Genomic DNA, 70,468 nt, shown 5'->3' on the forward strand with positions numbered 1-70,468 from the left:
GCACATTTAAGGTCCCCTTCCCCACCCTTTCATTATCTCAAGGCACAGCTTTCCTGACCAGAAGGCTTCTCTAGATAACGGGCAGTAAAAGTTGATCAGCTAGAGCCATGCCTCAAGGCACAGAATGTGCACAGTTTGATGTGCAGATGCCATGCTTCCATGGAGCCCTAGATAAATAGGCTACTCCTCTACTTTTTGATTTCTCCTCCTTCCCCAGATGAAATAAGACAGTATCATTTAGGTTAAAATAAAGTAGCCTGGGTCACACTTTGAGAAGACAGCTTGGAATGAGTTTAAGAACTAGGAGACCAGAGCCTTTCAAGCCAGGCAGACACAAGACTGTAAGATACACTCTTTCAGCTACTTTGCACCCTACTGTGAGACTGGGCCTCTAAAGCTCTTTCAGCCTCAGAAAAGTGAGCTGAAGGTGCCTACACAGAAGGGCTCCATCCTGGTGACTACTTGTCTTCACTAGCCCAGGGCAGGGTGAATTTAGCCCTTTTGTGAGAATGTGATGAGGAGAAAATTTTACTCTGTGTTTTCAGTGAAAGAAAAGACTTTGACTAAATGGCTGTTCTCCCCAATAAAGCATCCTGGTGCAGAACCTTGAGTTTTTAGCTTCTTCTCTCCACGGTACATGTCCTCTTGTTGCACAAAAGGAAACGCAGCACTCATATCATGCAGTGGGTCCTCAATTCTAGAACTCTACTCCACCCCCACGTGCCCCCCCCCCCCCCGCAGTCACCATAACTGTTCCATTGAGAATATTCGCAATAACTTCCCCCCACTCCAGGCCTGAGGAATGCCAAAGCTTCCTGAGCAATACTGTTTGCAAAATCCCAGGCTCTAGGGGCAGAATGACCACTGTTCCAGATCTCCCTTCAGCCTTAAGCATTTGCCCCCTGCGGCCAGGCTGACCCACCCCAGTGACTGACCCCCTGCCTGTCCCAAGCCTGGCAGCACCACCTCACCAAGAGGTAAGACAACTTTCCGGGACACCCCCAACGTCTCTCGCCCCCGTCCGGTTGCTTGGAAATTTGCACTGGACAGTGACGTCACACTGGGAGGCGGGTCCCCCCTTTCCCGCACACCAATGGCGAGGCAGCGGCTGGCCTTTTCTTTTCCAGTGATTGGGGCCCCTCTGCTCCACCCCAGCCCGCCATGGCGTCAGGCGCCGCAGCACCGGGGAGGTGGTTCCCACTTTAAAGAAGTGAAGTTTTTCGCCCCCTCCCCCTCCCCGCCTGCCTCTTGCAGCCTCCCGCGCCCCGCGGAGCCGGCGGATGGAGCTACGCTGCGGCGGCGTAGGGAGCCAGGCTGGGGGGCGCAGGATGGATGGGGACAGCCGAGATGGCGGCGGCGGCTGCAAGGACGCCGGGTCGGAGGACTACGAGAACCTGCCGACCAGCGCCTCCTTATCCACCCACATGACAGCCGGAGCGATGGCCGGGATCCTGGAGCACTCGGTCATGTACCCGGTAGACTCAGTGAAGGTGAGGCGCTAGGGGACTTTAGGGACGGAGCGAGAAGAGAGGAGAGCGCACTCGCCTGCGTTTGCATTTGCATCCCGCGCTGGAGCTGCCTGGGGGCAGCTCCCCGAAACTGCGCTCTCTCTGGAGCAGTGGCACCCCGCGTCTCGCCGGGAGCTGGCGCGCGCAGCCGGGGCGCCGAAGAACGCGCCGCGCCTCTCCTTCCGCTGCGCGCCTGGGCCCTGGGGCACCCCCGAGCCCACGAGGGTGCCCCAGCCTGCGTCCGGCTCAGGCACTGGCCCGCGTTCACGGCCCGGCTGGCTGCGGCCGGCGAGGAAAGTGGCTAGCGCCGCTGGCCGCTGTGGCGGAGGCGGGGTTCCCGAGGGAGGCGGCCGGTGCAGCTCTGCACAGTCTGACCGTGTCTGGCCACGCGATCGGACGGTTTGCGATTCCGGCTCGTCGCGGCTCCCGCTGGCTCTCCTGGTGTCCGAGCCGCGGCGAGTGGCGTCTGCCAACCGGTGCCGGTGGTTGAGGCTGCCCACACGTGCGCCGTCCCCGGGGGACTCGCCGCCGGGAGTGCTAACCGCTCTCGCTCCGAGAAACGTGGCCCCGGCCCGGCCGCACGCCCTCCAGCAGTAGAGGCGTGAGACGTGCAGTGACATTTGCCATCTCTTTTTGTTACAGGGAGTCGGGGAGGCTGGGAGAGCGTGTGCTATAATAGCCCTTCTTAGGGTCTTGTGTAATAAGGCGTTCTGTTTGTCCCGCTCTTCCCGGGTAGTTTTAAATGCATTTCCTTAAGGAGGCAGCTTTAGCCAGGCCGATTTTGCCTGAGCTGCCCTCTGTCAGTCTGTTCAGGACACCGAATGGCTAGGGGATAGGGTACTGCAGGAAAGTAATTCCAGGATTGATACATTGCACTTTTGTAGGCTTAACTCATCTAATTCATAGAGCAGCCCTGGGAATTAACAGAGGAAGAAACCCAGGCACAGAGAGGTGAACAAATTAGCCTGCGCTGGCTCATTTTCCACCTGAATCCTTTGACTCCAGCCCCACTGTGCTTTGGGAGATTTGGGGGCTCTCTAAAAGAGTGGCAGGGACATTGAATGAATGGCAGGGCCCACAGAGCTCCGCAACTAGCATCTGTATCTTGTTGCTCATGCTGGCTCCACAGAAGCAGCGTGAAGGCTAGAATGTCTAACTCAGATGGTTTTCCCCTCCCTGGGCAGTTTTCAGAGTTGTGAGTCAGTGGCTGGACAGACACTGGTCCCAAGAAAAGCCATGGATGTCCTCAGTCAGGTGAGGCCCAAGTTAAGACTGGGCCTGAGCCATCACACCTTCTGTCCCTCCGGTGTCTCAGGGGGAATTAAAGGAATGGTCCTTGCCTGCCAGGGTTATGGAGGCCATGGGGAGATCTTGTCTCTTTGGTTTTCGAAGCTGCTCCAGGAAAGATCCTGGCCAGATACCAGGTGGTGTTTGTATAGCAAAGAATCCCTCACATTTAAGAAAATTCCCCATATTTGAGGCTGTTGTCTCAAGTGCCTTGGACAGAGTGTGGGAAAGTTGGAAGCAGGGAGATGCTATGTGAGCAGGCACCAGACCCAGTGGCTCACAGAGGTGAATGTTCCATCAAGGAATTAAATCACTTCTGAGGCCCTGGGCCTCTGCTGTGAGTTTAGCTCAGGGCATCATTTTAGCTTAGCTTTAGGATTAGGAATAGTTGCTTTTGAGCTCCTCATCACTCTCTAGATTGTGCGATCTATGTTTAGTTTCCTCCCTGCCCCTCCTTCTGCCCTGCCGATGTGGGTATGTTTTCATTCAGACGTCACTGTGTACTTAGTATTACTTTCATAACAGTTCTCACCTGTGTACAGGTTAACATGGTGGGTGGTAGAAGGTACAGGCTGTCTAAGCAAGTCATTCTCTGGGGCTTGGCTGTAAAATAAAGGCTTGGGTGCACTGGTCAATAAGGTCTTCTAGGTTCTGGGATTCTAAATCTGGCCCTGATGACTTTAGGGAGTCTTTTGGCTTTGAGCATGCAGGTTTGGTTTTAAAGCACCTCTCTCTCTCACTTTTTTTTTTTTTTTTTTGCTACCGGTTTCTGGATTACTCTTGTCATTTGGCAGCTGAGATAAAAGGCATAGAGAGTTGAGTGGCATGAACCCTACAGCGCGACCCCAGGGAAGCTGCAGCAGAGAGCCAAGGTGTGCCAAGACCAGCACAGTTGTCTGTGCCCAACGTTAGACGTCAGGGACCATCCATGCTTCAGTCATGGCAGTGCTCCACTTGGGGAGATGCTCACTCTGTTCTTAAGTATTTGGGATGATAGAGACTGTGCGTAATTGAGTCAAGAGCTCTGGGCTGGGGTTCAAGCCCTGCCCCTGACTTGCATCATGCCTTGGACACTGTTCTGTGCCGTAGTTTTGTCACTAGTAAAATGGGGCTGTTGACCAGTTCTGTATTTCCTATTTTTAACCTGTCCCTTTTTCTGCAAACACAGAACACTCATTGTCCTCTTTTATGTTATTTGAAATTTCAATAATTATTACACCCAAAGCTGAATCAATGTAAGTCATACCTCAGCAGGAAAAAAAAAAAAATTTCTTTGATTTAATGAGGCACACATTTTTAACCTTCATTTTGTAAAGTTCAGGGAGAGTGTTGGATGGACCTGTTTTTTCCAGTTTTTCTATTCTAGGTGGTGTAGACTCTGATGCTCAGAGCTGGTCGCTTTTAGTTCTGAGCCCAGTGAGCTGCTAGGTTGAGTCGTAAGTGCAGAAAGCCAGCCTTTCAAATCGTCATATTAAATACATGCTCCCATGAAGTCCCCTCCCCCCACATCATCTCAATGATTTGTGTTTTTCAAAGTGTGGATGGTGACTCGGTGGGAGCAACTTTTTTTTTTTTTTTTTTTTTTTTTTTTTTTTTTTTTAGGTCTGGATCTGCGGCATGTGGAGGTTCCCAGGCTAGGGGCTGAATCAGAGCTGCAGCTGCCAGCCTATGCCACAGCAACGCCAGATCCAAGCTGAGTTTGCAACCTACATCACGGCTCATGGCAACACCAGATCCTTAACCCACTGAATGGAGCCAGGGATCGAACCCATGTCCTTGTGGATATTAGTCCGGTTTGTTTCTGCTGAGCCACAGTGGGAACTTTGGGAACAAAATTTTAAAAATCCAGATTAATGAGAATACAAAACACAGGCACGCATGGCATGCATCAAGGAACCAGCCATACTGCTCCATGAACGTCTGTGTGGGTTTTGTGTATGCGTATTCCCTGAGTGACTGTGTAAAATGCACTTCTGGCTGAAGGTTATGGCCAAAAAAGTCTGAAAAACACTGAACCTAATAATCGCTAATGCCTCTCGAGCTCCAGCAGTCAACAGCCTGTGATTAAGTGGGTATTTGGAAGACTTTTTGGCAATTTCTCTCCTCCTTCCTGTGTCTTCCTCTCTCCCTTAGCCCCACGGTGGTGGCATTTGAGTGTTTACTCATCTGTGAAGGGCCAGGCCGCTGGGACCCAGCAGGGGTACCCACCTAGGGAGCAAGAGGCTCTGCAGGGCTTTCACCGAAGGGGAGCCACGACTTGTTCCTTTCCAACTGGGGCTTTGCAGCAGCTCTGCCATGAGCCTCTTCCTGGTGCACCAGAGCTGCCAGTGGCGTGGTCGCCTAGACCAGCAAGAGCTGGTGGATGTGAGAGCCCCTGGTCGGGAGCGCTCAGGACTTCGGGGAGAATGCCAGGTGGGTGGAGGAGGAAATTCCAACCAGATTAGGCACACCGCTCTCAACCATGCTGAGTCCCGCGGTGGTGAAAGCAGGGGCAGAAGGAAACAGGAAAGATTTGAAGCGAGGGAACTTCCGCTGACCCGTTCACAGCTCTTCTCTTGCTTTGCTTGTCAGGGAAACGCTGTCCTTAGTTTTGCAAGGGTGGGGGTGGGGGGAGCCCTCCTTCCCAGCCTGGGTGCAGCCAGGTGGCAGGGCTCTGACAGCAGCCCAGTGGGTTGAGGCTCAGCCTTCTCTCAAGGAGCTGGTGGGTGCCGAGCCAGTTGGAAGCGTTGCCTGGCCTCAGGGGTTTTCGTCACTGGCCCAGCTGAACTTGGAGCAGCAGCAGCAGCAGCAGCAGCAGCAAGCCGCGCAGGTGCCAGGCAGCTCAGCATTCCTCCACATCTGAGTCTGCTGTCCTGGTCCCAGCAGTGCAGGCTGACTGCTAGGGTCCTCCAGGGGAAAGGCAGCTGCCAGCATCCCCTCCCACTCACTCCAGTGCTTTTGAAATCAAGTGCGGTCCAGTAGATGCCATTCCGCTTCAAAAGGGCGTAAAATCCCAAATTGCTCTCGTTCTTGCAACAACATTAGTGAATTTTTTTTCTGTCTCCTTCGGATCCCGCCCCTCCCTTCCTTTCTGTCCTCCTCCAGTGGGAGGTGCTTTTCTGGAAGGTGGATTTCGGAGTGGCATGGAGTCCAAAGAGGAGGCCCCTTGAACTTCTGTGCTATTTGTTTCATGAAAACCCAGGCCCTGTGATGATGCCCAGGGCCAGGTCTGCACCACAGGAATAGGGGTGGAGAGCTCGGGCGGTTCCAGAATCAGCACTTGGCCCCCTTGTGGCCACTTTCCTCCCTGCCCAGGGGGCCCTCTTTGCCCGGAAATGGGGGAGGGTGAGGCCAGGGCAGAGGGCTTGGAGGGGAGCCCCCTCCGATTATAGTGGGCAGCAGTGGAGGCGGTCTCAGCTCTTCAGTACCATAGGGAGAGGCGCTTGAGGCTAATTGGGGGATCCAGTTACATTGTTGAATGTGCAGGGGTGTGCACATGGAGGGGGGGGGGCGTGTCACGTGCAAGGGAAGGCGTTGCCCTGTGCAGTAGGCTTCCCATAAGTTTCCTGGTTTCTGCTGGGCACGTTTAAGCCACCAGTGCCCCTCTCATTAACGAAGGCTTTTGTCCCATTGCTCTTTGGTGCGGTGGCCAATCTCAGGACTTGAGTCCCACTTCCTTTTTTTTAATAGGCTTGGGTTCTGGACCCCTGCCGGCTTTAGAAGGGCTGCCTTTCCCTGAAGCACTGGATAAACTGGCTTGCTTGTGTTCAAGGAAGCCTTTGGCAGTCCCTCTGGAACCCCAGAACTTCCTGGCTCTTTTCGTATCTCCCCTGGTACCCAACCTTTCCTTCTCAGAGGGTTTCTTTTTGTTTTTGATCTTTATTGGGAGTTCTACTTCTCCCAAAGCCTGTCCACCTCCCGGCGTCCACCTGGAATGGTCACTGCCACCATTTCTCACAGGAGGTTTGTATCTGATCACTCTCTTTAACTGCAGTCCTGGTCTCACGCTTCAGCTGAGCTGCGACTTCTCACCCTCAGGGAGCTTTCTTGGGGATTTTAGATCTCAGGGACTGACTTACCGGTTGGGCGAGACACAGCTTTTCCGAGTTTTAGTTTCCTTATCTGTGACATGCAGACACTAATTTTCTTCCTGCTTTCTCTCTCCCCAACCAACTTTCCATTGCTTCCATTTTTCCTTTTTTTTTTTTTAAATTTTTATTTATTTATTTATTTATATATTTTTTGTCCTTTTTTTTTTTTTTTTTTTTTTTTTTGCTATTTCTTGGGCCGCTCCTGTGGCACATAGAGGTTCCCAGGCTCTAGGGGTCGAATCGGAGCCGTAGCCACCGGCCTATGCCAGAGCCACAGCAACGCGGGATCCGAGCCGCGTCTGCAACCTACACCACAGCTCACGGCAACGCCGGATCGTTAACCCACTGAGCAAGGGCAGGGATCGAACCCACAACCTCATGGTTCCCAGTCGGATTCGCTAACCACTGCGCCACGACGGGAACTCCCCAATTTTTCCTTCTTTTTTCCTCATAGCCTGTGGAAGTTCCTTGTAACAGGCCCCTTTCCTTGAGCCTCCCTGTGCAGATAGAAATCTAGCTCTTCTCTTGAGGTCCCCACATCCCTGAGGCCTCTCAGTGGTTCCCATTGGCTCCATCCAGGCACCTTGGAGCCTCTGTCCTTTCGCTGTTACTCGCCCACCCTCTTATCCACCTCTCCTCCGCCTTCGAGGCTCTGACCATCCACTTTCCCCAGCGTCTGTCCCACTTCTCTCTCTGTCCTCACTCACCCCAGACCCCACCCGGATGGCGGGATGGATGGAGGCAGGGTCCCTTGAGCCTGGCTTCGTGGACTGGGTCCTGCTTCCAGCTGGGGTGTGACCTGGGGCGAGGTTCTTCGCCTCTGCCCAGTTTCCCCATCTGTCAAAAAGGGAAAAGATGGCTGAGGGTTAAGAGCTCATCGCCCTTACCAGAGCCGGCTGTGAGTGTCCTCTAGGTGTGAACGTGCCTGTGCACCATCGCTGTCATTGTCACCGTGGTCCAGGCACTTTCCCTCCTTCTCTGGACTTTGGTGTCTGGCTCACAGACGGCTCCTCCACCACGAATCCCAGCATCATCCTGAGAACGTCCCCACTTGGTCACTGCCCAACCAACACCAAGATCCCTCCATTCTTTCCCCCTTTTGGCCTTTACCTCCTCAGGGCCTCGTTCTAACCCAAAATGTTTTTGCCCCTGAAAGCAGACATCTCACAGCCTGGCCACAGCTTTCTCACGGTCACAGTGTGCTAGACTGTGGGCCTCTTCGCTCTCTCCTCTCAGCCCATCCCTGGCTTCCTCATCTAGCCTGGACCCCACAGCCCGCCCATCAGTGCAACCACTCCAAGGCCCGCCCGATGTTTCCTGCCTTTGGTTCCTCGAACATGGGCCTGCCCACACCTGATCCGCAACAACCCAGTGGCCCGCTGGATAGCGGAGCCCTTCAGGAGAGGCCCTCATGTTGCCTCCACCGGTACCCTGTGTGCCAGGCCTCTGGGGCCCCAGCCTGTCCTTCCCTGGCCTCTGGTCGCTCTGCTTCCATCCTCTTCAACAGCTGCTCAGACTATCTTGCTCCTCAGGCTCCCCCCCACTCCTCCACTTTTTTCAGCCTCAGTGGAACATCTTGCTCCCTGTTCATAGAGGAACCAGCCCCCCCCCAAAATATCCTCCTGTGACTGTCCTTCCAACTAGCCTTCCGCCCCTTGCCCACCCTCCTACCATAAGGTAAGAGGGTCCTTCCTTCCTCTAGGGGGAGTCAGCAGAGCAGGGAGGGGTGATGTGTAGGCACCACCCAGGGTTTGAATCCTGGCTCTACACCTGGCCTGCCTTACCTGACTTCTCTAAGCTTGGTTTCCTTGTCTACAGAGTGGGGATGATAATCCCAAGACCCACCTTATTGGGTTGCTGAAGAAATGAAGTGACGTGGCGTATGTAAAGCTCTTGCTGCAGAGTCTGAAACCTGTGTTCTCCATAAAGGTCATGGTGCTAGTTATTTTGGTCATCTGTCTCATGAGTAACCCAGTTCTAGTATCTTTAGCCTCTTCCCCGCCATTGGTTCCTTCTTAAAAGCATTTATGTGTCCACACTTGTCCCATCTTAAATAACAAACAAACCCCAGGCTGCTCACCTTGACCCCACATGCCCCGAGAGTTTTTTCTTCCTTAACAGATGTTAGGAAGCGATGGTTGGTCTTTCTCTACCTGCTCCCCTTGTCCCACCACAGGCCTCTGGCTTTTGTGCCCCCACCCCACTGAAACCCCACGAGGCTGCTAGTGATCTCCTGGCTCATACATTCAGCCATGGGTTTCCTGGCCTCTCTGAGGACGGGTGACCTCCTGATCTTCCTCAGAATTCTGCCTCCACCCTCTTTTCCTCCCTCGGGGACACATCTCCATTTCTGCCTGGGTCCTGAGAACTTGCAGGTTGCGCATCTGTGTCTCCAGTCTAGTCTCCCTGGGAGCTGGGGAGCTGGCTGCCTTGAAGACATGTCTACTCACGTCCTGCCCTCCTCACCTCCTGGCCTGCCCTTTGGGCTTGGCTGCCTCCCTCAAGAAATTGCTCCTGCCTTACCCGCCCCCCCATATGCTTCCATGACCTGTTCATTTCTGCATCTGTGATACCTCTTGAATATGTTTTCTTTTCCCTCCCATTGCCGCTGCCTTGGTTCAAGGGACTTAGCTGCTGCCTCAGTGGCTGGCCTCCCTGATACTTAGTCACAATTGACTAAACCCTTCCTTCCCCTCCTCCTCCCACACTTTCTGGTTGCCTGGCCCTGCTTTTTCTCTACAGCGTGTGTTACTTTATAACACATAATACCATTAGCTTATGCTATTGTTTATATCATTTTGTATTTTCATATTTGTAATATTATTTGCATTGGAGTTCCCGCTGTGGCACAGTGGGGTAGGTGGTGTCTCTGCAGTGCCAGGACGCAGGTTCAATCCCCAGCCCAGCACAGTGAGTTAAAGGATCTGGCATTACTGCAGCTGTGGTGTAGGTCACAGCTGCAGTTCAGATCTGATCCCCTGACCTGGGAACTCCATATGCCCCAGGTTGGCCCAAAAAGAAAAAAAGTGTGTGTGTGTGTGTGTGTGTGTAATATATATTATTATACATATTACATAAAATAATATATAATATATAAAATAATATATAATATATAGTATATATAAGATAAAAAATATATTTTTTTCTTTTTTGGCCAACCCGGGGTGTGTGTGTGTGTAAATATAAAATTTACATTGTTCATGGTCTGTTTCCCCTCATTTGAATGTCAGCTCCCAGTGGGCAAGAGTTTTTTTCTTTTTTGTTCTCTGGTGTGTTCCCATTGCCAGAAACCGTACCCAGCACACAGTAGATGTATTTGTTGAATGAATTCCCGCAAATCCTTCCTAGCTGGTCCTGCTCACTCCCACCTCAGCCCTCCAGCAGTTTTTTTTTCCTTTAATAGGGAACAGTAACAGTACTCACTCTGCCTACCTTTCAGAGCGAAATATTGCATCTTAGAAGAAAATGTAGCCAGGTTTGTAGTGAACACTTAAACTGCATAAAGCTCTCTTTAGGTGCCAGGTTGTGATATTTATTATCAAACTGGGATCGTGTTAAAGGGTAAAAGGTTAGCTGATTGGAATGGAAAATGCAGCCTGTTCTCCACGGTGAAGCAGAGCCTGTGAGAGGTTGGAGGGGGCTGAGGGGCAGCCCATGATCTCAGGTCACATCTGGTGGCGTCTCCCTGCCTGGCCCTCCCCTCGCTTGTCCCTGTTGTCTTCAGAATAAAACCTGGACCTCGAGCAGCGGGCTGCAGGCACCCAGACCCTCTTCCCCTCTGACTTACCCACCAGAGACATGTAAAGGTTTTTTATGACTCTTGGTTGAATGAATGAAGTTGTTTCAAAGTGATGTGTGTGTGTGGTGGTGGTGGGGGGGGCTGCTTTAAAACCTGCTGTTAAACAAGTGCTGGTTTTTATTTTGTTTTGTTTAACATTGTTTGGAATCCCTCACATGTCCTGGCTACAGACAGACTTTCTCAGCCCTTTCGTTTGTCCCTTCTTTGGGTGGTAGGACCCACAAGCCCCAGCTCCATCCCGCTGCGGCTATTAATTCATCTGGCCACCCACTTCATTCATTCCGCACTTACTGAGCGCCCTCCCTAGACCAGGCAACCAAAATAAGTCCTGGCCCCTCTTCCCAGAGCCTGCTCCCTATAATTAGACCCTGAACTTAGGTGACAGGACCTGCTCCCTTTGAAGAGAAGAATGGCTCTGCTTCTTGTTTACTTTTGAATGGGGTGTGTGGCCTCTGGAGGGCGCAGGCTGCCATGTTGAAGGGCTGGGGCGTGTTCCCAGGGCATCTTTGCCGGGTACTCTTGAATTGGCTCCTTCCCAGGCTGAAGACAGTGGCCCTCAGTTGCTCTGCCCCTGCTCCCCCCCACCCCTTCCTATTCCTCACCCCTGTGCTTGTTAGTCATTCTGGAAGCTGAAATTGGCTCACAGAAGGTGTCTTTGAGAACCTCTCCCCCACCCTACCGGTAATCCCAGACCGCCGGGAAGGACCGTTGTCTGGTCACCAAGAGGTGTTAGGGTTTCACATTTGTGCTTTTCTCTCCAAAGAGAAAACAAAACATGTTGAAATAGAGTGAAATCCCAGCAGAAGCTTGGTTGAAGCAAGAGTTGCATAACAGGTTTAGGAAACGTCTGGCCACTGTGGGTCAGGATGGGGGACTGCAGCTTTGTGTCACTCAGAGGGTGTCCTCTGGGGTCACCAGCCTCCAGATGCATCCCGCACCTCCTGCGAGAGACTCGGAAAGACCCAGAGGTCTGGTGGCAAAAGCCCCTGATGGATCTCTCATTGTAACGACAGCCTTTGTTCTCTGGCACTGCCGTAAAGGTAGAGGCTGCCATGACAGGGGCTAGGGAGGGTGTGTGTGTGTGTGTGTGTGTGTGTGTGTGTGTGTGTGCACGCACCAGGCTTCTGTTGGTGTTGATGCCCTAGAAAGGGTGCAGGCCTCACAAATTTAAGTCCCAGTCCTGCCGTTAACCCGTTTTGAAACCTTGGGTCAGTTATTTCTCTGGGTTGGTGTCTCCTTGTCTAATAGACTATTATTACTAGTTGCCAAGACTGACATCATTGGCTTCCTACTTGACTGGACTGTTGAGAAGCTCAAGTGGGAGGGATCACGTTTGTGGGCGGCTTTTGTAAACCTTGACATGCCCAGCTAATGACAGATCATATCAGAAGCAATATGCTCAATGATTAAGTAGAGCCGTTCAGGTTAACAGCACAGGCTCTGGGGTTAGACTGCCTGGGCTGGCACCTGGACAAGTTCCTGAAACCTCTCTGTGCCTTAGTCTTCTCATCTGTGAAATGGGGATAAAAGAGTATGCACCACACCATGTTGCTGTGAGAATTACTTATGATATACCTACACCTAGAGTGTTAAGAATTGTATCAGGCACCTGGTAAGCACTCACATAAAATTAGCTCCTATTATTATTTCTGAAAGTGTTATTACTTGAATACCTGGTTATGCTTGTATGTTGCTGTTGTAATTGTATATGATGATATTTTTGTTTTGTTTCAACCTATATTCTTCTGTCATTCGGTCCTATTAACTCTCCTTTAAAGATGGGAAAAGGCATGTGCAATTTCTCATTTCATAGCTGAGAAAGTTGAACTTCAGAACAGTAATCTGCCCTGGGACTCCGGCCTCTTTCTGCTGTATCAGAGCTGAAGGGGGAGAGTCGAGGAAAGGAATCAGGTGGGAGGAGGTGAGTGAGGTGCTGGGTGCAGACTCAGATGTTAGTGACAGTAGAGCCCTTGAGTGTTCTGAGAGGACATGATGGGGCCCTAGCTGCATTCTTGGGAGGGAGAAACTGGAGAGAAGGGAGCGCCAGCAGGAAATCAAGATGTGGCATGGGACTCGGGGCTCTAACGTATAGGTAGGAGTTCCTTGGCCAACTACTCCAGTAGGTAGGGTAAGGAGATGATGACAAATGGTTGTTGCCAGAGGATATTTTTGGTACTGTCTGGCTTCTCTCTCTGGAGCAAACTGCAGCTGCTATGGCACATTCTCATTTCAGCCGTGAGTCAAAGTTGGACTCACAATGCTAATCTGAATTTGGATTGGCCTGAGGAGTCCTTTCCAGAACACAGCCTAGAAATGGCCTCTTGGGAAGAGCACTACGTCATAGTTCCTTGGTCTTCCAGGGCTGCAGTTTTCTTTTCTTAAATAAGGGAGAACAACAATGCCTGTCTTGGCCTCCCTTTCAAGTCTACTTAATACGTCTGGTAAGAAAATACAGCCAGGTTTGCAGTGAAAAAACCTTTATACCATTTAAAAAGTATAAAGCTCTACGCAGGTGCTAGGTTGTGGTATTTATTATCAAGCTGGGATCCTGTTAAAGGGGTAAGGTTAGCTCACTGGAATGGAAAATACAGGCTCTGGTTCCAGCCACTGCAGGATTTGCCGCAGCTGCGTGGCCTTGGGGACTTAACCTCTCTTCTTACACAGAGTCTCCCATCTGTTGGATAAAGACCAAGGTGGCCGTCTGCTGCCATCTCTTGAGCTGGCTAATGAGGAAGAGCCAATTACACTCCTAGCGTGCTCAGAAATGCATTTAAAATTGATGATGCAGGACCAGCCGTGAGAGGGGCTGCGTATGGCCTCTGTGATTAAGGCCAGTGATTAAGGCCACCTTCAGGGCGTGAGGGCCCCATTCATCTCCGCAAGGTTATCACTTTATAGGTTTCACAGTATCACTTGGACTTTCCAGGTGAGTCTGCCTCTTTGAGTGGCAGGCAGTTGGGGCTGGGGACTAGGGAAGGTGGCTCATCCTCCTGCAGCCTGTCTCTTTATTGGCCGATGCTCTTTCCCAGCTTGGTCTCCCCTGTCTCTGCCTTGGTTGCTCACGGCCACTGACACAGAAAAGCAAGAGGGGGAAGGAAATAGGACACACATGCTTTTGTCTTGGGGTCCCCGATTCTCCTTTCCTCATGCTGCCGATATGGAGGGTCTTGCCGGCACCTTGCTTTGCCTTGGGCCTGGCAGTCACTGTGGAAGGTGGAGGGTGGGCGCTTGTAGCTGCAGGAAGCTCGCTGGCCAGGCTTGCTGGGAATACGCTGGGCACTGCCTCTGCCTTGCAGTGGGCTACTCCGCTCCCCTGGAATAGAGGCTGTCCCATGAGTGTCTCGACCCTGTCTCCAGCCTGGATTAAAGGAGCGAGCAGTTGACTGATGAGCTGATCGGAGACGCCTGAGCTGAGAAATGGGAGGGAAGCCTTTCTACAGGAAAGAAGACAACAGCGCATGTACCTGAGTGAGAGGGTGGAAGGGCCAACCTGGGGTGTGTCATTGACCAGAGAACCAAGCCCGTTTCTTTCCTTAGCCTCTGTTTCCACACTTCTTTGCTAAATGTCAGCTTATGGGAGCCTGATTCATAGAACCCTGTCTACCGAGGAAAGGGTTAAAAGGCATTTGAAAAAGTGCAGCTTCATCTCCTGGATTTCATGGCATGACTGAGGAGTGGGAGCATATGGGTATGACCACGTGTGCCAGGCACGGGGCGGGGGTGCGGCTGGGGCTGGGAGGCTTGACACGTCCAAGGTCTCTCCCCACAGAAGAACCCTGTCCCCCAGGGACAAAACTATTGAGGAATCCTTCTTGGAAGGGGTGATGAGCCTGTCCTCATGGAAACGGAACCTCTTTGGGAGAGGTCAGGAAAGGGCCCCTTGAAGAAATAATACCCCAATATTATTATAATATCCAGGCTGAAGGAGATGGAGATGTTAGAACAGAGCTGTATGATTCTGTCCCCTAGAACGTCGCGGCCTGTCCCCAAGGTGCCCAGCCATTGTCAGACACCTCTACCCTCCCCTGATATGCTCATTTTGGGGTCCTTCTCTGAGCCTTCTGACCACAGAATCAGCTGAGAGAGTTTTTGCGGTTTGGGGTCACACTGGGGCCTCCAGGTGGGACCTGCCCCCCCATTCTGAAATTTCTTCTTCTCTGCCCCCTCGTGTGCTGACACTTTCATTCCCTGTTTGTCCGCCAAGTGACTGCCTGGTGGCTTCTAGGGTAGCTGAGCCGCCTCCCTGGGTGGGGACTTTCCCTGCAGAGCTGAAGCCCAGAGGAGGGTGAAGACACGGAGGGAGGGAAGCTGTCATGTCGAAGGCATTTCTGCTCGTAATTGGCTCATAATTGATGGGCCGCTTGAGTGGCAAATGCCAGCTGGAACAGCAGCCAAGTAAGTAGCTAAAAATTAAATGCCGTCACGTGACTTGTCCAGGTTTGGGGTTTGCCAGAGTGACCTTTACCAGCCTAGGTCACAGTGTGTAGGGAGACATGACAAACAGTCTAGGTGACCACTGTGCTGTCCAAAGGACAGGGTTGATCTGGAGCCCGATACAGGGACCTGTGCTCGACACTCAGGTTCCTGTCTCATTCCTTGTCGCTTTTTAAAGGCCGCTAAGGAGTTCCCATCGTGGCTCAGTGGTTAGTGAACCCGACTAGCATCCAAGAAGATGCAGGTTCGATCCCTGACTTTGCTCCATGGGTTAAGGCCGGCAGCTTCAGCTCCGATTGGACCCCCAGCCTAGGAACCTCCGTATGCTGAGGTGCAGCCCTAAAAAGACCAAAATAAATAAATAAAGGCTGCTGAATAACTGGACATGTTTTCCCTGCTGTTTCCTTTGAGCCCTTCTCTTTCCCGTGGATCCTCCTATACAAGCCGAAGGTTCAGTTCCCAGGCTTGTGCATTAACCCTCGGTGATTCTGATAAAGGCCGGAAACTGGGCTTTGGGGGATTTTCCTCCTGGTGCCTATATTAGTCCAGGTTCAGACAGAAGCTCCTGGATCTTGCAGCTTCAAAAAGCTGAGTTTGGTTTTCTCCAAAAGGCCAGTTGGGTGACACGGGCAAGAACTGGCTGACCCCAAGGCCATCCCTCTCTTTCTGTGTCTGCGGATTCCCCAGGCACAGGACATCTTTGGTACTGAGTCAGTTTGCTGGGTGTTTTGAAGGAGGACATGTGTGGGCCTTTAAAGTGTCTTTAGACAATGCTGAGCTGTTCCCCAAAGAAACCGTCGGGAGAGAAGCCAAGATTTGATCTGGTTGAAGTTACGCCATAGTGAGTGCTGTTGGGATAGGAGTTCTCAGTGAAAGGGTTAAAAGCTGAACGGGTGAAAGATGGGAGCACTCTCTTGCAGGGTAATTGTGCTTAAAAATGGTTTTTCCTTGAATCTTGGCTTCGTATAGACAATCACTGGATTAATGAACATGAATTTATGCTGGCCAGGAAGCATAAAGCGTTAAATGAACTTATTTCAACAAGGACTAAAGATTTACAGTTAGTCCTCGGAGCATCCAGAATATCAGCCTCAGAGATGACTTACTATTGTAAAAACAATAGAATAACAATAAGGAATACGCTGACACGTTCAGAGTGACTTCTAGCTCTGTCTTTGTCCCCCTAAAAGTCTTTCAAGTTTCAGAAGGAGGAGGAAGGAGTTGACACTGCAGTTTGTCCCAGGGGTGTCTGTATGGTGTGGATTTTTGATGGTTCCATTTATCCTGGGAATTAGGGCTGTTCCCTCTAGAGGCTTCTGAGAGTGGGCCGGCCGGTGACGATTCCTGGGTCAGAATTCTCTTTTTAACTTTCCCTCAAATAGCTCTTCCAAGAATCTTTCATAGTTTCTGATCATCGGATAGGAACAAGGTTTCTGAAATTCTCTTTCAGTCCCTAAAAAACGAAAGTTAACTACAAAGCTGGGTTTTTGCTAGAAGTTGCTTTAAATTGGAAACAGATTTCTGATCCTCCCTGAGCAGGCGGAGTTTAAGGGACAGGGAGAACCTTTGTCAACCCTGAACTTGAGCGTGGAGGGCAGGGAATGAAATGAGGAGAAGCACTGCAAAATGGAGCCTTCCTCTGGACACACACACACAATGTTTATATTTGCATGTTAGGGTGACTTGTAATTCGCTTAAGATGACCAGAAGCCCGCCAACTTGAAGGGCTCTGGGAAAACACTTGGAGTCTCCGAATTTCACTTTTCCTCATCTGTAAAATGACAAGATGGAACTACAACTACCTGGTCTCTTAAGCTTCCAGTTATAAAATTTCCACTCCTTATTCACAAGGGCGATAGACCTTTGGGCACTGTCTTTGTTTTGGAATATAAAGTATAGACTTATAAGCACTTCATCTTTAAGGTGGAAGCTGGGGGAGTTTGCCATTGTGGCTCTGCAGGTTAAGAGCCAGACATAATGTCTGTGAGGTTGCGGGTTCGATCCCTGGCCTTGCTCAGTGGGTTAAGGATCTGGCATTGCCACAAGCTGTGGTGTAGGTTGCAGATGCAGCTCGGATCTGGCACAGCTATGGCTGTGGCGTAGGCTGCAGCTCCAAGCTGACCCCTAACCTGGGAAATTTCACATGACAGAGTGCGGCCCTAAAAAGCCAAAAAAAAAAAAAAAAAAAAAAAAAAAAGGTGGAAGCTAGTAATTCCACTGGGGGGCTAAGGATGAGAGGGGCTAGATGCCCACATACCATTTGGAGCCCCTTATCGCAGAGTACCTGCTGAGAAATTGTATTTATGTAATTTACTTAAAACCTCCAACTGCAACATTTACAGACTACAAACCATTCATTCAGACAATTCCAGAAATGCTGAATGGCCACAGCCCCACCCTGGAATCAAGGGGAGCCATATAGCAGTTGCTTCTGGAAGCCTCTGTTTATAGCTCTGTGACTCCTTCCTGCTGGGGACCTTTTACGAGCTCACTACCAGGAAGCTGAGTCATCAAGGGGTCAGACGGCATAGCCAGGGTCACCCAGTGTTGCCAGTAGCAGGGATGGGATGAGCCCAGATGGCCTGGGCATTTTGGGGGAGTGCTGGCAGGAGCCGCCGGGTGAGGGGGACTTCCCTTCACCTTGGGAGACGTGCTGCAGACACTCGCCTCACCGTGATGGGAACCCCATCACCCCCTGTGGCTCGTGCTCCCTTTCAGATTCCACAGTAAGAAACCTTCTCCTCTTTCTTCCTCCCCTTCCTTCTCCTCCATTCATGAATCCGAGGCAGGAGGTCAGGACCAAACAGACTGAAATGACCCCCTCTCTGCCACGGTTTGCTGGGCTCAGCATGGGCTGTGCCGTGCCTCTGGTTCTCACCCAGCTGCAGTGACACCACCTCCCCCAGGGCCTCTGTTCACACCCCACTGGCCACTGCCTGGGCCCCCAGGTGGCCCCCTTTTCCCAGGCTTCTCCTGCGTGAACTCCCTCCCCCAGGCTTCTGGTCTCTGCTTCCAAGTCACATCCAGGGCCCTGCCCCAAATCTAACCCCTTCCCCCCCACCTCAAACACCCCCTGTCATAGTACCTTCACCTTCACTTCAGGACATTTAGAGTTTGTGGCCACATCTGTGGCATATGGAAGTTCCGGGGCTAGGGGTTGAATTGGAGCTGCATCTGCCAGCTTATACCACAGCCATTTCAACACCGGATCCAAACCACATCTGTGTCCTACGCCACTGCTTGCCGCAACACCAGATCCTTAATCCACTGAGCAAGGCCAGGGATCAAACCCACATCTTCATAAGTGACTAGATATAGTTCCCTGTGCTATGCAGCAGGATCTTATGGCTTATCCATTCCAAAGGCAACTGGGTCACCTTGCTGTACAGTAGAAAATTGACAGAGCCCTGTAATCCAGCTAAAATGGAAAAAATAAACATCATTTGAAATAAATAAAAAAAAAACCACCACCGCATCTTCATGGATACTAGTCCGGTTCTTAACCTGCTGAGCCTCAGTGGGAGCTCCTGTAATTCTTTGTTTAGTTTGCTCTTCCCCTCCCCTTCTAGACTGTAACCTCCTTGAAGACAAGAACTCTCTGCCTGCCCCGTGGTCCCCAGCTCCTCTGCTCCCCTAGCAGCGCACTGTTTATCAGTAGGCAGAACGTTTTGGTAGAATGAGCCTGTTTCACCACCGTGAGACCCTGTGGACCTGCCATCACTCATCCCTGGCACCAACCTCCCTCTCTCCTTTCTGGAAACCTTTCAGTTGGCTTTGGCTTAAATCATATGCCTGAGCTCTTTGTTTCCAGGATGTGGGTTTTGGTTGGCATGAAACCTCACCCACGATGGAAGGTTCCTGCCATTCTCCTCAGCATCCAGGGAAACTCAAGAATAGCTCCCTCTAAACTTAGGAAATACTTTGTACATGCAAAAAGTTGTACGTACAGGTAGATTTTGGAGGCTGAGAGGTGAGTCTTTAGGATGACACCTTTGGTGCCGTTCCCCCGAAACCCTTAGAACACCAAGCCTGGTGTTTCATCATCTTTCTCTGTTAGTGCTTGGTGGGTGGGTGAAGAAAGCAGGAGAGTATCCCCTCCAGCTATGACCCTGCCCCGCCTGCATGTAAATCACCCAGCATCACGGAGATGATGTGACAGCCGTGTTCGTGGGAAGTCTGGTTTCTGTAACATCTGGGAAATTTACCCGGGACCCCTGCTTAGACCTCTCATGTTCCCTGAACTCTGGAGCTTGGCTTTCCTGGGGCTCGCACCCTGGGCTCTTACCCTGTGTGTTAGACCCAGAAAATGTGAGATGCGTCATGCTGTGGTACACAGATCTTCAGCCAGCAGATAGCCTTTTGGGGAGGAGAGAGCCTCCAGGGCTTGAAGTGCCTGCTGTGTGTATGCCTGTGGATGAAATGTAGCATGCCTCTGAGTCCTTGGCCATCAGTTATGGAGTGCCTGTCCTGTTAAAGCACGGTGCTGGCACTGAGATCACACCGGGTCAGGCTGCCCCATCCTTTTTGGGTTTCTCTTAGACTTTCATGGGAGACAGGCATGCAGATGCACCACCTGATATAATTATAAGTAGAGGGATGAGCAAGAGAAGGCTGGCGACAGGGCAGCTCTGTAAAGGCTTTTTTTTTTTTTTTTGCCGTGGATAATAGGCTAATAGTGGGGCATGCTTTAGAAGGTGTGGCCTCTGTGGAGGGCGTGGAGACTGGTCTTGCAGAAGCTGGCAGGACCGCACTTGACTTGGTGACCATGCATGAGGCTTGCGAGGTGCCCGGCTCCCTAAGCCTGTCCAGGGTGGATTCTAGGAGAGCTGGCACCCTTGGCATGTGGAGGACCCCTTCCGTTCCCGGGCTCTGATGGAAAAGTAGAGCCTTAGAACCACCAGCATCGTCCCCCAGTCTCTCACATACAAACGTTTGGCTGGTTTTCGGCAGCTCCCTCCACACCTGAGCAGGTGGGGTACTGTTTCCTGGCACAGTATCTTTTGGGCTGGCATGGGACTGGTGTATACTGGACAGAGAAGCACTGCGTCATTGGGACTGGGGACCGGCATGTGGAAGAGGATGAAGAGCCCAACTCTGCCTTGCAAGCCTTATGCCTTCCATAAAGCTCTGCCTTCCATCCAAGAGCCCGTGGGCTGAACTTCCAGGTGCTTCCTTCCAAGGCAGGCTCTGGAGCCAGGGGTGTCGCTGTGTCCAGGGCATTTTGCTATGTTCCTGAGACCCCTCGCTGCCTTTACCCAAAACAGACAAACCCACAGCTGCTGTCCCAGATGTTCAGGGAAAGCTCAGGGAACCCATTGGACTGTGTGACAGGATTTCAGAAATGCATGTGGAGTGAGCTGTTGCTTAGATTGAGGATTTTTTAAAATTGTGGTTAAAAGGCACAAAACATAAAACTTGCCATCTGCACTTCTTTCCAGTGCACAGTTCAATAGTGTGTAAAGTACGTGGACGTTGTTGTACAACTGCCACAACCGTCTACCTCCAGAATTTTTCTCATCTTGGAAAACTGCAACTCTGTCCCCATTAAACAACTCCCCTTCGCCCCCAGTCTCCTGGCAAGCACCATTCTTATCTGTCCCTTAGCCTTCAACTGTTCCAGGTACTTCAGTGAAGTAGAATCATGCAGTATTTGTCTTTTTGTGACTGGCTTATTTCACTAAGCTTAATGCCTTCAAGGTTCATCCATGGAGCAGGTGTCAGAATTTCTTTCCTTTTTAAGGCTAATACTCCATTGCACGCACCTTTTCTTTACCCATTCATCCACCAGTGGCCACTTGGGTTGCTTCCACCTCTTGGCTGCTGTGAATAACACTGGTATAAACATGGGTGTGCAAATCCCTCTCTGAGACCTTGCTTTCAATGCTTTGGGTTATATACCCAGCAGTGGGATTGCTAGATTGTGTGCTAATTCTCTTTTTAAATTTTTTTAGGAACTTCCATATGGTGGTTTTCCATAGGGGCTGCAGCATTTTACACTCCCACTAACAATGGACAAAGGTTCTAATCTCTGCTGGAATTTTTTTTTTTTTCTTGTCTTTTTAGGGCTGCACCCTTGGCGTATGGAAGTTCCTAGGCTAGGGGTCAAATTGGAGCTGGAGCTGTCAGCCTACACCACAGCCACAGCAATGCCAGGTCTTGGCCGCGTCTGTGACCTACACCACAGGTCATGGCAACACTGGATCCTTAACCCACTGAGCAGGGCCAGGGATGGAACCTTTGTCCTCATGGATACTAGTTGGGTTCATTACCACTGAGTCACGATGAGTACTCCTTTGCTGGAATTCTTTTATACAGGTGTTCCCCCTTCCCCCCACCACCTGAGGCATGCAGAAGTTCCCAGGCTAGGGACCAAACTCATGCCACAGCAGTGACAATGCTGAATCCTTAACTGCCAAGCCACCAGGGAAATCCTATACGGGTGTTTTTAAGCTGCAAATAGTCCTGATGTATAGTAGTGTAGAATTACCTTGCCCCCAATAAAACTCATGCCCACACATTTGTCTTTCAAAGACCTCTCCACTGGTTTTAGAGTTTAGCATTTTAGAGACTAAAAAGGACCTCCTTAAGGACAATAATAGTAACTCCATTTCCTCACTGGACAAATATTTGCAGTTGTAACAGGAGGGTGAACAAAACAAAGGAAATCTCAGGAGTTCCCGTCATGGCTCAGCGGTTAACGATCCTGACTAGGATCCATGAGGATTTGGGTTCGATCCCCGGCCTCACTCAGTGGGTTAAGGATCCGGTGTTGCCGTGAGCTGTGGTGTAGGTCGCAGACGCGGCTCGGATCTGGCGTTGCTGTGGCTGTGGTGTGAGCCAGCATCTGCAGCTCCTATTCCACCTCTAACGTGGGGAACTTCCATATGCTGCAGGTGCGGCCCTGAAAAAAAAAGCAAAAAATAACCCCCCCAAACCCAAAAAACAAACAAACAAAAAAACCCAAGGCAAACAAAGGAAATCTCCTGCCTGTTGTGTTGATGCCCAGCTAGGTGAACTGGTTGCTCAGAGGCCCTCAGGGATGTGGTGGCAATGCTGGATGGGAGTTAAGGTCTTCTGACTCATGGAACAGGGCTCTCTCCATTCTGTCATGCTCACATTTAGGAGCACATTTGGGGGGCTTGCCCCTGTTTGGGAAAGGGGGATACTCTTGGTGGAAACATCTATGCTTTGTGCATCACTGGATTTACCCCAGCATTGGAGGGACCTGAGAGCCTGCCCACACCCACACCCGCGGGTGGAGCATGGGAGAGGGAGCAGACCCCACATAGGGCCCCAAGCCCAGTCCTGTAGCTCAGCTTGGCTCTGCTGGCTGTTGCCCTGCCGTTTCAGAGGATGGCCCGTCCCTAAACATCAAGAGAGGGCCTTTCCCACTGTGGTGACTACCTGGGTGCCAATCAGCAGTGTCAGGGTGCCTTGGCACTTAAGAGCCCTGCCCGGCCCTAGCCCTGGACTTTAGCTTCGGTTAAAGGTCCCTAGAACTGCCTGGGCTCTGAACTTTCTGCAACGCTTTCATCTTGGACCTTTGCTCCGGTGTAAATCGACACTAGTGATTCCCCCCCCTTCCAGCTTTCCAAGTTTCCCTCGTTACATAATCAGGATTAATGTAAGCAGCGGGCTCCATTCATCGAGAAATGGGCAGTGAAGAAAGGTGAATGTAGAAGTGGGGTGGGTGGGAGGGACGGAGTCCCTGACAGGCTGTTGTGTGCAAAATCCTCCCACTTTCCTGGGCTTCCGGTTCTCTTCTGTCAAGAGGAGCAGCAAACGCCAGGGCTTCTGGGGCAGTTCTGACAATGACTCAGGTAGTCTGGTCCAGATATGCCCGGATGGGGGGTGGGGGAGGGGAGTGGCTTGCTTCCAACCAGGGCAGATCCTGGGGGCCTTGTTCTCCTCAAGGAGTTTCGAAAATCTTATGAGAGAATTAAAGTAAAAATAACATCTTCCTTGAGAATTTGCTATTTAACACCCTCCTCAAAAGCATAAATAGAAGCCTCAGTAGCTGGGCTTCTGAGATGGTAGGCAAAGGGCTCTTCATTCGTGATTTCCTTTAATCCTCAGAGACTAGGAGGCAGGTGCTAAAATGAGTCTCATGTCCAGATAAGGAAACAGGCTGGGAGAGACTGAGTCACTTGCCGAAGGAGCAAAGGTGTGAGGAGGAAGCCGCAGAGCTGGGATGGAAATCCAGCTAAGCGCAGGTGCTACCCCAAAGCCTGTTCTACCAGCTGTTGTGGGTCTGGACTCCAGGGGAAACAGTTTGTCCAGCCTCTTTCTGATCAGAGGGGTTGGGATGGGGGAGGGGGGGTCCATTCCTATCCCTTTATTACGAGGTTGTAGGAACTGTGGCCTGGAGTCCCCAGTGCCCCGAGGCTGGTATCTTCCTTCTGGGATGCTGGACTCTTCAGTGTGGTTTATGGCCCATGCTATTCTGTAATTTAATGATTCAGTTCAAACCTGTAATGAGGTCCATTGTGCCAAACAGCCATTTATGAGCAAGCAGGGAGAAATACCTACACCTCATAGGCAAGATTAAGCTAGTTTTGGAGGTCGTTCTTAATGATGTTTCAGAGCTGTTTGTGTTAACACAGGTGGTGGTTTAGAGAACATGCTTGCTGGAGCTCTTCTTAGAAAATTGCAGTGATGCTAACATGTACTGAGCACCTCCTGCACTGTACTTGGTGGTTAATGGGCTTATGTTTTCTCGCTTATTCATTGCAGGAAGCATGTGAGGTAGGGATTTTCACAGATGAGGGAACTGAAGTGCAAAGTAACTTCTCCAAATGTGTACAGATAAAAAACAGTGAGATGGTCACGGATGGGGCTGTGTTTGAGTCCTCAGGTCCTAATAGGCATCTGGCGTGTTGTCGGAGCTCCGTGTGTGATGGTTGAGTGGATGAATTGCAACCCCCAGAGACTGTCGGAGCACTGAGTGGGTGGGTGATTGAATTTATTTTTTTTAAGGGCTGCACCCGCGGCATATAGAAGTTCCCAGGCTAGGGGCTGAATTTGGAGCTGCAGCTGCCAGCCTACACCGTAGCCACAGCAATGAGGGATCCTTAACCCACTGAGCAAGGCCAGGGATCAAACCTGCATCCTCATCGATGCCAGTCAGGTTCTTAATCTGCTGAGTCACAACAGGAACTCCTGAATGGTTTCTTTGCGATTCTGTGATTGGGATTTTTGGCAAAATACAGTTAAAGGATGTTCAGACAGGCGGGGTCTGGGAGTTGGAGTGCTGTCTAGTGCTTGTGCCGTGGCGACCAGCTCTGGGAGCTTGGGCAAGTCACACAGCTGTTTCCTCCTCAGCCAAGCAGAGCTGGGGGTGAGCCGGATGGGTGGGCTTCTGAAATCAAGCTGGAGCCTAGAGGAAAGAGCCCCTCCACCCCTGTCCCATGCCCACCAGATGATGGCGGAGCTGCGGGGGCTGAAGTAGGGAGCAGAGGCATCTGGACTCTGCGTCTCCTGCGCACAGTAGGTGTACTGGTGCTCTGGGGCCGCCTCGAATGCTTCCAGGGCGCTTCCGTGTGGTCGCCTGTACTAGACATCGTTTTCAGGATGGCGCTGTGATGCTTCAGCCAGTTGACCTATGTGCCAGGAAAACACAACACTTTGGAGAGCGAGGTGTTTCTCCGGTCCTGCCTCTGACGTCTTGTCCATACTTGTAGGTGGGGTGTTTTTAAGCCAATGACACAGACAAGGCTGCTGAGTCAGGGGAGGCCCCGGGGAGGCCTGGTGAGTGAAATTCCTTCTTGAAAGCAGCCTGACCATTGGAACATTCTGCCTTTGCCTTTGACGGAGTGCCAGGCGTTCATCGGTCAGGCTGACCTTCCTGCCCACAACCTGGGTGGGCAAAGGGGTCAAGCTCTGTTCAAGAAGAGAGAGGGCTTCGTATGGAACCAGCTACTATTACCCAGTTGTGTTTGAGCCCAGGGTCCAGGCTGACAGCCAGAGTTGGGAAACAGTGATGCTCTGTGACCTTCAGCGGGGATCGGGCTCTGACTGCCTGTACTTACTGAATGTGGGCTGCACATAGACCCTCGCAGGAGCTGTGTGGACTTAAGCAGCAAGGGTTTAAGTGACTTTGATGTTTCTGGGCCACTTCCTCTTTAAAAGATCGGGCATATGAGGTGATGTGCCTGTGACTTCATGTGGTCCTAGAAGCAGAGCACATCAGGGACCAGAGAGAAGCTGGAGGTCATCAGTGACCCTTCCAGTCCATCTTTTCATGAGCTGTTGTGTAGCCTGGTGGTTAAGGACATGGTTCTGGAGCCAGACCCTGTGGTGACCTTGGGGCAGGTTGCTTATCCCCCCTGTGCCTCAGTTTCCTTGTTTGTAAAATGAGGATAGTTAGCTGCTAAGGTCACTGTTTCATTATTATAATGTTTTGTGACAAGGCATTGGGGCTCAGAGAAGCAAGTCGATGTCCCTAAGGCCACACAGTCCTTCGTGCCAGATGTGGGGTTAGAACATAGGACCTCAGACCTTGCTTGTCTGACTCGAGCTGGGCAAGGTGGGAGTGACCAGTGGTCCAGGCATCCCCTCCAGCCCAGTGCTCTCTTCACCCTCTCTGTCTTCCAGCGAGGTCTCCAGTCCCACCCATGAAATTCCAACCCTCTTACCTGGAATCTTGGGAATTTGCCCACCTGTAGAGCAGAGATCATTTAATCCTTAGGGCGGGCCACCAGCTAGGTGCTCTGAGTGTCCCAGGTACACTGGACCTGAGCCAGGTACCGATGCTTTCAACCCTCCCAACTCTTGCTAAGGAATTTTCTAGAGAAGGGGAGGCGTGACCAGGTTTGGGCCCCAGGATAAAGGCATGGCATCCTTGGAGCCACGGGCAAGGGGGGGCGGGGAGGGAGGCCTCCGTGGTATGTGCTGTTACGATGCTCTTGCAGCTCCAGAGAGAGCCACCAGCCTGTACCGAGAGCCGGTGGGGAGGGCTCGGGTTGCACAGGCCTGATCCCTTCTCCCAGATTCGGGAGACATCCTGCTTTCTGTGCGGCTCCTCGTAGCTGCTTCGTCAGGTGTGGTACGTAACCATGGAAAACACCTGACTGTACAGTAAATTCCAAACACCTCAGCAAGCTGTTCAGTCAGGGCCTCCCATAGTCCAGCCCCAACCTGCCTTTTGCCCCAGCAAACATGTATCCATCACCTAAGCTTCAACCACCCTCCTGAGTCCAGGACTCCTCCTCTATTCGAGCTGTAGAGCTTCATCCCCTGCACACATGCCCTCCAGCCAGACCCTCCTCCATCCCCAAACCCACCAGCACCTGCACATCCCCCTCCTCTGTCTGCTCTGTTTGCATTTCTTTTTTCAATCAAAGTCAGACATGCATATAGTCAAAAAAATCAAATAGTATGGCAGGGACCGTATTGACAGCTCCATTTCTTGCCACTTGAAATACCGCCCCTGTTTCCACTGAGCTGCAGCTCAGGCGGCCCCTGTGCTAACCCTTTGCAGGTTGGATGTGCCTGCTCCCAAGAGAAGTGGTGTTTGGTGCCGTGGCTTCTTCCCTGGGAAGCCAAGGAACTTGGTTTGGGTTGTCTTGGTGGAATTTGTATTTTCTTTTTTCTTTTGGTCTTTTTGTCCTTTTAGGGATAAGGCCGCAGCATATGGAGGTTCCCCAGGCTAGGGGCCCAATCGGAGCCGTAGCCGCTGGCCTACACCACAGCCACAGCAACGCCAGATCCGAGCCGTGTCTGCGACCTACACCACAGCTCACGGCAATGCCGGATCCCCGACCCACTCAGTGAGGCCACAGATCGAACCCGTGTCCTCATGGATGCTAGTCGGGTTCGCTAACCACTGAGCCATGACGGGAACTCTAGGAGTTTGTATTTTCAACTGAATGTATGATGGAAGCTCTTCACTTAGTCCTTTTTTTTGTTAGCCACACCTGCAGCATATAGAAGTTCCTGGGCCAGGGATTGAATCCTAGCCACAACTTTGACCTATACCACAGCTGCAGCAGTGCCAGATCCTTAACCCAATGCACCACAGTGGGAACTCCAGTCTTTTTTTTTTTTATTGAAATACAGTTGATTTACAATATTGGGTTAGTTTCAAGTGTACGGCTATATACATTCAGTTATATATATATATATATTTTCCAGATTCTTTTCCATTATAGGTGATTACAAGATATTGAACATAGTTTTCTGTGCTATACAGTAAGTCCCTGTTGTTTATTTTATGTATAGTAGTGTGTATGTGTTAATCCCAAACTCTTAATGTATCCCTCCCCCTCTTTCCCCTTTGGTAACCATAAGTTTATTTTCTCTGTCCATAAGTCTCTTTCTATTTTGTAATTCACTTATTTGTATTATTTTTTCGATGCCACATGTAAGTGATGTCATCACTTAATCCCCTTGTCCCTAGAAGTATCAGTGCCCCCTAAGCTTGCCCCTAATTGGACACAAAGCTTTCAGGATTGTGTCTGGGGAGCACGGAAGACAGACGGCAGGGCTCCCTGGCAGTCCAGGCGCCGCGCTGCAGAGCAGCGTCCCAGGGTGGCTGGTCTGATGGGCAGGGCGAATGGGCCTTTTGTGAACATCGGGCCCCACGGGAAATAAGTGAAAAGGCGGAGCGTGCTTGAAGATTTGCTCTCCCATGTGTGAGCCCACTTCCTCCCACCCTCCCCCAGCCTCGGGGCCACCTGAAAACCCTGGGAGCTCTGGGGCTTCCTGTAAGCAAGGCAGGGACCTTGACGCAGGCCTGATTTAGCTGGGGGTGTGTTCTCCCCACCTCGCAGCTCTTTTCTGTCCAGCTTTTCTGCCTATTTTCCAACAAGCTGGCCCTTTGGCTGCTTTCCTATGTGGGTTCTCTGTAAGGGGCTTTCAGAGTGCAGGTGCTGGACCTCTTCTGCACCAGCCCACCACGTGCTCCTGAGGCAATCAATCTCCCAATAGCGCCCCCCCCCTCCCTTTTACGGGGGGGGGAAAGCAAAGACTGCTTTTGAGGAGTCATTTTTCTCTTGCTGGTTCCTAAACTTTAAGAGGATCAAGTTTTTCTTTTGATGCAAAAAGACAAAGGATATTCATTCTCCTCCCGTGTACACTCTACCAACTGGGCAGTTGTAATAAAAAAGATGCCATTTGCGATTTTGAACGTGGGAGTGAACTTTGATGTGCCTCAGAGTGCCTGGAACAGTGAGATTCCCCTTAAAGGATTTTCTGCATTGCTCCGTTCCTGGTTAATTGGTGGAGGGGGGCGAGTGAGGCTGGATGGTGTCCTCACGCCTCGTATTTTATGATTTCTGCAAGTGTTTTCAAAGGGCCAGGCCCTGATTGTTGGAAGAATCACCAGGAGTTCGTCCCCCTTAATGAGCATGATGAGGATGCAGGTTCTGTCCGAGTCAGGACGCTGGCTGTTTTGAACTCGGAGTGCTGAAAGTTTTACTGTGCGTTGGTTCCCTTGATGTGGTTTGGGTTTCTTTGCCGGTTGTGCGTGCCTTGTAAGGATCCTGGAAGGTGAGATAGGGCTTTCCAAGCCCTCGATGAGGTCTGTGGCTTTGCTCCGGAAGACAATCCTTTCCCCACAAAGCGCTGTGCCAAAAAAAGCCTCTCCCTGCTGGGCCTGCGTGGGAACCGGCTCCCTGGCTCCCGCCCCTGCCCTGGGCGGTGGAGGGATGGCAGCTGGAGCATCATCAGCAGACAGACCCCAGTGCGGCTCTGCGTGGTGCCGTGGATGGCCTTGCACCCATGGCTGGGAGCTGCAAGGCTTGGATAATAGGGTGGGGGCTGAAGTAGGGCCCTGCAGTCTGGCTCATGTATTTTACTGGGGTTCAACTTAGTGATGTCAGTGCTTCTAGGAAGTAGGGCGCAGGCAGGGGTGGGGGCGGGGAGTTACAGTCACCAATTTGATTTTTTTTTTTCTTTTTATGGTCGTACCCACGGCATATGGAAGTTCCCAGGCTAGGGGTTGAATCAGAGCTGTAGCTGTCAGCCTACACCATGCCAGATCTGAGCCCCATCTGTGACCTACACCACAGTTCACAGAAACGCTGGATCCTTAACCTACTGAGTGAGGCCAGGGATTGAACCTGCGTCCTCATGGATACTAGTCTGGCTTGTAACCCACTGAGCCACAATGGGAACTCCCGCTTGGTTTTTATTTTTCAGAAATGCAAAAAGAAAGGTTGGGAATCCCTAGCCATATCCAGGTCAGGGGGAGGGCAGTAGCCGAGCCATGCTGCAGGGGCTGGGGCCAGGCTGGGCTGTCCTCTTTGAGATCCCCAGGGAGGCCTGAGGGCTCCCTGCCAGTCTCGGCTTCCCCCTTCTTTTCTGGGTGGCCTATGTCTGTAGCTCTCGGGCGAGTCTCTTTCCCATTCTGGGCCCCAGGTTCCCGTCAGAAAAGGGGCCGAGCTAGATAATGCCCTCTGCCCAGCCCTTGCGGCTCCTGTTATACGATCCTTCAAGCTCCCCTGGGGCAGAACACACATTTTCCACTCCCCCACCCCACCCCCCTCAATAAGAGAACAGGCCTGTGGAGTTCCCATAATGGCTCAGTGGTTAATGAGCCTGACTAGCATGCATGAGGATGTGGGTTCGATCCCTGGCCTTGCTCAGTGGGTTAAGAATCCGGTGTTGCCGTGAGCTGTGGTGTAGGTCACAGAGGTGGCTCAGGTCCTGAGTTGCTGTGGCTGTGGTATAGGCATTGGCTACAGCTCCAACTCAACCCCTAGCCTGGGAACCTCCATATGCCGAGGGTGTGGCCCTAAAAAGACCAAAAAAAAAAAAAAAAAAAAAAAAAAAGGAACAGACCTACAAGGCGAGCTTGTACTGTTTTGTCTTAGCGGAGAATTTGAGGAAGGGGCTTGACCCCTCCAGTCTGGCCTTGCTGACAGCTGATGGAGCCAGTTCAGGCAGTTTCCTCCATCCTGCTCCTTCGAGAGCAACAGCAGTTATGCAAGTCCATGTGGGGTAAGGCCCCATCTCACACAGCACAGGGTCTGTCCTGCCCCCCTTCTGAGGCCTAGTCTTCCAGGCTTTTCCCTGCTGACCACTCTCTGCTGGGGCTGCCCGAGAGGGCCCTCTCACCCCTGGAGCTGATCTCTGAGCTTCTGCTTCCAGTGTCCCTGCTGGTGGCTGCAGCTGTGCTTTCTCAAGTGTGTCCTGCAAGGTGTAACTGGTTATTCAGTGAGAGAAGGCTTCCGTGGCCAAAGACGAACCTAGAAGAAGTGCACTGAAACAAAGCTCAACAGATTGCATTCCCGAGTCTGTAATGTGCTAATTAATGTACATTATGAATTTCCAAGAGGGGATAATTAAAATGCAAAGAATGCTAACTTATTATGAGGAAACAGGAGAGCTGTATAGCTAGGCAGGAACTGAAACCTTGGACGAGAATGGCAGTTGGTGAAACTCTGTGTCTGCATTTTCTTTTTGTTTTTCTCAAAATTTTAATTTCTGCCCTCTCTCTGTTCATCTTCATTCATTCATTTTTCTTTTCCTCCTCTCACTTTTTTTTTTTTTCTTTTTTTGACCGTCCTGCAGCATTTGGAGTTCCTGAGCCAGGGATCAGATCTGAGGCGAAGTTGCAGCCTACACCACAGCTGAGGCAACGCCAGATCCTTTAACCCACTGTGCTGGGCTAGGGATGGAACCTGTGTCCTGGTGCTGCAGGGTTGCTGCCAATCCCGTTGTGCTACAGCAGGAGGCCCACCCTGACCTTTTTTTAAAAATTGGGGTAAAAAACACATTTTAATAACATCAAATATACCCATCTTAACCATTTTTAAGTGTCCTAGTCCGTGGCGTCAAGTATGTTTATATTGTTATGTTACCATCATCAGCATCCATGCACAGAACCCTGTATCTTGCAAAGCTAAAATCCTACCCATTAAACAGTAACTCCCCATACTCCCCGTATCCCATCCCCCACCCCACCCCAGCCCGTGGCAACCACAGTCTGCTTTGTCTCTGAATTTAGGACCTCATATAAGTGGAATCATACACTGTCTTTCAGTGAGTGGCTTATTTCACTCACCATAACTTCCTAGGAGTTCAACTATGTTGTAGCCTGTACCAGAATTTCCTTTTTTTTTTTTTTTTTTTTTGGCTCTTTGTCTTTTTAGGGCCAAACCCCTGGCACATGGAGGTTCCCAGGCTAGGGGTCTAATCAGAGCTGTAGCCACCAGCCTACACCACAGCCACAGCAACTCGGGATCTGAGCCACTTCTGTGACCTACACCACAGCTCACGGCAACGCTGGATCCTTAACCTACTGAGCAAGGCCAGGGATCGAACCCACAACCTCATGGTTCCTGGTCAGATTCGTTTCCACTGCGCCACGCCGGGAACTCCCAGAATTTCCTTCTTTTTTAAGGTGAATAATATTCTACTGTGTGGGTGGACCACATTCTGCTTATCCATTCATCCATCAGTGGACACTCGTTGGTTCCCACATACCCCTCGTGTTTGCTCCTCCATCCACAGGCAGCTAGAAAATGCCCAGCCCTCAGTTGTACCTTTTACAGGCAGGCAGAGTCACAGAAAAAAAAACTACCTTGATTCTCTCCTCTCCAGCCCCATCACAGCTGCCTCACTCTCACCTGTCCACCTACAGTTTCTCTCACAACTCTATGGAACATACAGATGGGTGCCTCCTGTGATCTCTTCTGAGCTCCTTCCGCCAGCCCGTGCCCTTCTCCCCCTGCTCTCACACTTTCTTGGTTTATTTCCTGTCTCCTGGTGCCAAATCCTGAGTGGGTGCCCCCTGCAGGCAGATTGGAGAAGTGAAGGTGCTGCAGGTCTTAAAAGGCCCTGGCCCCTGACCTGGCTGCAGTGGCCGTGGTGGGCCGAGAGGGGGCTCCGTGCTCACGGGCTGCTTTCTTCTGTCCTGGACATGGACCACTGAATGTGGCCTGCCCTTGAGTAGTCCACCGCCCGAGGACAGACAAGTCCACTGAGTGTGCAGATCCCCATAGGAGGATGGTGTGTTTTAATTCAGTGTTTACTCCTGCCACCTCACTCATAATTTAAGGAAGGGGAGGTGAGAAATCAATCCCAAATTTCCCTTGTAAGTCTACACCCCCTACCCCCATGCCTTCACATACACAAGGAACAGGTAAAGCGGACAGGTATTGTTGACTGCCACCCCGAGCCAGGTGTTTCCCCAAGTCTCCTCCCTCATCTGCCAACAACTTGGGGATTAGACCACACCCCAAGATTAAGGAACCTGCTTGAGGTCCCAGAGCTGAGATTCAAACCGATGATGTCGGCGTGGATGGCTGTAAAGCCTTGGCACCACGTGCCCACTGCTTCCTGCCCGCTTTACAAACACTGCTTCCTCCCAGCCAGCCCTCTCCACTTCCTCACATAATAACCAAAGGGGAATCGATTACTGCCGAGGCTGCATGAAGAGCATTGTTAGAACGTATGGGGGACTTTATTTAGCAGTTCTCCAAACAAAGGGATGAGCAGAATCATCTGGGGAATTAAAAAAAAAAAAACAAGCCAGGCAGAAAAAGACAAATATCATTGTATGTAGAGTCCAAAACTCAAGGAAAAAAAGATATAAATCAACTTATTTACAAAATAGAAACAGACCTACAGACGTACAAAACAAATTTAAAGTTACCAAAGGGGAAAGGGGGGAGGATGGATAAATCAGGAGTTTGGGATTAACAGATTCATACTACTATATATTAAATAGATAACCAACAAGGACCTTACTCTACAGCACAAGGAACTATATGCAATATTTTGTAATAAGTTATAAGGGAAAAGAATCTGAAAAAAATGTATATATATATATATATATATGTATAGAACTGAATCACTTTGCTGTACACTTGAAGCTAATACACTTGAATAAAAAAAAAATGTTTGAATCAGTGTGTGTTGGGGGTTGGTGTCCAGATAGGTATTTTTAGACATGTCCCAGGTGGTTCTGATAATCAGCCATTGTTTGGATCCTCCCCTTCATTTTCCACTCGAAGACACTGGGGACCAGAGAGATGAGATACCACAACCAAGGCCACTTGGCCCTGTGAGAGCCAATGATGAGGGCCAGGAGCCAGCCTCCCGGCTCCTCTCTCTGGTCCTGTGTGTTTTCTCACCACCACACCCCTGCTTGCAGGGGGCTGCTGGGACCCAAGAAGGCTATCCTCTGGATGCTGGCTGGTCTTGCCACCCCAGGCCAGAAGCCAGGAGGAGGAGGCACAGGCAGCTGCTGCAGGCCTTCCCCAAGGCATGCGTCTCCTCTGGGGATGGGCCTGGGAGGAACCACCTCTTGTTGACAGGCCCAAGGTAAGACCCTGGAGACAGGCTGCTTCTACTCCACTTGCGGCTCCCACTCTGAGCTTGAGAAATGCAGCCAGATCTGGACTTTTCATTAATAAGGAAAGCTCTAGACTTAAAGGGTGATGGGAGGGACAAGTAACTCCAGGAATGTGGGCTTCTCTTTAAGGGAGGGAAGTGAGAGGCGTAGCAGCCATTCACCCTAGTTGGTGTGCTAAGGTGCATGTGTGTTTGCCCATCCATTCAACAAATATTTATTGGGCCCCCACTGTGAGACACCGTAATAAGGATCTGAGATGTGCTCTGACTCAGACAGATACAACCCCCACCTCCACGAAACTTGGAATGGTCCGGAAGGCCATGTACCCTAGAACCCTAATTCACCTAGACTTAGCATCTTGGTGAATTCTTCCTTGTTATTACCCATAAGGAGAGTATAGACATGTAATTTTTTCAACCATTATCTCAAAGAGGAAGCTAAAGCTTGCCCAGGGTCACATCATAAGTTTTCTGTTCTGTCTAATAACAGAGCCCGTTTTCTGAGCCACCTGGTTGTACCCCCTCCTGCATCAGCCTCTTGATTTTTTTTTTTTTTTTAACCAGGGAAAGTTATCAGCAAAAGGGGAAAGACAAAAGCTTCATTTGCCTAAAACTTGAGCAGTTTCAAAAATCTTAGAATTTAGGGCTGGAGAACCTCTGCTATCCTTGAAGCATCAGTGTTGCTTCTTCCAAAGAGAGCACCTGGCGTTTTGTGTACTTGGTTCCCTCTGACAGCTGCGCTCTCGGGAGTAAAGGGTGGGTTTCCTGGCCACGAGTCAACTACCTTCCTGGTTGGCACACTCTCCCCTTCAGCCTTTGGTCTTGTTTGCTTATAGTGTGTCCTCCATTATTAAGTCACCTCAAATCCTTTTGAAATGGTTAGAATAGAAAACAATTAAACAAAAAGGTACAGGAGCATTGACCCAGCCCCTTCCCCCCTGGGAATGTGGGGCCCAGGTGTCCCTTGGCTTCCTCTGGCTGGGGCGGGGATATTCCTGCCAGTCTGTGGCAGGAAAGTAGTATTTAATAAAACTAAATTTAATTTAAAAACCAGTTTTATAATCAGATGTAGCCTTAGCTGGTTTTTTTGGGGTTTTGTTTTGTTTTATGCATTAAAGATACCCTTTTAGGAAATGATGATTGTAACAGAGGGCAGCGGTGCTTGTTGCTTATATTGTTATTATTTTTATGTCTGTCTTGGCAAAATGAAAATTTCCAATGGCATGCCCATTGTCTTTGTGAAATACAAAATCTGAAAATGACCACTATTTTTTTTTTTTTTTTTTCCTTTCAGGGCTGTACTAGAAGCATATGGAAGTTCCCAGGCTAGGGGTCAAATTGAAGCTACAGCTGTTTGTCTACACCACAGCCACAGCAATGCAGGATCCGAGCGTTGCTGTCTCTGTGACCTACACCACAGCTCACAGCATTGCCAGATCCCTGACCCACTGAGGCCAGGGATCAAACCTGCATCCTCATGGATACTAGTTGGATTTGCTTCCGTTGTGCCACAACGGGAACTCCTTTTCTTTTTTTTGACCACTAATTTAGATTGTTGGTTTTCACACTGTTCTTCTAAAAGCGCCCTGGGGTTCCTGGCGGGGGGAGATGTCTGCCTTGGTGAAGGAGAGGAGGCCCCAGGACATTTCATCCCATTTGCAATCAGATTAGTTCTTCTCCCATTCGTATGATTGTGTTAGGAGATAAAAGGGAATTCTTACCAAAGTTTGGAGACCCTCTGCTCTAGACTGTGTATGTATTGGGGGTACAAGAGTGGAGGAGTGAATTTACAGAGCTGAGCCAGCATGGAATTTTTACATGCAAATATTTCTTTCTTGTTTTTTTTTTGGCTTTTTAGGGCCTCACCCATGGCATATGGAGTTTCCCAGGCTAGGGGTCTAATCGGAGCTATAGCCATTGGCCTTCACCACAGCCACAGCAATACCAGATCTGAGCCATGTCTGCAACCTACACCACAGCTCACAGCAACGCTGGATCCTTAACCCACTGAGTGAGGCCAGAGATCGAACCTGTGTCCTCATGGATGCTAGTCAGATTCGTTTCCACTCAGCCACGATGGGAACTCTGCAGATATTTCTTATCCAGTGTACTGCTCAGGGTTTTTCAGTGAAACAGTCAATAGAGTGTGTGCATGTGTGTGTCTAAGAATTGATTCACATGATTGTGGAGACCGGCAAAGACAACATCTGCAGGGCAGGCCAGCTGGAGACCCAGGGAAGAGTTGATATTACCATTCAAGTCCAAAGACTGGAGGCAGAATGCTTGCTTCCTTGGGGGACATCAGTTTTTTTTCTCTTTAGGCCTTCTCCTGATTAGATGAGGCCCACCCACACGATAGAGGACAATCTGCTTAACTCAAAAGTCTGCTGACTTAAAACGTTAATCTCATCTAAAAAACGCCTTCCCAGTAACATGTAGACTAGTGTTTGGCCATAATTGGAGCCATTGTGGGTACCATGGCCTCGCCAGGTTGGCATGTAAGATTACCATCACACCTACTCAAGGGCCCAGGGAGCGTGATGGGGCTGACTGAGATGGGGAAAGCTGATCTCTGCCTCCTGGATTCAAGACTATACATAGGAAGAAATGAAAAACAAGATCATATGTGCCAGTGCTAACTTGTAAGGATGAAATGTAAAATGTATTTAGGGAAGAGGAGGACGTGAAGGATTGAGGCTTCCCAGGAGATTTCACGGCTGCAGCTAAACGGAGCTTTTGCGACAGAGAGGTCTCAGAAGATTGAGGACACAGCAAACTTTAGAACCAGAGTGGGACCCCCCTGGATAATCATAATACTTCTGTTTGACTAGGTTTCTGAGTTTATTAAAGGTTTTCACACAGGCTGTTTCATCTGAGGCTTGCAACAACCCTGCTTTCTTAGCCAAGGATCCTGAGGCCCAGAGATGTTAAGGGGTTCTTCAGAAGTCACACAGCTTGCCAGTGGCCAGGCAGGTCTTCCTACTCCAAATCCTGCCCCTCATCTTTTACCCCCTCTCCCGGGCATAGTGAATGCCCTGTGTGTGTGTGTGTGTGTGTGTAGAGGGGTGGAGATCACTTCAGGAAGGAGAAAAATAAATGTTTTCTTCACCCAGAAATCCTACAAAAATGGCCTGTTTTCTCTCCCTGGATCTTCCTTTCCCCCTCTTTACCATCGTTATTAATCCCATGCTTTTCTCATTTTCTTGTTCTCCCCCAGACACGAATGCAGAGTTTGAATCCAGATCCCAAAGCCCATTACACAAGTGTCTACGGAGCCCTCAAGAAAATCATACGGACTGAAGGCTTCTGGAGACCCTTGCGAGGCCTCAATGTGATGATAATGGGTGCGGGGCCGGCCCACGCCATGTATTTTGCCTGCTATGAAAACATGAAAAGGACTTTAAATGCCGTTTTCCACCATCAAGGGAACAGCCACCTAGCCAACGGTATTTGCAAGCGTTTGTCTGGAGTTAGAAAGGTCTCTCCTTCAACAGACCCTTCCCCGGGGCTCTCGTGACCCAGCAGCCTGACGCCTCATCTCCGCCGTGCTTGCTTATGAATCAAGGACTCTAGAGTCGTGTGTGTGCGCACACACCCAAACACACGCACACGCACACACGCGCACGCGCTTTTTTCATTCCCCCCCTTCGCTTTCTGAAGCCGGGGGAAAATCGGTGACAGAGGTGTTTCATTGTTCAATGGGTTTTGCCGTTTTGGTTTTTTTTTTTTTTTTTTTAAACCCTCAAAAGCAATTCATGATCAGATCTAGGGAAAACAAACAAACAAAACCCTGAATAGAAACAAAACTTTTGAATGCTGGATTCCAAAAAAAAAAAAAAAAAAAAAAAAAAAAAAGTTATCTGGACAGCTTCTTTGAGACTATTTAAAAAAAAAAAACTGGTCCAACAGGGCTCTACAACGTCAAGATCTAACTAAACTTTAAAAGGTCAAGAAGTTTTATGGCTGACAAAGGATTTGCTCCAGCGCAGAGGACCTTTCCCACCTAAGCTTCTGGGGAATTTGGGAATTTCACCCCCTTCTCTTCCGTTTGTCTGAGTTGCACCTCTCTGCAAGCAAGGGCTGCAATAGTTTTCTTTTGTTGGTCTGAGGGAGCCAGGCGGGCGGGGGGCCTAAGTTGGCTGGCACCTGTTACCGTGTAGGCTTGTCTTACTGGGCCCGGCCGAGCGGTTATTTTCGACTCCTGTGGGTTTGGCTTTTATTGGTTTTTTTGGTTTGGGTTTGGAATGGGACTCTGGGTAGCAGTCTAAGGAGTACTTTAACAAATTTATTTTTCAGCAGCGGGGAGGTAAATATGACTGGTGACGACTTTTTACTCTTTCTCTCTACTGTTCTGCTCAAAACCAAAAAGCGTCCCTCCCGTTAGCAAACCTGGGTGGTAATAACTCCACCGGGCTGGTTTGCAGATGTATGTTTTGCTTTTGAAAAATTGGGCCCCTAGTCGCATTTGATGGGACGGTCACTGAGATCTGCACTCAAATGCTGTCCCCAAGTCCGTGGCCTCTGGGCTCTCCTCTTGTTGAAACTGCCTTTTTAGCTTTGTGGTCACTGAACCGCTTTGAAGGCGGTTTGACGGAACCCGGTTTATGTCTCATTCTGCCCAGTGCTGCTGTGGTTGCGTTTTGACCTTTCTGGAATAATCCGAAGTGTGCACGGAGGAGGGAGAGGGTATCTATGCGTTTCTGAGGCCTTAGCCTGTGTCCCTGTCCCTCCCACCTTCCAGCGGTTATCTTAATGACTGGGCGAGGTCTCCCGGTAAAGGGAGGAAACCCAGAACCAAAAGCCAAATTCCAGGCCTGAATCTGGCTTTACTGAAGTCCCTGGTTCTTGAAGCCGGGCCAGATGAGACCCTCAGATGGGGTCGGCCCTCTCTGAGACATGTCATCACTTTGCAAGCTCACCCTGAAAATCTGCCAGAGGCGGGTCCTCCTGAGTCCTTTTCCCTTGGCCATTTTCTTTTAAAAACATGCCTGGATTTTATTATGATATTTTCTTCAAGATTCCTCTTCTTTTCCCCCCGCCCTCTGCTCTGAATATGGTCTCATCCCCTTCGATTACCCCAGCTTCAGGGCAGAGTGAGTTGTTCTGTAGACAAAGGCAGGGGACAAAGAATTAAAATCTCAACGGTAGGAGTGCTCATTGTGGCTCAGTGGGTTAAGAACCTGACTAGAATCCATGAGGATGCAGGTTTGATCCCTGGCCTCACCTAGCGGGTTAAGGATCTGGCATTGCCATGAGCTATGGTGTAGGTTGCAGACAATGCTCAGGTACCGAGTTTCTGTGGCTGTGGTGTAGGCCGGCAGCTGCAGCTCCAATTTGACCCCTAGCCTGGGAATTTCCATTTGCTGCATGTGTGCCCCCTCTGACCGCCTCCCCCCAAAAGAAAATCTTGGAGTTCCCGTTGTGGCACAGCAAAAACGAATCCAACTAGGAACCATGAGGTTGTGGGATCGATCCCTGGCCTCACTTAGTGGGTTAGTGGGTCAAGGATCTGGCATTGCCGTGAGCTGTGGTGTAGTTTGCAGGCTCGGCTCAGATCCTGCATTGCTGTGGCTATGGTGTAGGCTGACAGCTGTACTCCGATTAGTCCCCTAACCTGGGACTCTCCATATGCCATGCAGCCCTAAAAAGATTTAAAAAAAAAGAGAGAGAGAGAGAGACAAAAAAAAAAAAAAAAAAAAAGAAAATCTTGACAGTGGAAAAAGCCAGTACGTGTGGCTTCTGGTCCCTTCCAATGTTAGCAGATCCTGCCTCTTCCTAGAGGAAATGGGGCTCCTGCAGGATTGAAATGTGGGTAATGGTGCCTGTGTTCCCTTCCACATTTTTACCCAGTATTTCCATGATCACTTGAGGGTTTTCAGAGCCAGGGCTCCCCTGGGTGGGGTTGGTAGTGAGTTTTGCTTCTTGGATAAGCTAGATCCAGGGTTCTGTCTGATTTTAGGTTCCAGGAACTTCCTCAGAAGCCCTGGTCCCAGAGGGTAATTTTCTGGAGTTTGTTTTGCAGGGATAGCTGGGAGTATGGCCACCCTGCTCCACGATGCGGTAATGAATCCAGCAGAAGGTAATGTTCCTGGTCCCAGGGAGCCGCAGTAGGGGATGCACAGGGGGGCGGGAGGAAAGGGGGGGGTGGGACAGGAGGTCAGGCAAGGGGACTCCTGGCCCCCAGTCAGAGTATGCCGGAGAATTCTTCACCTCGTTATCAAAGGCCTCGAGAAGGGATGTGGGCGTTTGAGTGCTGGCGTTCCTGTTCACTTACCCAGAGCTGCTTAGGGTTTGATCCGTGGACCAGCAGCATCAGTATCATCTGGGAGCATGTTAAAAATGCTGACTCTTGGAATTCCCTTCGTGGCTTAGCGGTTAATGAACCCAACTAAGATCCATGAGGACAGGGGTTCGATCCCTGGCCTCGCTCAGTGGGTTAAGGATCTGGTGTTGCCGTGAGCTGTGGTGTAGGTCGCAGACTCGGCTTGGATCCTGCGTTGCTGTGGCTGGGGTGTAGCTCCGATTTGACCCCTAGCCTGGGAACCTCCATATGCCACGGCCCTAAAAACAAAGCAAATACATAAATAAAAGCTGATTCCTAGGTTTCACCTACTAAATCAGTTTTTCTGAGGGTAGGGACAGGATATCTGCTTAACAAGCTCTTCTGGCGATCCTTTTTTTAAAAAAAAATTATTTTAATTATTTCATTTTTTTAAATTGACGTATAGTTGATTCATATATGTTGATTTCTGTTCTCCTGCAAAGGGATTCAGTTATACATATATATGTATGTTTTCACATCCTTTATTAAACCTTTACCGTTATGGTTTAATCTCAGGATATTGAATACCCTGTGTGCTACAGTAGGACCTTGTTGGTTTATCCATTCTGTATACAGCAGTTTGCATCTGCTAGCCCCAAACTCCCAGTCCTTCCCTCCCCCACCCCCCTTTTTGGCCCTTGTTAACCCTGATCAACCTTAGACAAATTCCTCTTAGAAGGAACCTCTCAGAGGCCAGTCATTAGGGCTTATGTTCAATTTGCTTTTTGAAAAGAAATTGGAAATTAGGGAAAATTTCAGACAGGCCGATGTAAGGTGTGTTGTGAACCCCTCCATGTACACATCACTCCTTTGTAAATGAACTTTTGGCCATTTGGTTGTCCCTTCTCCTTCCACGTTACCTTGCTTTTCCTTGTGTATTTGGGGAGTGTTATAAAGCACTTCGCAGCTGGGCTGACGAGTTCCGTCAGCTTTTTCTATATTCTAGTGTTCTTAGCTGCCCAGGTCTGAATAGCAAGGAGCTTTTGGCCCTGGTACTGGGCGGACTATTGGCTGGGTTATTCTCTGTCTGAGATGCGGGGTTCTCTCCACCTTCTCCCCCATCTGAAAACGGTCCCTTGCCAGAAGGGAAATGGGAGGTGGAAGCTTCCCCATTTTAAGTCTTGTGTTATAAGTGTGTCTGTTTTTGTCTTTTACAGTTAAAATGTATTTGCTTTCAGCCGCCTCCCATGCCCTAGCAGACAGAAAACTTGTTCTGACCTTGAGGGATGTGATGGGTCAGATTAGGAGAAGGGCTGGGTTTTTTATGGTGTAAGGTGATCCATACAGGGACCTGGTCAGCGGCCAGTTAGTTGGCCCATGTCAACCAGAAGAATTTTCTTTCTTTCTTTTATTTGTTTTTTTATTCAAGTATAGTTGGAGTTCCCACTGTGGCACAGCAGAAACGAATCCAGCTAGTATCCATGAGGGTTCAATCCCAGGCCTCGCTCAATGGGTCAGGGATCCACTGTTGCCATGAGCTGTGCTGTAGGTCACAGACAAGGCTTGGATCCCACTTTACATTGTGGCTGTGCATAGGTCGGCGGCTACAGCCCCGATTTGACCCCTAGCCTGGGAATTTACAGCCTGGGAATTTCCATATGCTGTGGGTGCAGCCCCTAAAAAAAAAAAAAAAAGGGTATAGTTGATTTACAGTGTTGTGCCACTTCTTCTGTACAGCATGGTGACCCAGTCATAAACACACACACACACACACACACACACACACACACACATTGTCTCATACTATTTTCTATCATGGTCTATCCCAGACGATTGGATAGAGTTCCCTGTGCTATACAGTAGGACCTCATTGCTTCTCCATTCTGAATGTCATAGGAGAAAAAAATAAGGTTCAACTCCCCCCTCTGATTCTTGACAGTCTATTGATTTAAGAACTTTATTTCTTTAAAAGTAAAGCACACCGTATGTGTTTATCTTGCAATGTGTGGGGACAATTAACACTCTGAGCCTGAGGAACCGCAGTTGGCCCTCATTTGCCCCAGGTCCTTTGAACCACCAGTTACTTTTGTGTTACTAAAGCCAGGGTCCTCCCTGGAGTTTGTCATTGAACTTGAGCTGACATAATTCTAGTGTCTCTTCCAAGAGCACGGAGACACAGAAGCTAAAGAACTCTATCAGAGGTACAGACCACTGAGAATAAAAGACAGGACATCTGTCCAGGAGACCTACTGGGACAGGAGAGGATGAAGGAGGACAGGGGGGCCAGGAACAGGGCTTAGTTTTGCAGTGTAGTCGATGCCTAGGGCAGCCAGAACCTGGGGGATCAGCTCCGTGGATGTAGTGTGACGGGGCTGCCTGGTTTGGGGGCCACCTTAACCAAGATTCAGGCAGGAGAAATGTCAGGAAAGGGCCACCTCCTGGCCCTGGGACCTGGAGGCACCTCCTTAAAGGGGATTTGCCCTCGGTGCCTTCGCAGGCTGGGCTGGGTGTGTGCTAGCTCTCCGTGCGTTACCAGTATGTCTAAACTTGCTTGTTTCTCTTTATGGCTTGGCTTCCCACCCCACGCCGACCCGGGGTGGAGCCAAACCCAACCCACCTCGGCCCGACCACAGTCGTGAAGCAGCGCATGCAGATGTACAACTCGCCGCACCGGTCGGCCCTCAGCTGCATCCGGACAGTTTGGGGGACGGAGGGCTTGGGGGCCTTCTACCGGAGTTACACCACGCAGCTGACCATGAACATTCCCTTCCAGTCCATCCACTTCATCACCTACGAGTTCCTGCAGGAGCAGATCAACCCTTACCGGGACTACAACCCGCAGTCCCACATCATCTCAGGCGGGCTGGCCGGGGCCCTGGCTGCAGCCGCCACCACCCCCCTGGACGTCTGTAAGACCCTCCTCAACACTCAGGAGAACATGGCCCTCAGCCTGGCCAATGTGAGCGGCCGGCTGTCGGGCATGGCCAATGCCTTCCGGACAGTGTACCAGCTCAACGGGCTGCCGGGCTACTTCAAAGGCGTGCAGGCCCGGGTCATCTACCAGATGCCCTCCACGGCCATCTCCTGGTCCGTCTATGAGTTCTTCAAGTACTTCCTCACCAAGCACAAGCTGGAGAATCGAACTCTGTACTAAAGGAGCAGGCTGTGGGCAGTGATTCTGGAAGCTCGGGTTGTGCAGAGACTCTCCCAGTCTGCTTCCATTCCCCTTGCCCTGGCACCAAGATTATTGGGGCAGGGTGTGTGTAGGACGGGACTTCTGCTCCCTGACGCCCTAGAGAGAGGAGGGGATGGGACAGCCGCTTCCCTGAGGGCCGTTCGCGGCGACATCCCAGCTGGTGAAAGGTGGGGAAAGATTTTGGAAGGGGATCGAGAAATTGCTTTTTCTCTTCCTCCCCTCCCGAGAGTGTGGTGGCTTCTCTGTTTCTGTGTAGCAGCTTCTCCCCTAGAATCAGATCACACAGGAGGGAAGAAAATGGGCAGTGACCGAAAACATTAAAGGGGAAAAAAAAAAAAAGAAACCCAATTATGTATATAAAAGTTCCAGTACACAGTATAAAATAGATGGATAATGTTTATCCTTTATTTTTCTATGTAGAAGTTTCTGGATTTGTGTGTGTGTGCGTGCGTGTGTGCCTGTGCGTGTGTACAAATAAGTGTTAACAGCTGGGAATATGAAGCTGTTGTTAAAATTAAAAAAAAAAAAAAATAGAGGGCTAAATTCTTCCATGGGGTTAAGTCACAAGGCACCAAAGTAATAAGTTGCTCCATGTGGCTAAAATTGTGTTTGCCCCTCCCCCCCATGGAAGTTCCACTTGAATGTAAAATAATAAATGTAAGGTTTTTATTTTGAATTTCTCTTTTCATGGGAGAAAAAGGTACGTTGAAAAAAAAAAAAGTCAAAATAATGATATATTACTTCTAGCTACTTTTTTTTTTTCTCTTAGTCACCTTCATGTGCCTTTTCCCTTTGTCTTTTCTAGAAATTCCAGGGCCAAGGATCTGGCCCTGGGCTTTTCCTCTTGCTGTGGGCATGCCCCACGTGCTCACACTGGGTGGCAGAATGGCCCACATTGCAGGACAGTGCCCCCTGCCCCAGTGGAATTAGGGTAGCTGGTTTTAAACTCATGAGACCATTTCCTTCCCCCGTGAGTGGTGTGAATGTATGCCTCTCGGGGCCATCACTTAGACAACCTTGCAGTGCCAGCATCTGGCTACTTGTGGGGGCGGGGAAGTGGGATAAGTCCTACCTTGATCCTAGTAAAAAGGCTAATTCTCCATTCGGCCTTTTTAAGGCACTTCAGGCACACATGTCTGTGTGCATTTCAACTAAATCTCCTGATCCTATGTTTCTCTGTGCAGTTTTAGGGATTTTGAAAAAAACGCAGCGGTGTATCTATGGCATTTGTCTGTGCCCTTGTCCATCACGAATTCCCCCATTAAAGTGCCAGGCCAGGCCCCCCAGCCCAGCTGCCAAAGGGACCCGGGGCCCTCGTGCACAGTCAGGACGCCTCGAGGGCCGTCTTTGGCCTCGCTTGGTCCGCCCCAGCTGAGAAGACGCCACCGCCTGCCTGCCTTGCTTTCTGAAATCTGAGCCAGAATATTACTGAGGGCCAAGGCAGGCCACGCCCATCCACGGCCGCCAGCCCTCTCTGGGAAGCCCCAGTAACTCCCCTCTTCAGAGCCATCTTTCAAAAAGAGCGGAAAGCGCATGTGTGTTTTCGTTCTGGCCGGCTTGGTCGTGACCTTTGCCCTTTACCCTCCGCTTCGCCACCGGCCTGGTCCATGTCCTGCATTTTCACCGAGGCTCAGACCTGGGCTGCTTCTGATACCATGAACCCTGGGATGGGCTTAGGTGGCGCTGGGACAGTTCGCATCTTGGGATCCTACATGCGGTGCCTCCAGGAGTAGTTTGCAGGTCGGGGACAGCGGAGGACCACGTCAGGCAGCGCCCACCCACGTTCATGCCTGATGAGTAAGTAGGAGCTACTCCTGGGCTGGGAAGCCTTGTCTGTTGACCTCAGAGTTAGCTCACCCCCCACGCCCTGGTGGAAATCAGTTGCAGAGAACTTATGTCCCACTCAGGGAGGCAGAAACCCCAGGGAGACCGAGCTGCCGCGGGAAGCGTTTGCAACTCTCTAAATACACCCTCCCATAGCGCGGCATTTTGCCAAGGGAAGCAAAACGAGGTTCAATTGTAAAATAACTATCCCACCACCCCTTTTTGTCCACTGACAATACACCACACGGCTGCAAGATATTCCTTGTTCCTTATGGCGATTTTGTGTGTGATGGTATTAAAGAAAGAAGCTCCTTGCTTCCCTGAGAAAACTCCTTTGGGTAGAGAGATGTGAGAGGTAGTTTCTGGATTTCAGAGTCCGTGGGCTCAGTGGAAAAGTCGATCCTAGCTTGATCCTGGCTTTCCTTTCGCAGTGTGTGTGGATCAGCTGGGAAAAGGGGGTGATGCCTCCTGCCCTGTCTCCCCAAGGGGGTCTTCCTGAGGCTGACCAAGGGATGTATCCGAAAAAGCTTTGAAAGTTGTGAAGCACTAAACAAATATAAGTGGTTGTTAATTGTGTGGGAATTAACCGCCCACCCCCTTGCCTTGAGCTCCAAAGCTTGTCTCCCTGCCCCAGGCAGACTGCAGCCTTGTTGTTGATTGTGACCTTGACTTGGAATGAACAAAATAACAAGTTCTCCCCACCCCCTACCCCCAGTGATCCCCGACCTAATGTAGTCGTGACATGTACTTGGTCATTGAGAGAGCATGTCTTTGGGGTGATGACTGAAGCCAAGCAATGTTACTCGGGTACAGGGCTCAACAAGTGTGTGTGTGACTCGTCTGCCTGATTTGGGATCCAACCAACCACTTGTAGATCCGAGTTTTATTTTAGAATTTAAAAATTGCTTTTTTTTCCCCAAATGGAATAAATCTTCAACCCATGATTATTTTTTCTTAACTTTGGATGGAATCTAGCTATTTATGGGGCTACATCCTTTTGTGTGGTTTCTTTTTCCTTTTTCCTTTTTAAAGGCCTACATCTGTATTCCTGGAGCTGTCCCCCCAATCCCCCCCAAGGCTGCACCGGCCACCCATTGTTATGCCAATAAGGTTTTATTGAACTTTATTTAAGGATGATTGTGCCTGATCGATACAAATGTACTGCTGCTTCCTTCCTATGGGACACATGATTTATGTTATCAGGATGAGCAAGTGTTGTTTCTTAAATGCCTGTCATAAGTATCATGGTTTCTGCCAGCTCTTGGAAGAAAGGGAGAAATGTGTGTTGATGTATGGGGATATTTCTGATATGCTGCTACAGTTGTGACACTGGAGCTAGAGAAAATAAAGCCTTGATTCTTTGAAAGTGTTGTGGGCTCTGTGGTGGGAATGTGGAAATAAGAGGGAAGTGGATGGAGAGAAGGAACCTAACTCATGGGCTGGTGCCTCCATCAGTCCTGCATTAAGAACCAGGCTCTAAGACTTCAATAGAAAGCCCGCCTTCAGGAGTTCCCATAGTGGCTCAGCAGGTTAAGAACCCGATATCTGTGTCCTTGAGGATGTGGACTGAGGATTGAGGATCTGGTATTGCCACAAGCTGTGGCGCAGGACACAGACGTGGCTTGGATCCAGTGTTGCTGTGGCTGTGGTGTAGGCCAGCATTTGCAGCTCTGATTCGACCCTTGGCCTGGGTATTTCCATATGTCGTGGGGTGGCCGTAAAAAGAAAAAAAAAAAGAGAGAAAGTTGAGATCAGCCTTGAGAACCAGCCATGGGCAAGGGTGCTGGGAGGTGGTACTGATCAGAGAGTGGACAAGGCTGGACATAAACTTCCTCCTTTGCAGTTTTACCAAAAGCCAATGATGCACTTCTCAGAGATGACTTATGGTTTGTGATTGCTTCCACTCTGGGCTGGCGAGTATGGAGGACCTGTTTTCAGTGCATATGTATCCATTCACAGATATTTCTCCTACCCCCACCCCACGTGGTCCATCTGCCAGCAGATCAGGGTTTCTCCCTCCAGCAGAACACCGTGTCTGGTGCTGTAGGAACAAGAGCCACGTGTAGCTGTGCTTCCCGCCCTTTCAGGCCATACAGCCTAATAGAAGCACATACGTTTGTAAAACAGTAATGAGATGCCATTGGACCAAGCTCCTTGAGACACTTACTTGTCCATCTTATCCCTGGCTCTGTCCTCGCCAGTGCTGTCCCATCCTGTCCCATTCTACACCAGCTCCCCAGAGCTGACCATGTGCACTTCTTCCCTGCTTTGCATTCTGGAGCATCACATGGGTAGCTTGAAATCAGCAATGGTAGAGATGTTGACATCACAGAAATAGGCCAGTGCAGCAAATCAGGGCTCTGTACATATTTTTAATTTTTTATTTATTCTTTGCTTTTTAGGGCCGCAGGTGCGGCATATGGAAGTTCCCATGCTAGGGATCAAATTGGAGCTGCAGCTGCCAGTCTACGCCACAGCCACAGCAGTGTGGGATCTGAGCTGCGTGTACACTGCAGCTCATGGCAACGCCAGATCCTTAACCCACTGAGTGAGGCCAGGGATTGAACCTACGTCCTCATGGATACTAGTCAGGTTCGTTTCCGCTGAATCACAGTGGGAATTCTTGGGGCTCTTTAATTTTGATGAGCCAGCCTACCTTTCCATCCCTGCTGGCATGTGCCACAGGGCTTGGTGTGGGGTAGATGTTTAGTAAAGTTGCGCTGAGAGAAAGAGATGCTGGACACACTTCTCGTCTTCAGCTTAGGGTCCCTTCTAGAGCTGGTACTTCTGGTTTCTCATGTGAAAGAGACCATCTGTGTCATTCAGGAGCTGTCTCCAGCACATCCACACTCTTCAACTTCCAGCCCAGAAAAGCCACGAGAGGCTTCCTGTCCTCCTGGGCCAAGGTTTCCATTCTGAGTTCCCATGGTGCCTCTAGCTGACCAGCTTACTTTTCTCTTTCTTTTTTTTTTTTTTTTTTGTCTTTTTGCCTTTTTCTAGGACCGCCTCCCACGGCACATGGAGGTTCCCAGGCTAGGGGTCGAATCGGAGCCGTAGTCACCGGCCTACGCCAGAACCACAGCCAACCGCGGGATCCGAGCCTCGTCTGTGACCCACACCACAGCTCACGGCAACGCCGGATCCCCAACCCACTGAGCAAGGCCAGGGACCAAACCCTGCAACCTCATGGTTCCTAGTCGGATTCTTCAACCACTGCGCCACAACGGGAACTCCCCAGCTTCCTTTTCTGGGAGAGACTCCACTGCCACCTGCAAGAGTGACCTTAGTGCAATAGACATCTCAGAGAAGACTCTAAGCCCAGAGTTGTACCAGAGACATAACCTCTCCGGGGGATGGAGGTGGGTTAGTACTGCTTACAGGGAGATAAAGCCTGGACTCTAAGGCAGACTGAGTGGCCGGTTTAGCCGTGAAGGCCTTGTAGAGAAACCCTGGCCCTGGGAGATCTCCACTCCTCCCAGATCTTCGCTCCTGCTCCTCCAACCCCAAAAGACTCTGGCCCCTGCTTGCAATGTTACTCACCCTGTTACTTCCTTATCATGTCATTTATCATGATACTCCTTTACCATGTTACTCCCCATGTTACTCCCTTACCATGTTACTCCTTTACCATGTTACTCCCTTACCATGTTACTCACCATGTTACTCCCTTATTATGTTGCCCCTTCACCACGTTACTCACCATGTTACCCCCTTACCACCTTACTCCTTTACCATGTTACTCACCATGTTACTCCCTTACCATGTTACTTACCATAGTTGTAAAAGCAATTGCAGCCATTTAAACATTCCCAGATTATCTCACCTTGCTCTTGTCCTCTTTGTCCCTGGTTTGTTTCCCCTCCTCTTACTCTTGCCTCTTCTGATTCCCTTCTAAATCCCACCTTCAAGTTCAGCTGCCTCCCCTCCCAGTGCCATTCCTAATGGACCTGATGTAATATTCCAGTAGCCACCCAAGGCGATGATCAGACAAGTACCCAAAAACGCCCATCCCAGGCTTGTTCATGGAAGTCAAATCTGGACACAAAGTGGCTATCTATCAAGAAGTTAAATGGTCTATAAAGCATCTTGGCTATCCTGGTATTCTAGAGGACATGAAGGATGTTTCATCGGCTACACAAATATTATTTAAAATTTGGGCTCTCTGATACATTTACATTTGAGAATGCTTCCAAGCTTACTCATTTCTCCAGCCTTGTCTCCTAAAAGTACTGTCACTTTGGGGAACATATGAGCCCCCTTTTGTGAAGGGGTGGTTGTGGGATGGCACTTTAGAGTTCCACGGTTTCCTATTGTTATGGCTTCTTTAAGAAGCTCTTTGTTTACTTTTTTTTTTTTTTTCTCGTGGCAGCCGTGATCTTTCACTTTCCACGGTAGGTAGGACATCTGGGGAGAGCCATAAACATGACTGCTGAGAGGACACAAGTGCCACGTTAGGAAGGAGAGCCCAGCCCATGTATGTTGTCACCTGAAATTCCTCGGTGAGAAGAAAAAATACAAAGTCAAGATCGTACTGGAGATGTTTTAAGTCTCTGACCCAAGGCCGTTGAAGCCTGGGTGTTGCCTCAGAGTCCTCAGGAGCTTCTGTCGTCAAGGACTCACTGCTGGGAGCACTTTCTGCATAGCAGAACCCACATGAAGCCCAGAGCCACAGAAGGAGGCACTGTGGATACCCAGCTTCTCTGTCATTGTCACCCTGGCCCTTGGTGGCTGCCTTTAAAAGAAGAGGTGGTTTAAAAAGAGGAAATGAAGACTAGTCCTGGGAGTATTTGCTCACATCGTTTGTGGGTGTGTGTGAAGTGGATTCTGGCTTCTGCTGGATGGTCAGAATATTCTCTTGCAGGATACCTCCAGCCTGGGTTAACAGGTGACAAATATATATCTCAGTGTTCAGATTTTGAGCTTCATGCAACTGAGTGGGTGAAATACTGCAACAAATCCTCTGCCTTTCCCTGATTTTTATCCATGTAAAATTTGGAATAAGACAGAGCACACATTTTAATGAAAATAATTATGGAGAGGTTCCCTGGTGGTTTAGAGGCTAAGGATTTGGTTGTCACTGCTGTGGCTTGGGTTGCTACTGTGGTGTGGTTCAATCCCTGGCCTGGAAACTTCCTCATTTTGTGGGTGCAGCCAAAAAGGAAAAAAAAAAAAGAAAAGAAATTATGGATACCCATACTGCCATTCTTTTCTGCAGTACTGGGCTTCACGAGGTGTTAATGTGTGTTGCTTTAAGGTAACCGCTTTCATTTTTTTGTCTTTTGTCTTTTTAGGGCCGCACCCATGGCACATGGAGGTTCCCAGGTTAGGGGTCTACAGTTGTGGGCCTACAGCACAGCCACAGCAATGGCGGATCCTTAACCCACTGAGGGAGGCTGGGGATCGAACTTGAAACCTCACGGTTCCTAGTTGGATTCGTTTCTGTTGCGCCACGACAGGAACTCCAAGGTCACCACTTTTGATAATGAGAGCCCATGACAACAGAAGTACCTGGGGACTCAAAACAATGTCCAAACTTCAGCTGCCTCTGGTCCAGGATTAAAAGAACGTCACCAGCCTGGAAGCTGGTGTGACACAAGTGCCAGCGGCTTCCTTTGGTCTAGCTCTCCCAGTGGTCTTATCCATGGTTTCATGTAGGTCCATAATAATGAAACTCTGTGGTCAGTTCACAGTCTTTCAGCTGGGCTAAGCGCTGGTTATAGGATTCTCCTGTTTCCCCTCAAGCTCATGATATGCGTGAGATCTGGGTAAATTACACATTACAAAGATCATGATGAATGCTTCTGAGATGACAGTTGTCCTGGGAGAACAGATGGGAATAAGGAATGTTCTAGATGGAAAGACTGGACCAGACCCAGAGCCTATTATTCATCGTGGCAGAAAAACAGCCTCCACGCAGCGTGGAACACGGAGTTCTAAGCCTCAATGTTCCAGTGAGCGAGGGCTGCTATTGCCAAGAGCACTCACTCTCTAGTGTTCTTAGGTTCTTACCGTCATGTTTCATTTCATCCAGTTTCCTATTTTGAAGAGATTATTTTTGCTGACTTGGCTTAGGTCAAAAATCTTTGTTTATTGATGCTATCTTGTCTTCCCACCTTGGCCTCTATACTTCTTTTGTTTTTAAGATCAGCAAATTTCTAAAAGACAAATTTGAAAAGCATACAATTACATGCAATTAGTGAGTATGAATACAATAATAATTTTTTGATTTGTTGGTGTAATGAAGTAATTTATTTTCCCTGGTCCATTTTGACCATCGAACCATAGCAGATGGGTGCAGTCCAAACGCCTGGACACTAGTCCTGGTGATCACTAATTAGCTGGGCACTCTTGAGTGACCTTGGACATATCATTTAATCTCTCTAGTCTATTTTGCTCATCTGCAAAATGAAAGCATTGTGTCAGATGACTTGTACTAGTTCCTCCAGCTGCAATAGCCTATGCTCTTTTAATACAGGCTCTATTCAGTCTCTAAGTCTGTAATTAACGTGTGATTACATGCTTCTGTAGGAGATCAGAAGGAGCATCTTGACAGACCTTTTAGCTTACCTTCCATAAAGAATCACTTGTTATCATTTTGCTTTACTAATACTCATTTCTCACCTCCTAAACTACTCTGCAAATAAAATATCAAAATTCAGGAACTTGGCACAGGGAAATGATGGATGTAAATGTGTTTCATATCTTTGACTTTAATATGTCTTTTAATGCTGCATCTCCAGGCAATGGTAATTAAATAATCTGCTTATGTCATTTTAAATTCTGAGTGAAGACTGTTGCATGTGTTGAACTGCAGGCCCAGTGCCTGAAACAAAATAGGTCATATTCAGTACCTTTATCTTGGGGAATGTGACCAAAACAATACCCTTATTTTCACACTGTATGTGACTATAGGAAGACACAATGGGGTTTTCCTGGGGCATTTTTAAATCGTAGAGTGTATATGTCTGAACTTAAAAAAGAAAAAATGCATGTGTTGTCTTTAGAACCGTTTTTTGGTTCACAGGAAAATTGACAGGAGGTACAGAGTTCCCATATACCTCCTGATTCCACACATGCGTAGCCTCGCTCATCATCAACATCTCTCATCAGGGTGGCACATTTGTTACAACTGATGAAGCTACATTGACACGTTGCTATCACCCAGAGAACCCTGATCTGAGCCTTGCCTGCAAACTACACCACAGCTCATGGCAATGCCAGATCCATAACCCACTAAGTGAGGCCAGGGATCGAACCCACAACCTCATGGTTCCTAGTTGGATTTGTTTTCACTGCACCACGAAGGGAACCCCTCATTTCTTTTTAGCTCTGAATATTATTTCACTGCCTGGCTGTATTACTTATCCATTCACTTACTGAAGGAAATCTACGTTGCTTCCAAGTTTTAGAAATTATTCATAAAGCTGTTAGAAACATCTATGTGCAGGTTTTTCTCCAAACAGTTTTCTATTCCTCTGGGGTGAAAGGAATGTGGTTACTGGATTCTATGGTAAGAATATGTTAGTTTTGTAAGAAACTGCCAAACTGCCTTTCAAAGTGGCTATACTATTTTGCATTCCACAAGCAGTGAATGAGACCTCCTGCTGCTCCACATCCTTGTCAGCATTTGGTGGTATCAGTGTTCTGGATTTTGGACATTCTCATAGCTATGTAGTTGCATCTTGTCGTTGTTTTAATTTGCATTTCCTTGGTGACATATGATGTGGAGCACCCTTCGTACGCTTATTTGCCATCTGTATATCTTCTTGGTAAGATATCTGTTAAGGTCATGGCCCATTTTTTAATTGAGTTGTTTGTTTTCTTTTGTTGAGCTCTTAAGTGTTCTCTGTACATTTGAATAATAGTCATTTACCTGATACGTCTTTTGCAAATCTTTACATCCTATCTGTGTCTTGTCTTTTCATTCCCTTGACAGTGTCCTTCATAGAGCAGAAAAACTTGATTTTTAATTTTAATGGACTCCAGCTGATCAAGTATTTCTTTCATGGGTTGCGCCTTTGGCGTTGTTTCTAAGAAGTCATTGCTAAACCCAAGGTTGGTCATCTAGATTTTCTTCTGTGTCATCCTCTAGCTTTATAGTCTTGCATGTTATATTTAGATCTATGATTCATTTTGAGTTAATTTTTGTAAAAAGTATAAGGTCAATGTCTAGTTTCATTTTTTTGGCAGGTGGATGTTGTTCCAGCACCACTGTTGAAATGACTACCTTTTTTCTCCCATTGTGTTGCCTTTGCTCCTTTGTCAAAACTCAGTTGACTATATTTATGTGAGTCTATTTCTGGGCTCTTTATTTTGTTCCACTGATGATGTATTTGTCTATTCTTTCGTTACCCTACTATCTTGATTTCTGTAGCTTTATCTTCAAGTCCGGTTGTCATAGTTCTTTGACTTTGTTCTTCCCTTCAATATTGAGTTGGTTATTCTGTTTGTTTTGTTTTACCTCTCCATGTAACTTTAGAATCAGTTTGTCAATAATCACAAAATGACTTCCTGGGATTTTAACTGGAATTGCATTGGATCTACATATCAAGTTGGGAAGAACTGACATCGTAACGATATTGCCTTCCTATCCATGAATATGGAATATCCCTCCATTTATTTGGTTCTCCTTTTATTTCTTTCATCAGTTTTGTAGGTTTCCTCATATAGATCTTAAACATACTTTGCTAGATGTATACCTAAGTATTTCATTTGGGGGGGTGCTAATGTAAATGGTCTTGTAGTTTTTAATTTCAAAGTGTGTTTTATGGCCCAGAATGCAGTCTGTCTTGGGTGAATGTTCCATGTGAGCTTGAGAAGAATGTATATTCTGTAGAATGTCTGTCACATCCAGTTCATTGGTGGTGGTGTTGAGTTCAACTATCCTTACTGATTTTCTGCCTGCTGGATCTGCCCCTTTCTGATAAAAGGATGTTGAATCTCTAACTACCTGGGGGATTCATCAGTTTCATCACCTCTCTGTGGTTCTATCACTTTTTGCCTCACATACTTTGATTCTCTGTCGTTAGGTGATGTACGTTAAGGACAGTTTTCTTTTCTTGAAAATCGATTCTTTGTAATTATGTAATACTCCTCTTTTTCCATGGTAATTTTTCTTACTCTGAAGTCCATTCTTTCTGAAATTAATAGAGCTAATTCTACTTTCTTTTGATTAATTTTAACACAGTATATCTTTCTTCATTTACTTTTAATCTATGTGTGGCTTTTATTTAAAGTGAGTTTCTTGTACACAACATATAATTGGGTCTCTCTCTTTTTTTTCAAAATCTACTCTGACAGTCTCTGTCTTTTAATTGGTAGATATGTAATCTTTTAAAAAGCATCCAAATATATAATATCTGCCGTAAAACATGATTATGTTTATATTGACCTCTTCTATTGAGTAACTCTTAGTTTGGGGCAGATTCTGAATTTTCCAGTACTGACAAAATTGGTCACTTAATCTGATTATAGGATATTAAAAATTATCAATTTTATAAAATATAAATAATTTTAAATAATGCCATAAAGTAGAAATCATTTAATTTATGATATCACAAAATATACGTATTATAAATGATAAAATATTTAACACTTACTTAACATAGTCAGCTTTTAGCAAACATCCATTCCCTTGTTATTACAATTTTATTTGTTCATGAAAGGAAATTGTGTATCTCCTTATACCCTTGAAATATCTGTGAGGTCATCTTCAGTCTTCAGAGATGGAAACCTCCCTTGGAGTTTTAGGAGTTAATCAACACTGGATTTAGGGTAAGGTGACAACCAGCCCTGTAGATTAGAGTGGAGGAAGAGGTTGTTTAGGAGGCTTGTAAATGTTACGTATGTGTGTGAACGAGGGGTTACATCTGTAAGGATGTCATAGATTAGAGCAAAGAAATGTTTTGAGGATTAATGTGGGAGTACACTGTGCCCATTTGAGTGGACTGTGTTGCTTGTGGATGCAATTCTATAGTATTTGATTCCCAATGCAGTATTTTTCAGCCTAGTTAAATCCCTGAGTTTCTATTTCTGGCCACAAGATGGCAGCTGATTTTCATTAATGCTTGAGACCACACCTCATCTCTCACCCTTCGAACTAGAAACACACATCTGTCTCGGGTTCTGGATCCTTAGTGTACTAGACTTTCTTCAAACGGCAGTATTTCCAAAGGATATTAACTTGCATTAGCTTTTGTTTCTCTAGGAGTCTTGACCTAAGCCTTTTGTGTCTGTAAGTCAGATCTGTACCAAATCGTGCTCATGCATTTTTAATTTCTTTAAATTGATCATTCTGCTGAATTTTATCACAGTTTGGGAACATTTCCCATATGTTTATTTGCTTTACAGCCAAGAGTGGAGGCATGAACTATTTTGACACACGCTTGTTATGTGCTACATGCTATTCTGCTTGAGAAAGAGAGAGTACGGAGAAGGCTTACTCAAAGATCTAGCTTTCAAGATGGGTCTATACAAGGTCCATGCCTAAAATAGCCTAAAGGAAAAACTCTCAAGGCAAATTGTTTAAGTTGAAGACCATTATTAGGAGTAAGATCTCTAGATCCATGTGGGAAGGGATCAAGTCTGTTGGGTTTACCACTGTGCTTCCTGCCTCTTGCACAGTACTTCACTGAGTGCACATTCATAAAACCAAAAAACTCCACAAAAAAGACACTTGTGCAATGCTTGGGCAAAGGAGCCTTGGACAAAGAAGGATTTCATGGAAGAGTGCAGTGAAGCTGACTCTAAAATAATGGATGCGAGGTGGATGGAGAAAGTCAAGGTGGGGGTGTGTATTGCAACTTGGGGAGACAGCATGCAGGGGGCGCAGGGAGCAGTGGGAGCAGGCTGGAGGGTGTGAGGAGAGAAAGCACCTGTGATGAAAGAGCCAGGTCTGCACCTGTGGGGGTCACGCCAGGGAGCCACTACTTTCCCTAGGGAGAGGTTGAGAACCACTTTAATGTACTGTAAAAATGAAATGTGCAAGGCACTGTGGTCAGTGGAGGACTGGAAATGCATATGACACCCACATCAATAACAATCCAGGGTAAGATGGGGCATGTGCTCTTAGGGAGTGTAATACCTGAGCTGTATCTTCCAAGAAAGGAAGCAGTCCATCTGGTGGGGCACCACAGGGCTTGCTGCAGGCTGAGGAAGCCCGCTAGCCAGGGCTCCGTACCCATGGCTGGGATTTGAATAGCCCTTATAGTTTAACAAGCGTCTTTTCTAACACTAGTGTATTTAATGCTCACAGCATCCCTGGGCTGTCAGCACAGTAACTATCCCCATGCTATCAGATGGAGAATCTGAGACGGGGAAGAGGTTAACCGACTAGCCTAAGGTTGGTCTGGCCCTCTGGTCTGACCCTGCTTATTGAAGGAGGGCAGAGTGAGGGTCAGCAAAGGATCTGAGACACAAAAGTAAGATTTCCCCACTTCGCTTTCTGTAGATTACATCCCAGAGATGGTGAGAGAAGCAGCTGCTGCCTGTGAACAAAGGAAGACAATTATTTTTCTTATATGATTTCCTTAGGTGATATTTATGCCAGGTAAATGGTCTAAGGGTTTTATTGTTCAATAGAGTATAGGGGTAAGGAATTGATAGAATGCCATTGAGTTAAAAGAACAAGGGATCTCAATTTTCTAGATAAAATCATGCTACTCTACCATTGAGACCATTTGCCTGGCTTTTCTTCTCTTTATGTGATTTTTGCACTCAGGGAGTTTACAGTCTTGAGGCTGGAGGAAGTACACACGTGGTCACTGCACAGATCTTGGGACCTGGGGCGCAACGCACCCAAAAAGGAGTAGCTCTTGGCTGCCTCCAGGCTTTCTTGAAAACTGAAGTTCACTCAGCCTTGCCAGGTGTGACCTGAAGATTAACGCTCCGGGGCAACCCTATCCTGTGGCGGGAAGTTGTTCCCTCTTCAGTTTGAACAATGCCCAGGCACATTCCACATGGTTCCTTAGAGGATTCCCGTGGGATTGAAGCCCCCTTGCTCAAGGTGGAAGCCGCTTTATGATGCCCCCTTGTTGGCTTCCCTTCCTTCCCCTCTTGCATCCTGTCCTCTCTCATTTCTGCTTTCTGGTGCCACCCTCCAAATAAACTACCTGCACGGATGTCCTTGACCCAGGCTCCGCTTTTTTGGGGAACCCAGACCAAACACACACACAAACACACACTTGTTTTTCTAGAAAAGCTTGCTCTACAAGACAGGAAAATGGCGCCACGTAGGTGACGCATGCCTCAAGTCTTCCATGACCTCATAGGAGCTGGGCCTTGCAGGATGTTGCGGTGGGCACCTAGGCTTTGTGGGGGAGGAGAGACTCATCTGTCGGATTGGGGACTTCGGGGAGCACCAAAGGAGGGCCATTCTAGGAGACGTGGAGTCTTGTGTGCAGAAGCTGGGGGTTTTGGAAAAGAGCTGAAAGAATGGGCTGCTTGGCTGACTGGATGTTAGACTTGGGGGAGGCTTTAGGTCTGGGGCAGGCTGAAGTGCAGCTGTGTTGGGCCTGGGGTGCCCGGGGGTCTTTCTCTGCCTGGGATTCTATTATAGGTGGGGTCTTTGCTCCCCTTGGAGTCATGGAGTGGAGGGAATCCCTTTTCCCTAGCAAGTAGTCTCCTGGCTCAGCCCAGATGTACTAGTTGAAGAATCTGATTTGTTCCCTGCCTGCTGCTTCATCCTGAGTCTGGAGCCTCTTTCCCATCCAGTCTCTCCCCAGTCCCAACTTCTTCCAGAAGCTTTCATGGTGCTTCAGCCCATCCACCATGACAAACTCTTCACCCTGACAGTCTAGGACTTGGAAGCAAAGAGTTTAGCAAAGTGTCTTCTCTGTGAACCAGCCTCTGTGTTTGCACCTGTGATGTTTTCTTAGGGTAAGTGCTGAGGGGAGGGTGCCTGTTTGAGTGCTGCTAATGGTGCTCAGAACATTCTAGGTACTTAGTGATTCGATGGTACCCTCAGGGACTGAGGTTCTCTCTCATTTCCTGAAGGGCTGGAAGGCTCACAAAACTCTCACAAGACTGCCACTGGCTGACAGTTTTCCCTTGCTCTCCTGGAACCTGACCGCTGAACCGGCTGTCCCATCGTATCTGATGCCTGGGTTCACTCAGCCGCTGGGATCTAGGAAGCCCAGTTCAGTAGTGGTTGAACTGTTTACAGCCCATGAATATCTTCAGTTTGGCAAAAGACCAGGGACCTGCTTCTCCTGCCAGGGTCAGTCAGCAGCACTTCAGCTAATCACCCTGTGTATGGACATAGTATTTTCTAGATTGCAAAGCACTTACACATGCATCGGCTTGCCTTCTCATCTTTCTACTAATCCTGTGAGCTAAGCAGGGCAACTATGATTTCCATTTTAGAAACAGACTGAGAAGTGGAGTGATAACTGGTTGGCTTCAAAGAATTGGAAACCAGGACTCACTACTAGACCTCAGGGCTAAAGGAGAAAGCAAGCGGCACATGGCCCAATCTTAACCTAAAGATCCCAGAGCATAAATTGAGAGAAACCAGATAACGTGGGACAATGAAGGGATATTGGGTTCCCAGGGCCAAGGGAGGTATGTGATGTAGGCATACAGGGGAGAGATTCCTCACAATGAATGAAGCTGAGAGAGAGAAGAGAAGGTAGCTAGACCCCAGCCCTGCAAAAACAAAACAGAACAAGTAACCCTTACATTAGGAATACTATTTACAGCTTAATAAGGCCATTTTGGACAGAAAGATAAAGACAGAAAAAAATGCATGAATACATTCTAAATAATAATAACAGATCTGTGAATGTACAGAGTGTTAAGTAAGCATTAAAATAGGCAACAATTTATCTAACTTGATTTTATTTTTTTGTGGCAAGAAGTATACATATTTTTATTTCTTGCAAAGGTCTTTATAAGTTAATTTCCTTATAAGTTAATTTCCCTTCTCAAATAAGAATAATAACAGGGACTGCTGTATTTTGAGATTAATCTGTATTTTAAACTGGAATTTTCCTGCTGCAGTAATTATATTTGCTGTTCCATTAGTTCACACTTGATGGTCTGTTGACATTAGTGTTCCCTGAAAAGCTTCTTGATGGATTATTATTATGTTTCCGTTCTGCCCAGGCGACAAACCCACTTATTTTCTTCTCTGTTGTCATCTGGCCTTTTCCCTTTTCTTTCTTTCTCTCTCTCTCTTTCTTTCTCTTCCTTCCTTCCTTCCTTCCTTTCTTTCTTTTCTTTCTTTCTTTCTCCTTCCTTTCTCTCTCTCTCCCTCTCCCCCTCTCTCTCTTTCTTTCTTTCTTTGCCATGACCACAGCATGTGGAAGTTCTTGGGTCAGAAATTGAACCCGCACCACAGCAACAACCACTGCAGACTATCTAACTTTAAATATCAGGGAGGACAGCTGTGACTTTCTGCAGAAGACATGACTCAGCTGAAAACGTTGACTTTGGGACCATGAGCCTTGGGTTCAAAAGCCCACTTGCTAGTGATGGGACCTTGGACAAGTCAGTAAGTCCTCTTGGGCTTTATTTTTCCTTTCTGTTGTGTGAGGAGGATAACGAAAACCTCAAAGGCTATGGTAAAGATTGAGTGAATTATCTAAGTGAAACCAACTGCCAGTGTGTGTTAGGGCCCTGGGTTTCTCCTCTATTCAAACATTATTGTCCCCATGGGCGGTAAAAGCATCTTGAGTTGTATGTTTCAAGGATTTGGTCCAGAGGCACTTGCACAAGGCCATTGTGTCCACTGAGCACTATAGATTCGGTGCCTCAGGGGTACAGCTTTATGGGGAACAGTGGGAATGTTTGGGAAACAAAAAGAAATGTATTGATTTCAAAATATGACAAGAAAATTGGAAAATCAAAACTGATGAACCCTTAATTAAATGCCTACAAAACATTGTATCAGCTGCTATTTATTCTCTTAACTGCTTCTAGCTCTTACGTAGCCATATAGAAGTTGAATTTAATGTGGAATGTGGGTAAATGAAACATTTTTGACCTGATGTGGGTTGAGGACTTAGGGACACGGACCTATACATTTCTTAAAACATTTCCACTCCTATGGTGCAGTCACGGAATCCCTAAGGAGGAGCCTGGCGTGGTGTGACAGATGAGGCTGTCTGAGGGGCTTGTCAGTCCTGACCTGTTGCTCTTCTTCAACAGCTAGATCAGAGGGCAAAGGATGAGGCTGGCAGAGGATGGAGAATGGCTTGGAGAAAGGATTCTCTGGATTCTTTCTCATCAGTGGATACTCTTTGACGTCTGAGTCATAAGGCAATTAACAATTTGAATTTGACGTATACTTTATTTTAAAAGTCTAGCAGTATCCATCGATCCTTTCCAGGTGCAGTGAGAGCCCCAGAAAAAGAAAAAACGCAGTGTATGTTGGCAATAGGAGGGGATATTCATATTACATTCTATTTCTTCTTATTTACTACATGAATGCTTTATTGAAAAATATCCTTCACTTGTGTTAAGGCTCTGCCTTCTTTGGTAAAGACAGGGAGTGCTGGACAGAGCTGGGAGATAAACAGAAGTGTCTGTGTGCTATAGAAAGAAAAGAAAATGCTTCAGTAGGAGCTTGGCGCGCCCAGGGATGGTTTTGATATCCAGCAATTAAGCAATTAAGGTCAAGCTTATGCCTCCCAGAATCACTGCATTAAAGCAAAGGTAATTTTAGGAACCCAGGAGGGTGAATATTAGATTGCTCACCAGACCAAAAAAACAAAACAAAAAAAATCCCACTAATTGCCAATAAGAATGGCAAGAGAAATTGGCAAGTGTGTATGAGTAGTGTGTGTGGTATATGTTGTGATGTGTGTGTGTGTGTGTCTCAAAAGAGGGGTGGATTAGCTTTTCTGCAAAAGAAGACTTCAATCTGTAGAAGCCTCATTGGGTTACAGGGAAACCCTATCCTGCTAGACATTCATAATATTCTATGATTGATAACAATGAGGTTTGCATCCACTGGTTTTTTGGTTTGTTTGTTTCGTTTTTTTGTTTTTCCAGGAAGTTTTGAGTAAAGTTTGGAGCACCATCCTGGGAAGGACAAGGGCAGAGTTGCAATTTTTGAAAGACTAACAAACCTGAAACACAGCTTATGAAAGTGAGGCCTGAGGAAATGTGACCAGGATGTGCAAACTGGCCAGCAGAGCACCTGAGCTAACTGTAGGGGAGACGGCAGCCAGCACAAGGTGCACAGTTTACCTGGTTTGTTGAATAGGTGTCATCTCTGACATATATCACTAAGCACCAGGCTGAGACAAAGGCCACTTCCTCCTTTTCCTGGTGCTGCTGTTTGCACTTGACATCAGGGCTGGCAGGGTGAGAGGAGGGATGTGGCCGTGATCCAGCTCAACAAGGCTCAGGCCCCAGTGACCTTTAGCTTGGAGCACAGTCTAAGAAAGGGCAGGTCCTCTTCACTAAGTCAGAGAATGTGGGTTTCTCCAATGGCCAGGGCTGGAGCCTTGAACTGCTTAGGAGGCCTCTTACATTTTTATTTCTTCCAGTCATGGTATTGGAAAGGGCCAGGAGAATAACTAACCTGACCTACTCTTGGTCAGAACTGCAGGAAAAAAAATCCTTGAAAATCATCAGAGTTGTGGACTTACCTCACTTTAAGCAGATGATGAAATTCATCGTGAGTATCAGATGCATTAAGTTTACTTCCAAAAGAACACACAGTAAAATTTTTTTTAAAACAAGCTCCCTCGGAGTTACTGTTGTGGCCCAGAAGAAACAAATCTGACCAGTAACCATGCGGCTTCAGGTTCGATCCCTGGCCTCGCTCAGTGGGTTAAGGATCCGGCTTTGCCACGAGCTGTGGTGTAGGTGACAGATGCAGCTCGGATCCTGAGTTGCTATGGCTGAGATGTAGGCTGGCGGCTGTAGGTCTGATTTAACCCCTAGCCTGGGAACCTCCATATGCAGTGGGTGCAGCCTTAAAAAGCAAAAGCAAAAACAAAAACAAGCTCCCTTGGTCACTTTTTAAATACTTAAAATATGCACGAGTCCCATGTGCACTCAGCTTTTAGAAATGTGTATGTTGACTTGACAGACATGTGAAATTGAAGAAATGAACAGACTGCTAATTAAAATTTTTAAAATAAATTTACATTGAGAACAATGAACTTGTTTGGTATTCAGTTTTGAGTTTTGAGAAGTGTACAGAGTCATGAAATCACCACCATGATCAAGGTACAGAAAATTCTATCACTCCCCCGAATTCCCTTGTGATGCGTTTTGCAGTCAACTTTTCCCTCCACCCCTAACCCTTGACAAACCGTTTTCCATCTCTATAGTTTTGCCTTTTGCAGAAGGTCATATAAATTGTAGACTATTTTCTGTTGTGTGGAGGTACCTGCGATTGTTTATCCATTCACCAGTTGAAGGATGTTTGGATTGCTTCTAGTATGGTGATTATGAATAAAACTGCTGTAAACATCTGCATACTGGAGTTCCTGTTGTGGCTCAGTGGAAACAAATCTGCCTAGCATCCATGAGAATGCAGGTTTGATCTCTGGCCTCGCTCAGTGGGTTAAGGATCCGGGGTTGCCTGAGCTGTGGTCTAGGTCACAGATGTGGCTCGGATCTGATGTTGCTGTGTCTGTGATGTAGGCCAGTGGCTACAGCTCTGATTCGTCCCTAGCCTGGGAACCTCCATATGCCGCGAGGGCAGCCCTAAAAAGAAAAAAAAAAAATCTCCATACAAGTTTTTGTGTAAATATGCTTTCATTTCTCTAAGGTAAATATTTAGGAATGGGATTTCTGGGTTATATGGTACCTGTATGTTTGTCTTTATAAGAAACTGCCAAATAGCTTTCCAAAATGGCAGTATTTGCATTCCCACCAGTAATAGATGAGAATTCCAGTGGCACTAAACAATATAAAATGATTTTTGCTCTTAATGATCGTGCATATGTTCAAGAACTTAAGACAAGGAAAATCGCTTATTATTCTTAGGGAGAGTTTTAGAATTTCTGTTCTTCATCTTCATTCCTGAAATTTTAGGTTTCTCTTTGATGTCATTTCCTTTCAGCCTGAAGACTTTTCTTCAGGATTTCCTTTAGTGCAGATCCTCTGGCAACAAATTCTTACCTTTCCTTAATCTGAAAATATCTCCAATTTGCCTTGGGGTTATAGTCGGTGGATTTAAAGCCTGGGCTGACAACTCTTTCAGCGTGTTAGAAGTTCTGTTCCATTGTCTTCTGGCTTCCACAGTTCCTGATAGGAAACCTGCAGTCATTTGACTGATGTCTCATATGTAATGTGTCATTTTTCTCTGGCTGTTTTCAAGATTTTTTTTCTTCCCATGTGTTTTTCATCAGTTTGGTTATGATTTGCTGGTTCTCACTGAGTTCATCTTGTTTGGAGTTCACTGAGTGTTTTCAATTTGTAAATCTATACCTGTTATAAAATGTGGAAAGTTTTCATTCTTATTTCTTCAAATATTTTTTCTGTACCAATAGCTCTTCTCTCATTCTGGGACTTCAATGACATAAATGCTAAACTTTTGATATCATCTTACAAGTTCTTAAAATTCAATTTATTTGTTTAAAATTTTTTTCCTCTATTCTTCAGATTGGAAAACCATTATTCATCTATCTTCCAATTCACTCACTTTTTCTTTTGTTATCTTCATTCCACTGTTGAGCCCATCCAATGCATTTTTTATTGAAGCTATCATATTTTTAGTTCTACACTTTCAGCCCTTTAAAAAATGGTTTCTTTTTCTCTGATGAGTACGTCTATATTCTTATCAAAAGTGTGTATATATACCTCATGGGGGTGTGGTTATAATACTGCTTTAACATCTTTGTCTGATCATTCCAACACTTAGGTATTCCATAGGGTTGGCATCTGCTAATTGTCTTTTCTTAAGCATTGGCCGCATTTTCCTGGTTGTTGGCATGTTGAGTAATTTTATATTGTATCCTAAATACTTTGATATATTATGTTGTGAGAGTCTGAGTCCTATTAAAATCGCTTGGAGAATGTTTTTATTTCTTTATTTTTTTGTCTCAGCAGGCAGTCAAACTGATTATGTTCAGACTACGAGTTAATTTTCACCTATCATGGATGGTTGGTCCAACATCAGTTTGGTCTTCAAAGCCTTTGCTATGCTATATGGATCTACTCAAGTATATACCACTCAGAGTTTAATCTGGGTCTTGTTCAGTCTTTATATCATAGTTCAGTTCTCAAAGTCTTTACCCTGCTTTTTTGGTCTGTTCCACATGTATACAATTCAAAGGTGAGCTTGGGGTTCATACTGATTCCTACACAGAACTGTAGTGGCTACTTCTTTAGCTCTCTTCTCTCTAGAATCATACCCACCCACCCACCCACCTAATTTGATGGGCTTATTTCCTCTGACAAGAAATATAGTTTCTCTGAGTTTTGGTATCCACCTCACACCATGCTATCACACAGTTCCATGTGATGGTGCTACCCTAGGGACAAAGTGGTAAGAGAAAAGTGACAAAAAATAGTGGGAATTATTCTCATTATTTGTTTTTGTCCTGACCTCAGAATCACAGAAGCTTCTCTTTCCAGTTTTATGGGTTAATATTATTGCTGTCACTGCAGTGGTGGTAGAAGAGAGAGAAAAAAGAGAAAGCAATGAGGTTTCTTCCATAGTTTCTGGCTCATAAGGACCCCTTTGCCTAGTCTTATGGCCGGAAAAAAGATTTTTTTTCAGTTTTTGCCACACAGTTTAGCACCTAGATCACCCTCAGGCCAAAGCCAGGAGGAAAAAAAAAAATCCCCAAAAAAACGAAAAACTAAGATAAGATACTATGATACTGATCATTTATGTCTGGACTTCCTTCCTTCCCCAACTGCCTGCTAGTCTTTATTTTCTCAGAGCCCTCAGGAATTTGCTTTTTTTTTTCTTTTCTTTTCTTTTTAGAACTGCACCCACAGCATATGGACAATCCCTGGCTAGGGGTTGAATTGGAGCTACAGCTGCTGGCCTACGCCACAGCCACAGCAACACCAGATCTTTAACCCACTGAGGGAGGCCAGGGATTAAACCCACATCCTCATGGATACTAGTCAGTCTCACTACCACTGAGCCACAATGGGAACTTCCTTTTTTTTTTTTTTAAAATCTAGAATTTTTGTTGAAATCAGTGGAACACCCTCCATTCTGACCAGCACTGGAAGCCTTTGGACTGCTGAATTTTACCACATGGTGAGGAGCTTGTTGCTTGTCTGTTCCCCTGGACTGGATATCGTTTACTACATAAACATTTTTAATGTATGTATAGAAAAAATACAGTATTGTTAGGGGTAAATGGGAACTCTGTATTACCTTTGCATTTCTGAAAAATGACTCCAAAATCAGTCACAAAAAAGTCACACACATACACACACTCAGACACATAATATCTATCAGAATATGAATCTATATATCCTTTTCCACGTCTGGGAATTTATTTTCCAATTGTACTTGCACATGTACAAAATGACCATTGTGCAAGCTTCTCCTGGTTCAATTCTTGCCAAGTTATTTGCAATAGCAAAATATTGTATACAACCTCAATTAAAGTTATAATGAACTACTTTAAAAAATGACAGTATATTCATACAATGAAATACCATCCAACCCTTGAAATAATAATAAAACTGTTAATATGGAAGAGTGTCAAAGACAACCAATTTTTTCAGTAACACATTCCCCTCCCCCCCCTTTTTTTGGGGGGGGGCCACACTTGCAGCATATGGAATTTCTCAGCTAGGGGTCGAATCTGAGCTATAGCTGCTGGCCTATGCCACAGCCATATCTGCAACCTACAGCACAGCTCACTGCAATGCTGGATCCCCGACTTACTGAGTGAGGCCACATCCCCTTGGATAATAGTTGGATTTATTTCCCCAGCGCCAAAATGGGAACGCCCAGTAACAAATTTTTAAGTTAACCACCCCCCCACACACACAAAAGCAGAAAAATTAAATAAAAATCCCAAAAGAAAACAAAGCAAAATGTTTTAATATGTTAGTTTTGGGTGAAAAGAGGAGGTGAGGATATCTATTTATATTGCTAATTTGCGCAAAAAAAACCCCAAAACTCAAAAACAAAAACAAACAAACAAAAAATAACCTCTAGAAGGATACAAAGAACATTGATAATGTGGTGGTATGAGTATATGGTCAGCAACTGGACAGTGAAGGACAGAAGCAGGAGGGCAACATTTGCCGTAAATAACTGAACTAAAAGGTTATGTCTCTTATGTCTGCACCATGTGAATGCAATATCTATTTTAATAATTAAATTGAAACATAGGAGTTCCCTTCGTAGCTAGGTGGTTAATGAACCTGACTAGGATCCATGAGGATGCAGGTTCTATCCCTGGCTTCTCGCAGTGGGTTAAGGATCCGGTGTTGCCTTAAGCTGGGGTGTATGTTGCAGACATGGCTTGGATCCCGTGTTGCTGTGGCTGTGGCTGTGGCCAGCAGCTGTAGCTCTGAATCGACCCCTAGTCTGGGAACTTCCATATGCTGCGGGTGCGGCTCTAAAAAGCAAAAAAGAAAGAAAAGAAGGAAGGAAGGAAACATAAATGTATCTAGAAACAGCTCTTGACCCAGAAAAATCTCCAAAATGCCAAGTGTTAAAGACCCACAGGGCATGGCTGTAAAGGCAGGTTCTCAGACGTCTGAATCCACTGAACCTCTGATCACGTCAGTTTCTTTTCACTTCTGCATCAGCCTGGTTATTCCAGATGCCATCACGATCAGAAAGCCCAGAATAGGAAAAGCAATGAAATTCCTCTTCAAGCCTTGCTGATGAGTGGTCCCACAATGAGCCGGCTGTCCATTTCTCTCTCCACTGCCTAAGAAGCCACTCAAGATGTGAGCAGTCATCTGGGATTTCCAGCCGTCCAGAGTGAATGCATCCTCCTTGTGAACTCAGCAAATCCAGTCATGTACACACACGAGTGTTTCCCAAGAACCTCGAGACTTTGGGTATTACTCTCACACCTTCCATTGGTCCTTCGGAGTTCCTGGGGTCCCCTATAGGCTCAAGAATGTTCATTTGGAGTCCGTGGTGGCTCCTGGGTTAAGGATCTGGTGTTGTCGCTGCTGTGGTGCCAAGGGTTCTTCCCCCTGGCCCTGGAATTTCCACATGCTGTGAGCATGACCAAAAATGAATAAATAAATAAAAAGAATGTCCATCTGGTTTTGCCCATCTTGTCCTCATCCAGTGGCCCTGATCAAGGGTAGAAATGGTTGCCTCTTCCTCATGTTCCATGCTGAGGAACAAGTTAATCTGGCGGACTGGATTCTGGGTGCTGTGGGGGCCCGATAGCCTAGAAATGCCTTACTCTCTCCAGTGAGTCCCTAAAATGACTCAAGGTGAGACATTGGCTATGATATTTCTATATTTCCAAGGACAGAGCAGTGGCCTTGCTATTTTTGGTTCAGACTGACTGCCACTGTATTAGTCCCAGGGCTGCTGGACAGACCAAAGTGACATATGTTGTGGTTGCTAGAGCCAAAGGCACAGCCCAGAGGTTATACAATGGATGCTTTGTCCTCTGAGATGCTGAAGGGTTGACCAGCTCCTGTCCTTCTGAATGAGACAGGCCATCTCTAGCCCCTTGGCTCCAGATACCAACAATCTCCTTCATGTCTGCCTAAGAAGAAATTGTGGCGTACTGGCAAATGGTCATTTAAGAACTCAAGCTTGGTTTGGAGACCTTGGGTCTTAGTCAGCTCAGGCTGCCATAACAAAATACCACAGACCGGATGGTTTAAACAGAAAACATCTATTTTCTCATAGCTTTGGAGGCTGGGAAGTGCAACATCAAGGCAAATTCTGTTGCTGGTGAGAACTTCCTTGTCGATGACCACCTTCTTGCAGAGAGAGAAAGAGGAAGGTGGTGGGGGGGTGTTGTTGAGGAGCCAGAGCATTAGTCTCTCTTCTTCTTAGAAGGGCGCTAACCACACCATGCCGCCCGCCCCACCACACTGATCCCATCTGAACCTAATTACCTCCCAAAGACCCACCTCCAAATCCCATCACATTGGAGGTTAGGGCTTCAACATTTGAATTTTTGGAGGACAAACATTCAGCACATAGAAACTTGGAACTCCTTTTAGCCTTGTCATATCACTTCCTGGAAGGAGCAAGGCTGCAGGGATGATGGTGCTGGGGAGCGTTACAGTTTCCTCTGTGTACTCACTTTAAAAAAGAACTCTAAACAGGATAATCAAGACTAATCCCTATCTTAAGTGTGTCTCTTAATTGCACCAGAAAACACTTTAAAATGGGCAAGACTTATCCCTGGAATGTACGTTTTGGATTAGGATCAATTTTAGACATGTCATTTCTTTAGCTAAAGTGAAGGGAAAACAAATTTTATTTGATCTTCCTTAAGATCTTTCCTCAGTGTCTTACTTCTTCTCCTGCCATCACATTCTTACCTTGACTGAAAAGCCACGTGACGTGCAAGCCAATTTCTCACCCCTTTGCACAGAGAATAGCAATCTCTGGGTGATGGAAGGCTCACATGAGCTAGTGCTGCCCTTACCAGATGTATGACCCAAGAAAAATGCTCTGCTTTCTGGGTCTCAGTCTGTCATTTCTAGAATCATAGGTCATCTTCTTTACTGAAAATCCTGGGTACAAAATCTATTTGAAATTAGAACTGATGTCCAAGTAAAAAAGTGACGAGGACTGTATCTTATAGAATCAAGCTAAAAATCTTAAAAAATAAATTAATCTTATTTTGTATATAAAATGTATATTTAAATTAAAACTGTTTTTATTCTTAGAATGAACAAAGGATGACATAAATAGTCATTCCCCTTTGGAAGGTGTGATTTTTCTGGCAAAATTATATGCTGGCATATACAATGTCCTCCACTTCTTGTCTGAGTTTCATCCTACGATTACCAAGAGGATCGTTTTGGAGGAAAATATTCAAGAACTTCATTAATTTGTTTAAGGTCTTCTCTTAATTCCAGGATACTGAGAGTGTTCTTTCTTGAAGTAACTTATGTGTCACCATCCTTGAAATTTTCTCTTCTTCCATGAAAACTGTATTTCTAGTAGCTCTTCACTTATCAACAGTTTTACATCTGATTGAGCAGTTCTTCAACATCAATTTGATTGACTTTATTATTTCAGTAGGAGTTTTGATTTTATTTTGCAACTAGTTGGCATTGTGTTGGTGTTTATAATGATCAGGGAAAGACTGGCCAACAAAGATGTTGACCCAAAGAGTGAAACCCAACATCACCCCTGAGTGAGGAGGGATGTTTGAAAGGGCACTAATTTCTTTTAATTTTATTGTTATTAAAGTATATTTATAGTGTTGTGTTAATTTCTACTGTACAGCATAGTGACCCAGTCATCCATATATATATACATTCTTTTTCTCATACTACCTTCCATCATGTTCTATTCCAAGAGACTGGATATAGTTCCCTGTGCTATACAGCAGGACTTCATTGCTTATCCATTCTAAATGTAATAACTTGCATCTACTGATCCCAAACTCCCCATCCATCCCACTTCCTCCACCCTTTCCCTTGGCAACTACAAGTCTGTTCTCTAGGTCTGCGAGTTTGTTTCTGTTTTGTAGATAGGTTCATCTGTGCCATTAGATTCCACATATAAGTGATATCATATGGTATGTGTCTTTCTCTTTCTGACTTACTTCACTTAGTATGAGAGTCTCTAGTTCCATTCATGTTGCTGCAAATGGCATTATTTTGTTCTTTTTATGGCTGAGTAGTATTCCATTGCATATATATACACCACATCTTCTTAATCCACTCATCTGTTGATGGACGTTTAGGTTGTTTCCATGTCTTGGCTGTCGTGAATAGTGCTAAAATGAACATAGGGGTCCATGTATCTTTTTGAATTATAGTTTTGTCCAGCTATATGAAGAGGGCACTAACTTTTAAGTGGAAACTCATTCAGTGAATATTTTCTGTTTAAAACCACTTTTGCTGCCTTGCACAATCCATAGCTTAGTCCCCTGGATGACTTGTATTGGGATAATGAGGAGCTACTTTAGGTTTTAGGATCTGAAGCACGTTATGGCCATATTTCTTCAGCTGACACAGTTAATGAAGTGGGAGTTATATATAGATGGTAGGTCTTGGTTTTTTTTAACTGAAAAATGTATTAAATAATAAATATTTAACATTTTTCTAAGATTTAACTATGAGTAATCTGCACCCACTTGAGTGTAAACTCCTTGAGAAGTTTTCCCATCTTCGTAAATCCAGAGACAAGAACATACAAGTTCTTAATATAGGCAAGACGTCCAAAAAATGTTAGCTGAATGTTCACTCAGGCACAAGCGTGGGAGGGATTCTTCCAGTAATTAGTTACCTTATCTAGATAATCTCTTAATTACCCCAAATCTCAACTGTAAAATAAAGGAAAAAGGACTGAAAAATCTCCAAAACTTGTGTATAGTTCTAAAATTCTGTGATTCCATTTTACCCTTCGTATTTAGAGAAAATCATTGTTTACCAAATTTTCTAGAATCCCAGGGCAAGTCATCGTATTTTGATTTGGAAAAAAAAATCTTGATATTAGTTGGCAAGAGAAGTAGGCAACGTTAGAGTAGAAATTTCTTAATTTGTTCATTAATTTTTCAAACTTGATGTGCGTGATGAAGATAATTTTTAAGATTCATGGATCTTGATTTTCAAACTAGAATTGCAGGTGTGAATGAGAAGATCCTGATTCTCACACCTGGGTGAAAAGCAGCCCCCATACCACTTTACACAAAAGAGAAAGCCATCCAGTGTTAAGGTGGCAGCGCTTTTCATTGAGTG

The 70,468-nt window shown here is 47.4% G+C and overlaps 1 protein-coding gene and 3 long non-coding RNA genes across 8 annotated transcripts; 3 read left to right on the top strand and 1 right to left on the bottom strand.

Annotated features, from left to right (window-relative positions):
* Positions 1-1,143: 1,143 nt before the first annotated feature.
* On the top strand, positions 1,144-46,046 carry SLC25A37 (solute carrier family 25 member 37). 5 transcript variants are annotated; one of them, XR_014828342.1, is made up of 4 exons: positions 1,144-1,490; positions 36,616-37,344; positions 39,421-39,477; positions 42,434-43,263. XR_014828342.1 is itself a non-coding variant. In XM_084997661.1 (4 exons), the coding sequence occupies exons 3-4, from the start codon at positions 39,435-39,437 to the stop codon at positions 42,812-42,814; spliced, it is 564 nt and encodes a 187-aa protein (XP_084853787.1). In that variant the 5' UTR covers positions 1,144-1,490; positions 36,616-37,601; positions 39,421-39,434; the 3' UTR covers positions 42,815-46,046. The 5 variants fall into 5 exon arrangements, 4 of the variants coding, with proteins under 4 accessions (XP_084853787.1, XP_084853788.1, XP_020927963.2 ...); XM_084997661.1 differs by having other exon boundaries at positions 36,616-37,601; positions 42,294-46,046; XM_084997662.1 differs by having other exon boundaries at positions 42,294-46,046.
* On the top strand, positions 11,734-18,562 carry LOC146396450 (uncharacterized). The gene is made up of 2 exons (XR_014828344.1): positions 11,734-17,081; positions 18,371-18,562. It is a non-coding gene; the product is annotated as an uncharacterized LOC146396450 (long non-coding RNA).
* LOC146396451 (uncharacterized) lies at positions 18,003-27,128 on the bottom strand. Its single transcript, XR_014828345.1, has 2 exons — positions 21,977-27,128; positions 18,003-21,052 (listed from the first exon to the last, which is right to left on the bottom strand). It is a non-coding gene; the product is annotated as an uncharacterized LOC146396451 (long non-coding RNA).
* Positions 24,317-32,655, top strand: LOC146396452 (uncharacterized). Its single transcript, XR_014828343.1, has 2 exons — positions 24,317-28,999; positions 31,356-32,655. It is a non-coding gene; the product is annotated as an uncharacterized LOC146396452 (long non-coding RNA).
* Positions 46,047-70,468: the final 24,422 nt, after the last annotated feature.

This window comes from Sus scrofa, chromosome 14, assembly GCF_054392235.1.
Source record: "Sus scrofa isolate SSC_HxYL_T2T_F1_AM1 chromosome 14, Sscrofa_HxYL_maternal_Yorkshire_Landrace_v2.0, whole genome shotgun sequence".
In the NCBI taxonomy this organism is placed as follows: Eukaryota; Metazoa; Chordata; class Mammalia; order Artiodactyla; family Suidae; genus Sus; species Sus scrofa.

Coding starts and splice junctions, on each gene's coding strand:
- SLC25A37 (XM_021072304.2), top strand. CDS start 1,281: ATGGAGCTACGCTGCGGCGGCGTAGGGAGCCAGGCTGGGGGGCGCAGG. Junction 1,491..36,615: donor ACCCGGTAGACTCAGTGAAG/GTGAGGCGCTAG, acceptor GTTCTCCCCCAG/ACACGAATGCAGAGTTTGAA. Junction 39,478..42,293: donor GGTAATGAATCCAGCAGAAG/GTAATGTTCCTG, acceptor GCCCGACCACAG/TCGTGAAGCAGCGCATGCAG.